The sequence below is a fragment of the Triticum urartu genome, chromosome 6, assembly GCF_003073215.2.
Source record: "Triticum urartu cultivar G1812 chromosome 6, Tu2.1, whole genome shotgun sequence".
NCBI lineage: Eukaryota > Viridiplantae > Streptophyta > Magnoliopsida > Poales > Poaceae > Triticum > Triticum urartu.
The window spans coordinates 366,817,798-366,889,886 of NC_053027.1; positions in this window are offsets into that span (position 1 = coordinate 366,817,798).

Here is a 72,089-nt window from a genome sequence, read left to right on the forward strand (position 1 = left end):
GTCAAGGATACGTTGCCCGCAGCGGTGAATTCGATACCCACCCACGAGGCTCTGCTTCAGCACCCGTCAGCCTGTAGCCAGAGCCCATCAAGCCCCGCGGTCAGCAGCGCACCCACAAAGAAGCACGGGAGCGGGACCCAGGTGCAAGCGGGCCTCTCCGACCACACGACAAATTCCGGAAACACGTCTATTGAGTGGAAGCGTGGCCGAGGAGGCCGAGCAACCACGGTGCACCTTCCCCCATCATAGGAGTTGCCTTGTCCCTAGCGTCTCCCGCGGCAAGAAGAAGCACCGCCACGGCCATCAGAGGCAGTGCCCGCTCTTGGAGGAGTGCGCCTACGCCCCTGAGGGGCCACCACCGGGGTCGCAACGTACCTGCGGGGACGCCTGACCCCTTTTGGGCAGCGGCGAATCCGGTCCCTCCTTGGGGGCCTTCCCCTTCTTTGCGGCAGAGAACTTCCTCGTCGGCGCCATGAGCACTTCAGCGAGACGGTGAGACAAGGAAGGAGAAGAGGAAGCAGGCAGCGAGAAGATGGAGATGAGCAAGGGGGGCTCCGCCTCTCTCCCCATTTATAGCTAGAGAGAGGCCAATAGCCAGCCTCCATGATCCTTGGTAATGATGATCTTTCATCATGCAGCATGCTCTAATCAAGTCGAACGGTGCCCGTGGCAGCATGGGGAAGCGGAGACACCCACGTCCCATCAAGCACCACGTGTCGACAGAGGCCGCAGGCAGTTAGGGCCCATAGTGCTCCGCCCTTCCCGCTTGGCTTTGCCTCGAAGCCAAGTCCGAGCGCGCCTTTAGCCTGGGGGCTACTGTCGACATTCTGGGAATGGGGGTGCCCAGACTCGCCTGCCTGCGGCCCACGGCGTGGCTCGATCAACCTCCTGGTACGTCCCACCTTCATCATCAACAACTGAAGACCCTAGCGAGGGGCCAAGCCTCGCGAGGCAGACGACACGAACACCTCCAGAAGGAGGTGTTGGTATGGCCTGGTATGGCCCACCTTCATCAGCAACAACTCAAGACCCTAGCGAGGGGCTAAGCCTCGTGAGGCAGCCGACACCAACACCTCCAGAAGGAGCGGACTCCTCGGGCAAGCTCCTGAGGAGCGGAGATCTCTATGCAAGCCCTATAACACCCCGGATACAACTTTCCATATTTCTAACTCCGACTCTTGCCTTTTCCGGAGGTGCGATATGATTTTCCTTCGTGGTTGGGTTTTGTCTTTGTTTTGCATTTTTTTCATGTCATGCATTTCATATCTTGTCATCATGTGCATCGCATTTGCATTCATGTACGTCTCATGCATCCGAGCATTTTCCCCATTGTCCGTTTTGCAATCCGACACACCTACGTCCTCCGGCGTCCCCTTTTGCCTCTTTTCGTGTGCGGGTGTTAATCTTTCTCGGAATGGACCAAGATTTGCCAAGTGGCCTTGGTACACCACCGGTAGACCGCCTGTCAAGTTTTGTGCCATTTGGAGTTCGTTTGATACTCCAACGATTAACTGGGGAACTGTAAAGGCCTCGTGTGTGTTGCAACCCAACACCCCTCCAAAATGGCCCAATAACACTTCCAAACCACTCCCATGTCCTCCGTCATCAGATCACGATTGTGTGGCCGAAAACTACACTCATTTGGACACTCCTACCTCCTCCTACCTATAAATATGTGTCTCCCTCTGAAATTTCGCGGATGAAACCCTAGATCCACTCCTCCACCGCGCATCCGGACATGTCCGTCCGCCGTCGGATGCGTCCACCGCCGCCGCCACGTCACTCCGGCCAATGAGAGGCCGCCACCTGAGCACCGCCACCTCCCTCGTCCACTCGCGCACTGCCACGTCGCCAACCGCCGCTCCCTCCACCGTGTGGGCCCTACCCAGCTCTGGTAGCCCATCTGCTCAACGTCGGCCTGCCTCCCCTCTGATTTGGGCCGAAGCCCAGGGTGAGCCTCTTCTATTCTCTGCCCTGTAAGATGAATATATATCCAACGTTCACTTTTTGGTCCTGAATTTTTCACAAAGTCCTCAGATCCTCATTATTTATGCCATGTTCATCATGCCATAACTTCATCACCGTAGCTCCATTTTGTGCGTGCTATATATCAAAATGTTCAATGTGAGATGCTCTTCATTTAATTCCATTGTGCCATGTTTGTTTGATTCCATCTTGAGGCCCTAATCGCTGATTCAAGAGTACTATAAAATGTTAGGTGCCGATTCTTATTAGAGTATGAGCATTTATCATTTTTGCTACATTTGTTGTGTGCATCATATGGGCATGAGCTCTACATGTGTTTTGGTCTATGCCATGCCATATTTACAGGGGTGTGTGCCATGTATTTTTGTGATCAATGTGGTAGCTAGCACAACCATGCAAATTAGCCTTCGTGATATTGCTGATTTCAGAGACTTAGAATTTCACCAAGTCATTGCTCTCCTATTATTTTTATGCCATGTATTCATGATGCTACGGTGAGATCCATGCTTCTTTTGAGTATCTTCAGTAAGGACGATTTGGACATATGGTTGTGCTCTATCCATCCATGTCCCTGTTTGAATCTATGGAGTGCCCTAGCATGACTTAATCTTGCTTTACTTTTGCTATAATATGTTCCTGGCAGATTGTTTACATATTCATCAATTTTGCCATGGATGCTGTAGTTGATCCATGCATGCTATGAACTTGCTATTGCCTTGGTTAGCTTCTTGAATATGTCTTCTTGCTGATGCTATGCTTATATTGTCATGTAATGCCTTGTGTTAAGTGAATCGAGCTCGCCAAGTTGCCTTCGTAATTATGTTTATGCCATGCTCAGTTTTATGCTAAGTCTGAATCTGTTAACGAAACTTGCTATGTTTACATGGGTGCCATCATATCTTCTGTGCCTTTTTGGCTTATGGTCAGTAAGGGACTTGTGTTCTATGCTTTGAGAAGATTCATGCCATGCCTTGTATTGCTATTAGATGTTCCTGTAGCATGTTGTTTTCTTGCTCTAAACATTGCTTCCTGATGTTAATTCCTGACATGTTGTATTTTCACCAAGTCTGTGAAGCTGATATCTTTTGCACTTTTTCCATGCTTGTTTGAACCTGCTCTTTTGTGAATTAGCTGTAGCTCACTATTCATATTTTGTCAAGCATTTTGGGTAGATCTCTTCCATGTGCTTTGTTGTTATGTTGGAGTGCAGTATCTTAGTTTCTTGTTGCATTCTAGGTGGCATTGTGCTGTTAATCGCAGAATTGTGCCATTATTGTTTTGCTTGCCATTTGCAAACCGTGCATCCGATTCCGGTGATCTTTATATCGATTTCGACCGAAATCAACTCATCTTTCCAGCGGCGCACTTGGTTTCCCAAGTTGAGGCCTGGTTCAATCTTTCCCTTCCGAAGCATTCATATGCATTGCATATCACATCCCGCATGTCATGTCATGTTTTGCATCATGTTGCTTGCGCATTGCACCGTGGTTGATTGTGGTTTTCCTTTGCTTGTGTTCTTGCCTTGGGTGGAGCCGGGAAACGAGTTCGTGGTCGAGGAACCCGTTGAGTACGCTTACGAGGATCAAGCTTTCGTCAACTCGGAGAACTTTGCAGGCAAGATGACCATACCCTCGAAATCACTTCTATCTTTGCTTGCTAGTTTTTCGCTCTATTGCTATGCCGCGATACCTACCACTTGCTATATCATGCCTCCCATATTGCCATGTCAAGCCTCTAACCCACTCTTCCTAGCAAACCGTTGTTTGGCTATGTTACCGCTTTGCTCACCCCTCTTATAGCATTGCTAGTTGCAGGTGGAGATGAAGTTTGTTCAATGTTGGAACATGGATATTGTTGGGATATCATTATTATCTCTTATGTAATTTAATGCATCTATATACTTCGTAAAGGGTGGAAGGCTCGGCCTTATGCCTGGTGTTTTGTTCCACTCTTGCCGCCCTAGTTTCCGTCATACCGGTGTTATGTTCCTTGATTTTGCATCCCTTACGCGGTTGGGTGTTATGGGAATCCCTTCACAGTTCGCTTTGAATAAAACTCCTCCAGCAAGGCCCAACCTTGGTTTTACATTTTCCTAACAACCTATCACCTTCTCTTGGGTTCTGCAGACTCAAGGTTCATCTTTATTTTAACCCCCCGGGCCACTGCTTGTCTAAGTGTTGGTCCGAACTAGAGCCCCTTTGTAGGATCTAGAAGTAGATGTGTCTAGAGGGGGGGATTAGACACTTAATGCTAAAGTTGCAATTTTTAAGCTTTTTCGGTTTAAGTGGAGTTTAGGCACAATTTCAACACACACAATACATATCAAGCAAGCATGCAAAGAGTATATGAGCAGCGGAATGTAAAGCATGCAACTTGCAAGAATGTAAAGGGAAGGGTTTGGAGAGATCAAACGCAATTTGAGACACGGATGTTTTTCCCGTGGTTCGGATAGGTGGTGCTATCCTACATCCATGTTGATGGAGACTTCAACCCACAAAGGGTAACGGTTGCGAGAGTCCACACGGGGCTCTACCCACAAAGGGTAATGGTTGCGCGAGTCCACACAGGGCTCCACCCACGAAGGGTCCACGAAGAAGCAACCACCCACAAAGGGTCCACGAAGAAGCAACCTTGTCTATCCCACCATGGCCATCGCCCACATAGGACTTGCCTCACTAGCGGTAGATCTTCACGAAGTAGGCGATCTCCTTGCCCTTACAAACTCCTTGGTCCAACTCCACAATCTTGTCGGAGGCTCCCAAGTGACACCTAGCCAATCTAGGAGACACCACTCTCCAAGAAGTAACAAATGGTGTGTAGGTAATGAACTCCTTGCTCTTGTGCTTCAAATGATAGTCTCCCCAACACTCAACTCTCTCTCATAGGATTTGGATTTGGTGGAAAGAAGATTTGAGTGGAAAGCAACTTGGGAAGGCTAGAGATCAAGATTCATATGGTAGGAATGGAATATCTTGGTCTCAACACATGAGTAGGTGGTTCTTTCTCAGAACATATGAGGTGGAATGGTGTATGCGTTCTGATAGCACTCTCTTCGAATGAAGAGGAGGTGGAGGGGTATATATAGGCTCCACACAAAATCCAACAGTTACACACAGTTTTCCAATCTCGGTGGGACCAAATCAACAAACTCGGTCGGACCGAAAAGATAAACCTAGTGACCGTTAGAGATTTCGGTGGGACCGACTGGATCAACTCGGTGGGACCGATGTGCTAGGGTTAGGGTAAATCCAAAACTCGGTTTGACCGATTACTCAAACTCGGTGGGACCGATTTGGGTAATAGGTGAGACTGAGATTTCGCCAAGCAAAACTCGGTGGAACCGATTGCATATCTCGGTGGGACCGAGAATATTGTAATGGATAACAGAGAGTTTGCAAGCCCATCTCGGTGAGACCGAGATCCCATCGGTGAGACCGAACTGATTAGGGTTTGGCAGTGGCTTATGACAAGTGAAACTCGGTGGCGCCGGATAGGAAGAATCGGTAGGACCGAGTTTGGCTTAGGCTTTAGGTCATATGTGGAAGTGGGAAAGTAGCTGAGGGTTTTGGAGCATATCACTAAGCACATGAAGCAAGAGGCTCATTAAGCAACACCTCATCCCTCCTTGATAGTATTGGCTTTTCCTAAAGACTCAATGTGATCTTGGATCACTAAAATGTAAAATGATGAGTCTTGAGCTTGAAGCTTTAGCCAATCCTTTGTCCTTGGCATCTTGAAGGAGTTCCCACAACCTTTAGTCCATGCCACTCCATTGTTGAACTTATCTGAAACATGCTAGATCGAAATGTTAGTCCAACAAGAGATATGTTGTCATCAATTATCAAAACCACCTCGGGAGCACTTGTGCTTTCACCCTTGCAGCGCCACCTCGGGGAAACTTGAGGGCTGGTTTTAGTTGTACGGATTGCTCTCCGGTGTTGCCCTGAGAACGAGATATGTGCAGCTCCTATCGGGATGTCGGCACATCGGGCGGCTTTGCTGGTCTTGTTTTACCATTGTCGAAATGTCTTGTAACCGGGCTTCCGAGTCTGATCGGGTCTTCCTGGGAGAAGGAATATCATTCGTTGACCGTGAGAGCTTGTGATGGGCTAAGTTGGGACACCCCTGCAGGGTTTTGAACTTTCGGAAGTCGTGCCCGTGGTTATGGGCAGATCATAATTTGTTAATATCCGGTTGTAGAGAACTTGACACTTAACTTAATTAAAATGCATCAACTGCGTGTGTAGCTATGATGGTCTCTTTCCAGTGGAGTCTGGGAAGTGAACACGGTTCTTGTGTTATGCTTGAACATAAGTAGCTTCAGGATCACTTCTTGATCACTTATAGCTTCTCGACCGTGCATTGCTTCTCTTCTTACTCTCATTTGCGTAAGTTAGCCACCATATATGCTAGTGCTTGCTGCAGCTCCACCTCACTACCCTTTCCTACCCATAAGCTTAAATAGACTTGATCTCGCGGGTGTGAGATTGCTGAGTCCTCGTGACTCACAGATACTTCCAAACAGTTGCAGGTGCTGACGATACCAGTGCAGGTGACGCAACCCAGCTCAAGTGGGAGCTCGATGAAGATCGTGTTCGTTGTGTTGTTTCGTTTTCAGTTGATCAGTAATGGACCCCAGTCGGGACGATCGGGGATCTAGCATTTGGGGTTGTCTTTCTTTATTTGGTTCTGTAGTCGGACCTTGATTGTATTCTGGATGATGTAATGCTATATTTATGTATTGTGTGAAGTGGCGATTGTAAGCCAACTATGTATCCCTTTCTTATTCAGTACATGGGATGTGTAAAGATTACCCCTCTTGCGACATGCCTACTATGTGGTTATGCCTCTAAATCGTGCTCCGACACGTGGGAGATATAGCCGCATCGTGGGTGTTACAAGTTGGTAATCAGAGACTTCACCGACTTAGGAGCCCCCTGCTTGATCGAATCACTGATGTTGTTGAGTCTAGAACAAAATGTTTTGAGTCTTATAATTATATATATCTCAGAGAGTAGGACTCTTTTTACTCCTTAGTCCCTTCGTCGCTCTGGTGAGGCCTCCTGGCTTAGAAGTTTTGACTCTCCTCTCCTCAAATTTCACGAAAAAAATTTAGGATCACGCGGGTATCTTGGAATCGTTCTGATAGTCTTGTGACGAGAACATTGTTCTTGGTGCCTCCTGACATTTAGGGGTTGTGGCAGTGTCCCGGAGAGTTGATCTCCGAGGTGTTGTTGTCACAATTTTATCGTTGTAGTTTCTGGAATACCTGAGTTTCACCGACATCGAAAATCTCTTTTATGTAGTTGTTGGTGAGATAACCTCGACGCCACCCAGTACCGGGGCAGGAGTTCGGGAGTATTGCCATAACTCGTATAACGGATGCTTTTCGAAGGTTGAGGTAAACGATTTCCGAATGTTTCTTGGTTATGTGTTGAAGGATGGATACAACTGGATGTAGGATTTGCTAGTTTTGGGTGAGATATTGTGCTTCCCCTGTATCCCCAACACCTGATTGCATAACCAAAAAGTTTCGGGAGTTTATAAGTGGGAATTCAAGTATCACGTAGGATATCTTTCCAACAGACACATGATATGATATGGGATCTATCATATGTTTGTTCCGGCTCATTTTGCAAGCCGATCCTTTGTTTTTGTTTTCAGTTGTGGTATTTGAGTTGCTTCGAAGTCAAGTGTTGATTCCATACCTTTCCTAAGTGGTGTTCTCACACTTCTATGTGAATACCAATCCTTCTTGTTCATCGATATTATCATGTCAATCCTTTTCAACCGGCGTGTTTCTTGCCAAGTGGATCCGATCATTTTCAACATCCGCAAGTTCAACTCAGTTTTCGTCAACGGTGTTCGTTTCATCCATCTCCAAGTTGTCTTTGTTTTTCTTGCCCTCCCACCCTTTTTGTTCAAGGATTCAGATTTCTTATTCAAGTATCCTTTTATTGATGGGAAGTCTCTCCATTCAGTTCCATTAATGTTCTTATCCGGTGATTCTCAGGAAGATACTAACGGAGTTTCAAGTTTATCATTATCCGTTCTCTTTTTTCTTCGATGGATTCAAGTCAAGCTTTGTCGATCATATCTTTTCCTCGTTTCCAATGCTTTTCCATGCCGGTGCACCTCATAATCATTCCCCGCTTGCTATTCATTGTTCTGGAGTGCTGAAGATATCTCAGAAGATTTGCGTCTCCATTATCAATCCGTTCAAGATATCTCGAGGTTGTTATCTCTTTTGAGCCATTTAATTCAACTGACGCTATCTTCCTTTTAAATCGTTCAACGGTGTATCTTTTGAGTGGGCCCTAACCCACAGGTCTTGTCCCAGGATCTTACCTAACTCTCTAATTTTCCCGGAGTTATTCTCAAAATTCATTTCTAAGTTTGACGTAAAATGATTTGTCATCAGTCAAATGTCTTTCTCCAAGATCTTTCAAATTCTTTCATCGTCGGTTCAACCTTTCTAATATTCATCCCGGAGTATCTCAACGATTCATGGTGGTGTTTTTTTGTCGTCATTCTCTACATTTGAAGACCGAAGAAGAGTTTTTCCTCGAAATCTTATCTGTTCTTCCAAAGATGCGAAGTTCAAGCTTGACGCCATCCTCTCATAATTGTTTTCAATTGTGAGAATTCTTTTCACTCATCCAGAGCAATTCAAGAGTCTTTTCAGTTTGATTCTCTGAAGACCATCATTTCGGGTTTATTCATTCTCAGCTTCAGCTCTCATTCTCCAAATCTTACCGATGCTTCATTCAAGTATTCTCTAATCAACTCGTGATCTCTTCGTTCTCTTGTATCAAATCCCCTCAAGTATATTCATTCATTCTCCAATTCTTCCCGGTGATTTGTGCCTTTGCTACTTTCATTTTCAATTCTTATGGTGGTTCGTTCAACAATTGTTTTGCCATGGTTATCATATCAATTCATTCGTTGGTTAAATCCTACTGGTGGTTCCACCAAGACCTTCCCAAGTTTGTGCTATATCTCCCTTAATCCTTTCAACGAGAATAAGTAGTATGCCAAATCCGTTGCTTATCATCAATTTAATTGATGAAGGATAAGCATAATGTAATTCTTATTCTTCGTTCACCCAAGTGATTAATTCCTTATTTCGGAGGTTCATCAAAATTCTTGATTTCTTTTGTTCATTTTTCTTTTCCGGAGTTCCAAGTTTTTCCGCATTATCTCGTCGCCAAGATCCATCTAAATCATCGCAAGGCTTCACCTTGTGTTTCTAACTTCTCTTTCCTTTCGTTTGATCATCCTTTTGTTACCGGAGTTCTTCATGGAGGCTCAACTTGGCATCTCATCAAACATTTAATTCCTTCTCGAAGTGCTCATCGAGATTCTTTTCAAAGGAGCTCAAGTATTCTTCATCTTGCATTCCGAAGTAAATTTCTTTTTATCTTATCTTTTTCAGGTGGTGTTATGTCTTTGTTGAAAATTTCCCTTCATGTTTCATGATTCAAAAGTTGTCAGGAATGAGATATTTAAACCCATCATTTTCTTCCTTGGAGTTATCTTGGTATAGATTTCACCTAAAGCCTTCCATTGGGAATGTTGCCATTATGGTGCTTATCTATGATCCAATTTCCGCTTCTCATCTCGATGAAGGAGTTTTCATCTCCATGTTGATATCAATCCAATCTATTGTTTTTGTTAGTGGAAGAATTTCACCTCAAGATTTCGGCGTGTTTTCCATAAGCCCACAACAAGCTTACTCTTTTCGTTGTTGGTATTCCAACAACTCCATTCGACCCTTCGCCTAAGGATGCCTTTGCAAGCTCATTTGAGGTAGAAGATGTTGTTTTCTCCTCCGTTCTTTTAATTCCTTTCTTTCATTTCTTCCGGAGGCATTGCGTTGTTGCTCTCTTCTCTCATCATCTCGAGTTGTGAGGATCGTGTTCTTTTCATGCTTATTCATTTTACCGGAGTGTTGTGTCCTCTACTCAAGTTCTTGTCATCTTATCAAGATTTCCTTATCTTTCTACCGCAGTGCTCTCAATTGTGTTCAACTCCGTTGTGTTCTTTCTTTCAACTTTTCAACCTCTCAAGGTTCTTTGGTTTCACTCGTTTGTCAAAGAAGCAACTTAGTTTTACCTCTTATTCTTCCTCTTCCGTTTTCCCTCCGGTGCCATCCTAGATCTCGGGACGAGATCCTCTCGTAGTGGTGGAGTGTTGTAACACCCCGGATACAACTTTCCATATTTGTAACTCCGACTCTTGCCTTTTCCGGAGATGCGATATGATTTTCCTTCGTGGTTGGGTTCTGTCTTCGTTTTGCATTTTGTTCGTGTCATACATTTCATATCTTGTCATCATGTGCATCGCATTTCCATTCGTGTTCGTCTCATGCATCCGAGCATTTTCCCTGTTGTCCGTTTAGCAATCTGACACTCCTACGTCCTCCGTCGTCCCCTTTTGCCTCTTTTCGTGTGCGGGTGTTAAACTTTCTCGGAATGGACAGATATTAGCCAAGTGGCCTTGGTACACCACCGGTAGACCGCCTGTCAAGTTTCGTGCCATTTGGAGTTCGTTTGATACTCCAACGGTTAACCGGGGAACCGTAAAGGCCTCGCGTGTGTTGCAGCCCAACACCCCTCCAAAATATCCCAATAACACTTCCAAACCACTCCCATGTCCTCCGTCGTCAGATCACGATTGTGTGGGCGAAAACTACACTCCATTTGGACACTCCTACCTCCTCCTACCTATAAATATGTGTCTCCCTCTGAAATTTCACGGATGAAACCCTAGATCCACTCCTCCACCGCACATCCGGACATGTCCGTCCGTCGTCGGACGCGTCCACCGCCGCCGCCACGTCGCTCCGGCTAATGAGAGGCCACCACCTCAGCACCACCGCCTCCCTCGTCCACTCGCGCGCTGCAACGTCGCCAACCGCCGCTCCCTCCATCGCGCGGGCCCGCGGCGCCTAGATCCGGCCCGCCTGGCCCGAGTCCCCCGCCGCTCCTCCTACTCGATCCCGAGCTGGGTCGGGGGAGCACCTCGCTGCTCCATGCCTTCAGCGCCGCCGCCTAGTCTCCCGCCGACGAGCATCACCACCGCCTCGCCAGGATCCGCCGCCGCCCTGCGACGCTTCGGCAAACCCCATCCCCACCGGATTCGGCTTCCGCATCACCGGATCCGCCCGTTCCCGCCTTGCTCTGGCCTCCTCCTCGCCTCCCTTCCGACCGGCGCCGGCGCCGCCCTGCCATGGACGCCTCCCCTACTCGAGCGGAAGGAGGACGAGCTCCCGCTCGGGCCTGCCTCCTTCGTCGCGTGGGACGCCAGCCTCCGTGTGGGCCCAGCCCAGCTCCAGTGGCCCATCTGCTCAGCGTCGGCCTGCCTCACCTCTGAGTTGGGCCGAAGCCCAGGGTGAGCCTCTTCTATTCTCTGCCTTGTATGACGAATATATATCCAACGCTCACCTTTCGGTCCTGAATTTTTCAGAAAGTCCTCAGATCCTCATAATTTATGCCCTGTTCATCATGCCATAACTTCATCATCGTAGCTCCGTTTTGTGCGTGCTATATATCAAAATGTTCAATGTGAGATGCTCTTCATTTAATTCCATTGTGCCATGTTTGTTTGAGTCCATCTTGATGCCCTAATCACTAATGCAAGAGTACTATAAAATGTTAGGCGCTGATTCTTATCAGAGTATGAGCATTTGTCATTTTTGCTACATTTGTTGTGTGCATCATATGGGCATGAGCTCTACATGTGTTTTGGTCTATGCCATGCCATATTTACATGGGTGTATGCCATGTATTTTTGTGATCAATGTGGTGCCTAGCACAAGCATGCAAATTAGCCTTCGTGATATTGCTGATTTCAAAGACTTAGAATTTCACCAAGTCATTGCTCTGCTGTTATTTGTATGCCATGTATTCATGATGCTACGGTGAGATCCATGCTTCTTTTGAGTATCTTCACTAAGGACGATTTGGACATATGGTTGTGCTCTATCCATCCATGTCCATGTTTGCATCTATGGAGTGCCCTAGCATGACTTAATCTTGCTCTACTTTTGCTATAATATGTTCCTGGCAGATTGTTTACATATTAATCAATTTTGCCATGGATGTTGTAGTTGATCCATGCATGCTATGAACTTGCTATTGCCTTGGTTAGCTTCTCGAACATGTCTTCTTGCTGATGCTATGCTTATCTTGTCATGCAATGCCTTGTGTTGAGTGAATCGAGCTCGCAAAGTTGCCTTCATAATTCTGTTTATGCCATGCTCAGTTTTCTGCTAAGTCTGAATCTGTTAACGAAACTTGCTATGTTTACATGGGTGCCATCATATCTTCTGTGCCTTTTTGGCTTATGGTCAGTAAGGGACTTGTGTTCTATGCTTTGATAAGATTCATGCCATGCCTTGTATTGCTATTATATGTTCATGTAGCATGTTGTTTGCTTGCTCTAAACATTGCTTCCTGATGTTAATTCCTGTCATGTTGTATTTTCACCAAGTCTGTGAAGCTGATATCTTTTGCACTTTTTCCATGCTTGTTTGAACCTGCTCTTTTGTGAATTAGCTGTAGCTCACTGTTCATCTTTTGTCAAGAATTTTGAGTAGATCTCTACCATGTGCTTTGTTCTTATGTTGGAGTGCAGTAGCTTAGTTTCTTGTTGCATTCTAGGTGGCATTGTGCTGTTAATCGCAGAATTGTGCCATTATTGTTTTGCTTGCCATTTGCAAACTGTGCATCCGATTCCGGTGATCTTTATATCGATTTCGACCGAAATCAACTCATCTTTCCAGAGGCGCACTTGGTTTGCCAAGTTGAGGCCTGGTTCAATCTTTGCCTTCCGAAGCATGCATATGCATTGCATATCACATCCCGCATGTCATGTCATGTTTTGCATCATGTTGCTTGCGCATTGCACCGTGGTTGATTGTGGTTTTCCTTTTCTTGTGTTCTTGCCTTGGGTAGAGCCTGGAGACGAGTTCGTGGTCGAGGAAGCCGTTGAGTATGCTTACGAGGATCAAGCTTTCATCAACTCGGAGAACTTTGCAGGCAAGATGACCATACCCGCGAAATCACTTCTATCTTTGCTTGCTAATTGTTCACTCTATAGCTATGCCACGATACCTACCACTTGCTATATCATGCCTCCCATATTGCCATGTCAAGCCTCTAGCCCACCCTTCCTAGCAAACCGTTGTTTGGCTATGTTACCGCTTTGCTTAGCCCATTTTATAGCGTTGCTAGTTGCAGGTGGAGATGAAGTTTGTTCCATGTTGGAACATGGATAATGTTGGGATATCATTATTATCTCTTATTTACTTTAATGCATCTATATACTTCATAAAGGGTGGAAGGCTCGGCCTTATGCCTGGTGTTTTGTTCCACTCTTGCCGCCCTAGTTTCCGTCATACCGGTGTTATGTTCCTTGAGTTTGCGTCCCTTACGCGGTTGGGTGTTATGGGAACCCCTTGACTGTTTGCTTTGAATAAAACTCATCCATCAAGGCCCAACCTTGGTTTTACATTTTCCTAACAACCTATCACCTTCCCTTGGGTTCTGCGGACTCAAGGGTCATCTTTATTTTAGGCCCCGGGCCAGTGCTTGTCTAAGTGTTGGTCCGAACTATAGCCCCTTGCAGCGCCACCTCGGGGAAACTTGAGCGCTGGTTTTAGTTGTCCGGATTGCTCATCCGGTGTTGCCCTGAGAACGAGATATGTGCAGCTCCTATCGGGATGTCGGCACATCGGGCGGCTTTGCTGGTCTTGTTTTACCATTGTCGAAATGTCTTCTAATCGAGATTCCCGAGTCTGATCGGGTCTTCCTGGGAGAAGGAATATCCTTCATTGACCATGAAAGCTTGTGATGGTATAAGTTGGGACACCCCTGCAGGGTTTTGAACTTTCGAAAGTCGTGCCCGCGGTTATGGGCATATGGGAATTTGTTAATATCCCGTTGTAGAGAACTTGACACTTAACTTAATTAAAATGCATCAACCGCGTGTGTAGCCGTGATGGTATCTTTCCGGCGGATTCTGGCAAGTGAACACGTTTCTTGTGTTATGCTTGAACGTAAGTAGCTTCATGATCACTTCTTGATCACTTATAGCTTCTTGATCGTGCATTGCTTCTCTTCTCGCTCTCATTTGCGTAAGTTAGCCACCATATATGCTAGTGCTTGCTGCAGCTCCACCTCACTACCCTTTCCTACCCATAAGCTTAAATACTGTTGATCTCGCGGGTGTGATATTGCTGAGTCCTCGTGACTCACAGATACTTCCAAACAGTTGCAGGTGCCGATGATACCAGTGCAGGTGACGCAACCCAGCTCATGTGGGAGCTCGATGAAGATCGTGTTCGTTGTGTTGCTTCGTTTTCAGTTGATCAGTAGTGGAGCCCAGTCGGGACGATCGGGGATCTAGCATTTGGGGTTGTCTTTCTTTATTTGGTTCTGTAGTCGGGCCTTGATTGTATTCTGGATGATGTAATGCTATATTTATGCATTGTGTGTAGTGGCGATTGTAAGCCAACTTTGTATCCCTTTCTTATTCAGTACATGGGATGTGTAAAGATTACCCCTCTTGCGACATGCCTACTATGCGGTTATGCCTCTAAGTCGTGCTCCGACACGTGGGAGATATAACCGCATCATGGTTGTTACAAGCCCCCACCTTGTGAGATTCAGATGACGCAAGCCATGATGACCAAGGACAGGCGGCCACCATCGAGTGCAGTATAACAGTTTCCTCTTTGGTGCTAAGGAGGCAAGTGTAGGCGCCGAGTCCCGAGGAATCAGCCAAAGGTTTACATTCAGATGCAACAAGACCAAGACCGCCAGGACGGTAGGACGGAGGTCATCATCGAGCCCACCACAGCGTGACGACTAGAAGCTTTGCAGGCGAAGACCAGTTTTCGTCAGGATAAGATGTACTACTTGTCTCCCTTCGAATTTGGTCATTGTGGGATCCCTTCTCACCTACTTTTTGGGGGAAGAGGACTAGGGCCACTATAAATATAGCCTAGCCACCGCCAAACTGAGTGACGGACCTCCCCGCCATTCTCCATCACGTGTTGCCAACGCTGCTACTGGCCCGACAGCAGATGAGCAGCAAGTGTTGTCGCTGCACCCCTCTATGCGGCGGGATGGCTGCACCGCCACCCCACTGCTGACTCCGGCCGGCTCATTGTCCCACACTCATCGCGCGCCCACGGATGCGCTGGCCGCGTTGCTCATGGAACGCGAGCTCCTGCGTTACCTCTCGGTCGATGACCTCTATGAGGACTGGCTGGACCGCATCACTGAGGTCGTCAGCACCGTTGGGGGCTCTCCTGCACCATCCCTCTCGCTGCCTCGCCCGCCTCCAGCCGCAGGAAACGTAGCTCACGGAGGGCCTCCTGTAACAGCCCAGATGTAACTTGCCATATTTGTAACTCCGACTCTTGCCATTTTCGGCCTTAAGTTATGAGATTCCCTTCGTGGCTGGGTTTTGTATTTGATTTTCTTTTTGTTCATGTCATGCATTTCATATCATGTCATCATGTGCATCGCATTTGCATTCGTGTTCGTCTCATGCATCCGAGCATTTTCCCCGTTGTCCGTTTCGCAATCCGACACTCCCACGTGCACCAGCGCACCCCTCTTGTCTCTTTTCATGAGCGGGTGTTAAATGTTCTCGGAATGGACCGAGATTTGTCAAGTGGCCTTGGCACACCACCGGTAGACCACCTATCAAATTTCGTTCCATTTGGAGCCCGTTTGATACACCAACGGTTAACCGGGTAACCGCAAAAGCCTCTTGTGTGTTGCAGCCCAACACCCCTCCAAAATAGCCCAATAACCCATCTAAACCATCTCCATGTCCTCCGTCTTCGGATCACGATCATGTGGGCGAAAACCGCACCTCATTTGGACACTCCAAACTTCCCCTACCTATAAATATGTGCACCCCCTCCCAATTTTCGGGTCCAAACCCTTGACCTCCCTCTGGCTCGCCGGACAAGGTCGCCACCGCGCTCGCGCCAGTAGGAAGCCGCTACATTTCCTCTCCGCTGCCCACCGCCGCCGCGGCCTGCGGGGCCCGAGCCAGGCCCACGCGAGCCCGCGCGCCTACCGCCCGAGGCCCGCGCCTCACGGCCGTTTGCCTCCACCGCGCCCTCGCCCGAGATCCGCGCCGCCGCCCGGATCTGCGCCGCGCCGCCATCCAGTCGCCGGAGGAGCGCCACTGCCTCGCCTCCAGCCCCGCCACGACCTCGCCGGTCCTCCTCCACCTCGCCGTCCGCCTCCTCGCCTCCGCCCGCTTCCACTCCGGTCAACCCCGTCGCCGGCCATCTCCCTCCACCAGGCATCCAACTCCGGGGAGCTTGAGCTTCGGTCGTCCTCAGGAACGGTGCCCCGAACCCTAGATCAGTTTTTTGCGAGAGGTTGATTTTTGGCTAAGTCTTTTCCCCTGTAAATTTTCATGCCATGTTCATCGCATCCTATCTCGATGACCATAGCTCCAAATTATGCATATGATATGTCAAATTGTTCGTCTCGCTGAGCTCTTCATGTTAGAAGAATTTACATTCATCTTACTATCGGTTATGATGCCTTTTTCATTGACACAAGAGTGCTATAAAATGTTAACTGCTAGTACTTATCATATCATGAGGTTTTGTCATTTTTGTTGCATTTGATGTGTGCATCATATGAGGTTGAGGTCTACATGAGTTTTGAACTACATCAAGCCGTATTTACAGAGGTGCTTGTCTTGTATTTTTCTGATATATGTGGTGACTAGAACAAGCATGCAAACTAGGCTCCACAATGTTGCTGTTTTCAGGGACATAGGATTTTGCTGCTGTTATTTTGATGTCATGTAAACTGGATGCTACAGTGATATACATGCTTATTTTGGGATACTTCAGTAAGGAAGTTTTGAACATGTGGTTATGCTCTATCCATCCATGCTCCTGTTTGCAATTATGGAGTGCTCTAGCTTGTATTTTTCTTGCTCTACGTTTGCTATAAAATGTTCCTGGCAGAATGTTAACATGGTAATCAATATTGCCATGGTTGTTGCTAGTGATCCATGCATCCTATGAACTTGCTCTTGCCATGGTTAGCTTCTTGAACATGTCATATTGCTATTGGTATGCTTATTTTGTCATGCAATGCTTTATGGTGAGTGGCATGAGCTCGCAAAGTTGCTATCGTGAATCTGTTTATGCTACTCTGATTTCTGCAAGTCTGAAACTGTTAATAAAACTTGCTATGTTTACGTGGGTGCCATCATAACTTCTGTGCATTTTTGGCTCATGATCAGTAACAGACTTTTGATGTATGCTTTTAGTAGAGTCATGCGATGCCTTGGTTTTCTATGATATGTTCCTGTAGCATGATGTTTTCTTGCTCTAAACATTGCTTCCTGGTTTTGTTTTTGACATGTTAGTGTTTCACTAAGTCTGTGATGCTGATATCTTTGGCACTTTTGCCATGCTTTTTGGAACCTGTTCTATTGTGTTTTAGCCATAGCTCAGTGTTCATGTTTTGCAAGCATCTCTTGTACATCACTGCCATATGCTTTATTGTTATGTTGGAGTGCAGTAGCTTAGTTTCTTGTTGTATTCTAGATGGCATCGTGCTATTAATCGCAGAATTGTGTCATTCTTGTTTTGCTTGCCATTTGCAAACCGTGCATCCGTTTCCGGTGATCTTTATATCGATTTCAACCGAAATCATCTTATCTTTCCAACAGCATACTTGGTTTGCCAATTTGATGCCTTGATCTTTCTTTCCCTTCCGGAGCACGCATATGCATTGCATATCACATCTCGCATATCATGCCATGTATTGCATCATGTTGCTTATGCATTGCACCGTGATTGATTGTTGTTCCATTTCTTGTGTTCTTGCCTTGGGTAGAGCCGGGAGATGAGTACGTGAACGAGGAACCTGTTGAGTACACTAACGATGATCAAGCTTTCGACAACTCTGAGAACTTTGCAGGCAAGATGACCATACCCTCGAAATCACTTCTATCTTTGCTTGCTAGTTGTTTCGCTCTATCATTGTTATATCATGCCTCCCATATTGGCCTGTCAAGCCTCTAACCCTCCTTCCTAGCAAACTGTTGTTTGGCTATGTTACCGCTTTTGCTCAGCCCCTCTTATAGCGTTGCTAGTTGTAGGTGAAGTTGAAGTTTGTTCCATGTTGAAACATGGATATGTTGGGATATCATTATTTTATCTTATTTACTTTCATGCATCTATATACTTGGTAAAGGGTGGAAGGCTCGGCCTTATGCCTGGTGTTTTTTTCCACTCTTACCGCCCTAGTTTCCGTCATACCGGTGTTATGTTCCTTGATTTTGCGTTCCTTACGCAGTTGGGTGTTATGGGAACCCCTTGATAGTTCGCTTTGAATAAAACTCCTCCAGCAAGGCCCAACGTTGGTTTTAACATTTGACACCTAAGCCTTTTTCCCTTGGGTTCCATGGACTCAAGGCTCATCTTTATTTTAAACCCTCGGGCCAGTGCTCCTCTGAGTGTTGGTCCAAACTGGGCGATGTACGGCGCCCCCTGGGCAACCAGGGTCTATGCCAACCCGACGTCTGGCCGATCCGGTGTGCCCTGAGAACGAGATACGTGCGACTCCTATCGGGATTTTTCGGCACATCTGGCGGCTTTGCTGGTCTTGTTTTACCATTGTCAAAATGTCTTGTAACCGGGATTCCGAGACTGATCGGGTCTTCCCGGAGGAAGGAATATCCTTCGTTGACCATGAGAGCTTGTGATGGGCTAAGTTGGGACACCCCTGCAGGGTATGAACTTTCGAGAGTCGTGCCCTCGGTTATGTGGCATATGAGAATTTGTTAATATCCGATTGTAGAGAACTTGACACTTAACTTAATTAAAATGAATCAACTGCGTGTGTAGCCGTGATGGTCTCTTTTCGGTGGAGTCTAGGAAGAGAACATGGTCTCGTGTTATGCTTGAACATAAGTAGCTTCAAGATCACCTCTTGATCACTTCTAGCTTCTCGACCGTTGCGTTGCTGCTCTTCTCACTCTCTTTTGCGTAAGTTAGACACCATATGTGCTTAGTGCTTGCTGCAGCTCCACCTCACTACCCTCTCCTACCCATAAGCTTAAATAGTCTTGATCTCGCGGGTGTGAGATTGCCGAGTCCTCGTGACTCACAGATACTTCCAAATAGTTGCAGGTGCCTAAGATACCAGTGCAGGTGACGATACCAAACTCAAGTGGGAGTTCGACAAGGATTCGGGCCATTACTATGTTTCCTTTCCTGATGATCAATAGTGGAGCCCAGTTGGGACGATCGGGGATCTAGCATTTGGGGTTGTCTTTCTTTATTTTGGTTCCGTAGTCGGACCTTTGATTGTACCTTGGATGATGTATGGATTATTTATTTATTGTGTGAAGTGGCGATTGTAAGCCAACTCTTTATCCCTCTCTTATTCAGTACATGGGATGTGTGAAGATTACCCCTCTTGCGACAAGCCTACCATGCGGCTATGCCTCTAAGTCATGCCCCGACACATGGGAGATATAGCCGCATTATGGGTGTTACACCTCCGCCGCCCCTGCATCAATACGGCGCCCTCACGACGAGATCCATGACTCACGGAGCGCACGCGCCTCCTCCACACCAAGACGGTGTCCTCGCCCCAAGATGCGTGGTCCTGCGGCGTGATCCGCCACGCCGTGTGCGCGCGCACGAAGAAAGAAGCTGCCAAGAAGTTCCTCGACCGCAGGAAAATGCTCCTGCACTCTCTGCACCACCACGTCTAGACCGCGCGCCACCTGCGGTGGCCGTGCGTGGGTACCAAGATCAAGCTCCACCACCACGACCTGCTCCGGTGACCACAGCAGGCTGCCGACCCTTCACTCCCGAGCTGCACCGTCGTTTGGCCAGGCAAGTTCAAGCCGGATCTGCCTCCGCGCTATGATGGCACCCCCGACCCTGCGGAGTTCCTACAGCTCTATGAGCTGAGCATCGAGGCAGCCAACGGAGACGAGAAGGTCATGGCGAACTAGTTTCCCATGGCTCTCAAGGATGGTCCTCGCTTGTGGCTCCTGAACCTCCCCGTGGGATGGATCTTCTCCTGGGGCAAGATGCGCGAGCGTTTCGTCGCCAACTTCCAGGGCACTCGCGACCGCCCTCCGACCGCGGGTGACCTGCGCCACATCAAGCAGCAGCCGGAAGAGACCCGACAGAAGTACATCCAATGCTTCAACAATGTTCGCCTCAAGATCCCCAAGGTGATGGACGAGGCCATCATCTCAGCGTTCTCCGATGGTGTCCACGACGTCAAGATGAAGGAGGAGCTCACCATCCACGAGGAGCTATGCACGGCTCTGGAGATCTTCAACATGGCGACCAAATGCGCAAGAGATGAGGAAGGGCGTCTCTCCCTCCTCGAGCTCCCTGCTGCCAACCCGGAAGAGAAGAAAGCCAAGGCCAAGGACGTGAAGCGCAAGGGAGTAGCTATGCTCGCGGCGGAGCCAAACACGAAGCGCGTCCGGGACCACCACGAGTCGTCCAAGAGCAACCATCCATTCTGCTCCTTCCACAACGTACACAACCACAACACCAACGATTGTCAAGAGCTCAGGGCCATCCAAGACGGACACTTTGGTCGACGCCCTGAGCGCAACAACCGGGGCTACGGCCTAGGAGGAGGACGAAGTGGAGGACGCTGGGACGACCGCGGCCCCCTCTAGGAGTGGCGCAACAGGCCTCGTGGGGACCACTGGAAGGAACAGCCTCGTGAGGGCGCCTGGAGGGACCAGCCTCGCAAGGACCGCCCTTAGGGCAATCCTGGCCTCCCTCCGCTGCCCACACCACCAAGAAGGAATGACGACCACCATCAGGACGAGGGGGCTGGGGGCTTCCAGGAGCTGCGCGCTATTGCCTGCATCTTCAGTGGTGCTCAGGCCCCAGCTTCCAGTGCATCTTCAGGCAGTTTGCTCGCGAGGTGAGCACGGCCCTCCCCAGGCTCGAGGCCACGCGCCCGCTCAGGTGGTCCAAGTACGCCATCACCTTCAGCTAGGCGGACCAGCTCAAGTGCGCGGCAGCCGCCGGCGTCCTCTCGATGCTCTGCTCACCCGTCATCAGCAATGTCCAAGTCACCAAGACCCTCATCGATGGCGGCGCGGGGCTCAGTGTCCTGTCCGTCGAGACGTTCGACAGCCTCCAAGTGCCATATGACCAGCTGCAGCCTACCAAGCCTTTCTCTGGAGTGACCGATGGCTCCACCACCCTGATAGGGCAGGTCCGCCTCCCTGTCACCTTCGGCCAGCGTGACAACTACCGCACCGAGCTCATCGACTTCGATGTCGCCCACATCTGTCTCCCGTACAACGCTATCCTTGGGTATCCAACATTGGCCAAGTTCATGGCCGTGACCCACCATGGCTACAATGTCCTCAAGATGCCAGGAAGCGGCGGAATCATCACAGTACCCTGCGAAGAAAGAGATACGGTGTGCTCCCTGGAGCGCGCCTTCCAAGCTGCAGCAGTTGAAGACCCCAAGAGCAAGGGCACCTTGTACCCTCTTGAGGCCATCCCCAAGAATAAGAAGAAGCAACTACTCCGTACATGGCATCCGGAGAGCGGTGTCTCCAGCGGCACCACCTCAGGATCATCGCCCGCACTTGGGGCGCCTCCCTACCTCGCATAGGAAGGCGCGCCCGGCACCATCCTCGGGCAAGGCTCGGGGGCTCTGTTCTAGAGGGCGTCAAACCTGGCCAACATCACGAGGGAGGCGCTCGGGCACCATGTGGAGGCGTGCTTCGCTGCACGTTTTCCTCAACAAGGCACAAGGCAAGGAGCGCCAGGTGCTCAGGAATTCATCACCCAAGCAGTCCAGGGGCTTCAGGAAGCAAGGACCATACGCGGCAACCGCTGCACACCACCCGACGTAGCTCCCCATCCTGGCGAGGATGGCAGGTTGCGCGTCTGCGTCGAAATTCCAGGGCTCAATAGGGCCACACCTGAAGAGTGCTTCTGGCCTTCACGCACTGGCCGGTGCGAGGGTCCACATCACATCTATGTTCGCATGCCTTTTGGCCTGCCGAACGCGGCTGTTACCTACCAGCGTCATCTACGGAGCATCCTGGTGGCTCAGGAGGCCAGGCACCATTCAGTCCTAGCGGAAATGGTGACGGTCCTCGAGGAACCACCCGAGCCCAAAGCCTCTTGAGGCTCAGGGCCCTAGTGGCTCGTGAGGAGCGATTCTTCGGCACACATCATCACCTACTTCAACACCACTTCAGCAGCGTTATCAGGTGACTCTTTCCAGTTCATTCAGTTGGGGCGCCCCTCGGGCTGCATTACCCCCAAGTCGTACGGGTCTGTCCCTGCGACGTGTATCCTTCTGCACCTTTAGCTTACTCTGTTGGGGGCGCCCCTCGGGCTGCATCATCCCCAGGCTGCTCGGGGGTGTCCTAGTGGCATGTATCGTTTTTATATCTATCTAAAATAGCTTGTCCCCGTGCATAAGTTATCTATCATAGCCACCTGCCTGTCCGGTACTTTGATACCATGAACGTCGTACGCCCTTGCAGGCCCGCCCCCGACCGCCTCATGATTAAGGATGGGCACAGAGTTTGTGCTCGGGTCCATCCTTGCAGCATCACCAAACCCAAGAGGCTGAGCTCTGGCTCACGGGCCCGCCCATATACGTCACCTCCCATGGCCCTTGGTGCCTTGTCCTCGCATGAGCTAATCGAGGACGTACATGCCAGGGAGCGCGACCCGGTGCCTCGCCACCACGGGAGCCGTGCGCCGGTCACCTTTCTTCAGGATCATTCGCATGAGAAGTCTAGGAACGGCGTCTATGCTCAGGTCCGTCCCTGTAGTGTCGATAAACCCAACGGCTGAGCTTTGTCTGGCGGGTCGGCCCTATTCACGTCACCTCTTGGGGTCGTTGGTGTTTGGCCTTCTCATGTGATCGCCTCAGGAGATTCGTCCCACACAGTTTACCTAACCATCTCGTAGGACCGCTGAAGCTATCAAGAATCAAGACCAGGCGCAACTCGCCTTGAGGTAGGGCCTCGTGAGTCCCGCGCTGGCTCATGGGTGCCCAGACACACCTCGTCTATCCCTGCCATGCAAGCCACGTGTCGGGGCGGGGCTGTACATGCCCCGAGGGCTCCACTCAGAGGGAGCCCTCACCCACACACCAGTGGAAGCACCATGCTCCGTGCTGGCAGTCGACACGGTCGAGGAGCGGCTATGCCCGTGCAAGTGTAGAAGCGCTATGCTCCGTGCTGGTGATAAACAACTAAGGGCGGCCCCATGGCAGTACCACCCTAATGGATCCACCCGGTTCGGTGTCCAGCCTCACTGCTACGCTTTCCCCTCGGGAGAGTCACTCGAGGGGGCTGGGCACGGGGGCTACGCTCAGGTCCTGCCTAGCGTACGCCGCCCTACCAGGTCCCTCTGACCTGGTCGTCACGCACCACTCCCGAGTGGGACCTCGGCGAGGACAGGTATGATGGTTGTTTGAGCGTCAAGGGGGACTCCTGAGCATCGCGACTCAGGAGCCTAACTGGCCATGTAGCCCCACACTCCTTGGTCTGTCCTGGTGATCCGGACGGCCCAATGGCGGCTGAGGTATGCGCGGGGTTGGGCCCTATCAACGTAGAACACTAGGCCTACTTACACACCTCCTTTCCGCAAGCTGTTTGCGCGTCAAAGGGGACTCCTGAGCATCGCGACTCCGGAGCCTAACTGGCCACGTAGCCCCTCACTCCTTGGTCCATCCTGGTGATCCAGACGGCCCAATGGCGGTTGAGGTATGCGCGGGGTCGGGCCCTACCGATGCAGAACACCAAAGCAAACGGAAAGGAAATCGCGGAATTTCAAACAAATATTACAAGACATATTGTTTTTCGAATACCAAACACAAGTTTAAATGCCCCCATGAGGCATGGTTCATGTTGCAGAAGCAAAGCAGGAAAAGGAGCTGCCAGCAAGCCATCTCGTCATCCCTGGACGCTGCCGTCACTTGCCAAAGGTGCGCCTTCAACGGTGACGTTGCCCTCACCGGCGTCGCCCGCCGGAGTTGCAGGTTCGGCGGCGCTGCCAGTCGGGGGTGCAGGTGTCACATCCCTAGTTCTGGTATGACCTAGACTAGCTGGTCATGTGTGCATCATGTTTAATTCCATTTAAATTTGAAATGAGGATTTGTGAAACCCTCAGATTTCATTTCTGGAAATGACGCAGATAAAAATTGCTCCAAAAAGGTCCAAGAAAATGTTCATGTTGCTCTCTGGAAATTTTGGACAGAGATAAAAATCAAACCAACATTTTCAGGAGCTCATAAGTATTTATTTTGGGCATTTGGAATTAATGCAGTAATTATTTGCTTTGGATATATATTGTTATATATATAATATTGTCCAAAAATTATGCTAGTAGTTGAGGAGCTCTGGAATAATACCACTAGCCCCTACAAAAATTGGCATAAGAAAATAAAATGGTTTAGTATTTTTATTAAACCAAACAAATGTCAGAAAAATAGAAAACAAAACAAAATTAGAGAAAAGCTTACCTGGGTTACCTACGGCCTGGCACTGTGCAGCCGGCCTGGCCCAGCGGCCCAGCAGGCCGGCCCAGCCAGCTGGACGCACCAGTCACCCCTACCTCTTGCCAGGAGGCCAGGGGCGCGTGGTCGCCGCGCGCACGCACGCGCTGTGCCACCTCCTGCTTCCGCCGATGCGGGAGAGGATCCTGGAGCGCCACGCACTCCCCCGTTCCCTCTCACTCCCCCCCACCGAGTCGATCCCCTCCTCTGTCGCCTCCTCCTCGCCTTTTCTCTCACGGCCGAGCACGCCCATCGCCGCCGCTCGCCGTTGTCACGCTCACCGCCTCCCGCTCGCCCTCTCTCCGTGTCTGCAAGCTCCGCCACGTCTCCGTCTACCTCTCCGTCGAACCACGCGCCTCGGGAGCCCCTGCAACACCGCCACCGTCGTCGTCTTCAACCTCCAGCGCTCGAGATCGCCTGCAACGCCACGTCGCCGTCCGGCCTCCCCCGAGCTCGCTGACGCCTCCAAATGACGCGGGGTGAGCCCCTCTTCGCATCGCCCCTAACCCCGTCGCCCCGCACGTCCTCTAGCGCAAGCGCCACTGTGCCCGAAGCTCGCCACCACACAGCCATGTCACCACCGTGGCCACTGTCACATAGAGCTGCAACCGAGCACATAGCCGTGCTCAGCGCAATGCCAGGAGGCCGTAGACGCCTTCCGCAGCTCCTGCCATGCCCCGTAGCCCGTTCCCGCTTGAAGCCGTGCTCCGGCAGCCGTGTCGAGCTCCGCTCCAGCGAGCTCCGGCCGTCCCCGCCTCTCCCACTTGCCCCAGAAGACGCGAACAAGCCCTGGCTCCTCGCCCGTGGCCTCCGCCGCCCAATTGGTCGCAGGAAGGCGAATCCCGTGCCCCTCCACCGTGTTCTGCCTCACCGGCGGCTAAACGCCGGCAGGGTTGACTGGGTTTGACCCCCTAGTTGACCAGATTTGACCCCTGTGGGTCAATGACATGTGGGGCCCGGCCCTGCTAATTTTTAGTTTAGGATTAGTTTAATAACTAACTAACTATGTTAGCTAACCGTGTCACTGACGTGTGGACCCCACACGTCAGGTTTGACCTGGTCAGCTGCCTTTGACTTGCTGACGCAATGCTGCTGTCATGCTGACGCAGTAATGGTTTTCTGGATTTAAAATAAATCAGGAAAATCCAGAAAATGTTATAAACTTCAAAAATTCATAGAAATTCAACTGTAGCTCAGATTGAAATAATCTATATATGAAAAATTATCAGAAAAATTCAATCTATCCATCTGTACCATTTTCATGCATGACAAACCAACTTATACATGCTGTATATGAGGAAACACACTTATGGCATTTAAAGGGACTTAATTTGGAGTTGCATTTGAACCTTTGGTTCAAATGGACCTCTTCCAAATAGAATGCTAAATGCATTAGCTCAAAACACATCACATACTCATGCCATGTTCATGCATCATATTGTTGCATACGATTGTGTATTGATTGTCGACACCGTTCCTTCTCGATAGGTCCTGCTTCGGAGACCGATCCAGAGTACCTGTCAGAGGAGCAGTGCCCCCCTGTTGATCTACCAGGAAAGCAAACCCCCTTGTTCATTCCGATACAATCCTACTCTCTCGCTCCTGCTATCATTTATTGCATTAGGACAACAATGATTCAACTGCTACTTTATGCTGTGGTAGTTGAACCCATTCCTCTGCATGACCTGTCATTGCCACAGTAAATAGTTAAAACCCACTAGCATGTGTAGGAGTTGATTGAGCCATGTTGTGTTCCTACCATGCCATGCCTGCTATTGCTTAGAGTTATGTCAGGTCTGATTCATCGGGAATGAACTGGAGTGTTACGATATGTTCTTGTGCTGAGAGTTAAGCGTGTGAACACAATTTGGTAAAGGTAGCGGTGAGAGGCCATGTAGGAGTACATCATGGGTTGTCTCATAGAGACCGTCCTTAAGAACTGAGTTCTGTGTAAGTTGTCCAATGATTAGCTAATACCACACATTGGGCTCCGGGCGCTCCAAGCTCTCTCGACTTATTAACCGCCTTGATCTCTGTTGCATCCTGTTTGATCTCCAAGATAACCTCACATATCGGGAGTACCCTGTTGCATCCTTGATCAAGCAGAGCGTGTCACTCGACGTCATAACATCAAGTTTCTCAAGGTTCAGTGGTCTCATCATTCCGAGAAAGAAGCTACTTGGGAGCGTGAAGATCGTCTTCGACTTGAGTACCCCACTTTCTTTCCGCCGACTCCTGAATCTTGGGACAAGATTCTTTCGAGTGGGGGCGAGTTGTCACATCCCTAGTTCTGGTATGACCTAGACTAGCTAGTCATTTGTGCATCATGTTTAAATTCCATTTAAATTTGAAATGAGGATTTGTGAAACCCTCAGATTTCATTTCTGGAAGACCCAGATAAAAATTGCTCCAACAAGGTCCAAGAAAATGTTCATGTTGCTCTCTGGAAATTTTGGACAGAGATAAAAATCAAACCAACATTTTCAGGAGCTCATAAGTATTTATTTTGGGCATTTGGAATTAATGCAGTAATTATTTGCTTTGGATATATATTGTTATATATATAAAATATTGTCCAACAGTTATGCTAGTAGTTGAGGAGCTCTGGAATAATACCACTAGCCCCAACAAAAATTGGCATAAGAAAATAAAATGGTTTAATATTTTTATTAAACCAAACAAATGTCAGAAAAATAGAAAAGAAAACAAAAATAGAGAAAAGCTTACCTGGGTTACCTGCGGCCTGGCACTGTGCAGCCAGCCTGGCCCAGCGGCCCAGCAGGCCGGCCTAGCCAGCTGGCCGCGCCAGTCACCCCCTACCTCTCGCCAGGAGGCCAGGGGCGCGTGGTCGCCGCGCGCACGCACGCGCTGTGCCACCTCCTGCTTCCGCCGATGCGGGAGAGGATCCTGGAGCGCCACGCACTCCCCCGTTCCCTCTCACTCCCCCCCACCGAGTCGATCCCCTCCTCTGTCGCCTCCTCCTCGCCTTTTCTCTCACGGCCGAGCACGCCCATCGCCGCCGCTCGCCGTTGTCACGCTCACCGCCTCCCGCTCGCCCTCTCTCCGTGTCTGCAAGCTCCGCCACGTCTCCTTCTACCTCTCCGTCGAACCACGCGCCTCGGGAGCCCCTGCAACGCTGCCACCGTTGTTGTCTTCAACCTCCAGCGCCCGAGATCGCCTGCAACGCCACGTCGCCATCCGGCCACCCCCGAGCTCGCCGATGCCTCCAAACGACACGGGGTGAGCCCCTCTTCGTTTCGCCCCTAACCCCGTCGCCCCACACGTCCTCTAGCGCTAGCGCCGCCGTGCCCGAAGCTCGCAGCCGCACAGCCATGTCGCCGCCGTGGCCACTGTCACATAGAGCTGCAACCGAGCACATGGCCGTGCTCAGCGCAACGCCAGGAGGCCGTAGACGCCTTCCGCAACTCCTGCTGTGCCCCGTAGCCCATTCCCGCTCGAAGCCGTGCTCCGGCCGCCGCGCCGAGCTCCGCTCCGGCGAGCTCCGGCCGTCCCCGCCTCTCCCACTTGCCCCAGAAGACGCGGACGAGCCCTGGCTCCTCGCTCGTGGCCTCCGCCGCCCAATTGGTTGCCGGAAGGCGAATCCCGAGCCCCTCCGCCGCGTTATGCCTCGTCGGTGGCTAAACACCGGCAGGGTTGACTGGGTTTGACCCCCCCAGTTGACCAGATTTGACCCCTGTGGGTCAATGACATGTCGGGCCCGGCCCTGCTAATTTTTAGTTTAGGATTAGTTTAATAACTAACTAACTCTGTTAACTAACCGTGTCACTGACGTGTGGACCCTACACGTCAGGTTTGACCTCGTCAGCCACCTTTGACTTGCTGACGCAATGCTGCTATCATGCTGATGCAGTCATGGTTTTCTGGATTTAAAATAAATCCGGAAAATCCAGAAAATGTCATAAACTTCAAAAATTCATAGAAATTCAACCGTAGCTCAGATTGAAGTAATTTATATATGAAAAATTATCAGAAAAATTCAATCTATCCATCTGTGCCATTTTCATGCATGAAAAACCAACTTATACATGTTGTATATGAGGAAACACACTTATGGCATTTAAAGGGACTTCATTTAGAGTTGCATTTGAACCTTTGGTTCAAATGGACCTCTTCCAAATAGAATGCTGAATGCATTAGCTCAAAACACATCACATACTGATGCCATGTTCATGCATCATATTGTTGCATATGATTGTGTATTGATTGTCGACACCGTTCCTTCTCGATAGGTCCTGCTCCGGAGACCGATCCAGAGTACCTGTCAGAGGAGCAGTGCCCCCCTTGTTGATCTACCAGGCAAGCAAACCCCCTTGTTCGTTCCGATACAATCCTACTCTCTCGCTCCTGCTCTCATTTATTGCATTAGGACAACAACGATTCAACTGCTACTTTATGTTGCAGTAGTTGAACCCATTCCTCTGCATGACCTGTCATTGCCACAGTAAATAGTTAAAACCCACTAGCATGTGTAGGAGTTGATTGAGCCATGTTGTGTTCCTACCATGCCATGCCTGCTATTGCTTAGAGTTATGTTAGGTCTGATTCATCGGGAATGAATTGGAGTGTTACAATATGTTCTGGTGCTGAGAGTTAAGCGTGTGAACACGATTTGGTAAAGGTAGCGGAGAGAGGCCACGTAGGAGTACATGGTGGGTTGTCTCATTGGGACCGTCCTTAAGAACTGAGTTCTGTGTAAGTTGTCCAATGATTAGCTACTACCACACATTGGGCTCCGGGCGCTCCAAGCTCTCTCGACTTATTAACCGCCTTGATCTCTGTCCAGGAGTTGCAAATAGTTTCTGGTGTTTTTAGGTAGTGCTATTTTTCTATCGAGTGGCACCCGGCAGGGTGGACTTGGGACATACTAGGCCCACGTGGCCCGGTGTACCGAGTGGCACCCGGATGGTGGGCTCGGGAACCCTGTACACATCGTTTGGGGCTGTGAGTGAAACCCCGGCTGGATCTCCTTGCGGATGGAACCCGAATAGGCGATAAACCTGGACTAGAGTCTTGTGTGGTTAGTCAGGTTGTGGCCGACACCCTCGCCAGGCTTCTGCTTGAAGGTTGCCGAGATACATGACGTGTACATGGTGATAAGTGGTGAGAGCGTGTGTGAAGAAGTACACCCCTGCAGGGTTATCATGATCTATTCGGATAGCCGTGTCCTCGGTTATGGACTTCTTGGATGCTTGCGTGGTACATAGACAACTTAAAGTGGATACTCTAAAATTCTCAAGACAAGTGTGAGTGCTATGGATGGCCTTCTCGTAGAGAGACGGGGATGAATCCATAGTAGTGTATTGATGTGGTAATTAGTGGACTCGTGTGCGCTGCCTCACCTCAAAGAAGTTTCTCGTAGTCATAGAACAGGATAGCCACCGAGTGAAAGCTGGCTTGCCGCAACTAAACTCCACATTACCTTCTTGATACAAATGCATGTATGATAGTATCTGATGTAAATCTTGCTGAGTACCTTTGTACTCATGTTTGCTTTATTTATGTTTTGCAGGTGAGACATCTGTCGCACTAGTAGTACCGCTTGGACTTCGACGAGTAGCTTGTTACCTCAGCTACGATCTTGTACCCTTGGGAGGGACTTGTAGATGTCAGGCTTCTTAGCCTTTTCCTTTTGTAGTTGTCTATACTCAGACATGTAATGCTTCCGTTGCTTGTATGCTCCGAATGATGGGTCATGTGACCCCTGTTTGTATTTAATGCTATGTGGCTCTTTTGGGCCTTTATCTATATGAGTTTGAGTTATGTTGTGATGCCATGTTGTACAACACATACTTGCATGTTATGCGTACATGTCACGTGTATTGCTATGTGTGGGATCCGACAACCTAGTTGTTTATCCTTGGTAGCCTCTCTTATGGGGAAATGTAGTCTAGTGATTCCACTGAGCCATGGTAGTCTGCTACAGCCCGGTTCACCGGAGTCCTGCTAGCCCAGCACTACTGCTCTGGAACACTTAGACTGGCCGGCATGTGATTCACTTCGTTCCTGTGTCTGTCCCTTCGGGATCCGGAGTCCTGCCTAGCCTGCTACAGCCCGGGTTCCCGGAGTCCTGTTAGCCCAGTGCTACAGCCCGGATTCGCATGCTGCTGACCGACATGCTCGATGTTGATTCATGTATGCCTATCCCCGTAAGTTAGTGCCACTTTGGGTTCACGACTAGTCATGTTGGCCCGGGTTCTCTGTCATATGGATACTAGCGATACTATCATATACGTGAGCCAAAAGGCGCAAACGGTCCAGGGCCATGGTAAGGCAACACCCGTGTGAATACCGTGCGTGAGGCCGCAAAGTGATATGAGGTGTTACATGCTAGATCGGTGTGACTTAGAATCGGGGTCCCAACAGCAGGGTCGAAGGCGCGGAAGTTCTTCAGCAAGGCCTCCACCTGGCTCTTCACGGCTTCGGCAGCGGCTGCACATCGCTCGTCATCCATGGGCTCGAGCAGCCCATTAAGGTTGGCGTCAGGGTCGTGAAGATGGACATGGCTGAAGACGCGCGTCACTGCAGCAGAGGAGAGCGCACGGGCTTCCCCTTCCACCAAGGGGCCAATACCGTCAACGACGTCTTCAAGCGTCGTGACGAGTTGAGGAAGCAGCTGAGTGGGGCCCTCGTCGTCTATCACCAGCGGCTCCTCTAAGCCCTTCTCGTAGAGTGCCCGTAGTGCCACGCGGGACTTCTCTTCAAGGGACCGTAAGGCCACGCGGTCCTTAGCCAGGACCTTCACCTTGGCTTCCAGCTCGGCCTTCTCTGTCTTCATCTCCTGCTCCAGCTTCTCCAGGCGGCTGCGCTCCGTGGCCTATGCCCTCGTCAACTACTCTAGCTCGGCGTCGCGACCTCTAATAGCGTCCTCTCGGGTCTTCATCTTCTCCTCCTCCGCCATGCTGTCTCGAGCCTCGGCCGCGCGCTCGTCTCACATGGCCTCCAGCGACCGGCAATGATCCTGGGCGGCCCTGGCGTCCTTCAGCGCCACCTCGCGGGTAGCCGCGTCTTGGGCAGCTGCCTTCTTGTCCTTCTCGGAAGCCTCCACAGCCTGGCTCAGTGCCTCCCTGACAGACGCATCGGACTGCAGCCAACCAGAGATCAGTTCAAGGTGCCCCGCCACAAGTCGGCAGTCAGTGCCTTGGAGGTCGCCCCTAAGCCACGCCAGCGCGGAAAGGGCCTCCTCCAAGGTGTGGGCGGAGCGGAAGGATCGTGGGCCAGCGATTCAACCAAAGGAGGAGGCTGCGCTGTTGCCAAGACCTGTGAGCTAGAGACGATAGGAAGTGGAGCTGGGGGCTCCTAAATCTTGGCCGCATCAACGGGCGAGCTGGGGATAGGTGCCTCCGGAGCCGGCTTGGACGAGGAGATCGCCTCCTCCTGAGGCTTGTCCGCTGGGCCTCGCGAGGACGATCGAGCGGGAGAAGTGTGGGTGCCATCGCCACCCTTCCCCGCTGGAGGAGGTGTGGCCGTGCCAGGCTGCTGGGTCCCCGAGGATGTGGCCGCCCCCTCCTTCTTCTTCAATGACGGTGTCGGCCTAGAAGCATAAGGAGGAGCAAGGGCAAGATCATGATAGGACACTCACTGGTCCACGACGGCATAGTCCCGCTGCCTCTTCAGAAGTGTGGAGCCGGGGGGCCTCGCGGCCTGAGGTGCGGGCGCACGGGCCCCGGAAGTCGGCGAGGTCACGGTGGCCCCGGGCGGCGGTGAGGTAGGGGCGTCGCCCCCAGAGATCAGCGACGATCTGCTCTTCGCCGGGACACTAGGCGTCAGCCTCCTCGAGGGGGAGACCATGGACCTCGTAGTAACCCCAGCAGGGGGCATGACTTCTCTCACTGGGTGGTCGTCAACATCGTCGTCGTCAGGCAAGGTGCGGAGGAGATCCGCATTGCGCAAGGGGGGAGGTCTCCCCAGACCCCTCCAGGGTGGCCGTCGAGTCCTCCTCCTCCTCCTCGCCAGAATCGCTGGAGGACACCACCACCGGAGTCGTCACCGCCAAGGCTTCTGAGGGCGCCGGCAGCAGAAGACCGCGTCCATCAAAGATAGGCAGGGCGGCGGCAATCTTCGCCCCATCCGGACGGCGGGATAAGGGAACGAAGATGTTCGGCGGGTGCCCCTAGTCGTCCCCAACCAAGGAGCGGAGGGCCGTGCCTAGATCCACATTAGATAAGGCCTCCGGGCATAGGCGGAGGTCATCACCCCCGTCCCCGAGCCTCCACAAGGGGCGTGGGTGCGACTAGAGCGGAGCCACGCGCTGCAGCATGAACTCCTTGATGATCATGGTCCCCGTCAGCTTCGCCGCCATTGGATCATCAGCCTTCAGGTCGCCGGTCATCCTCTCCAGCACCAACTCCAGCCGAGGTTCGTCGAGCTTCACGCAGAACCACCCGTCGTGAGACATGGGCATCACCTTCGGCAGCACTAGTCGGGGGTGAGAGCACTTGGCATCCATCAGGACCAAGTTGCTCCTGAAGCCCTCGGCCTTCTTCCCGGCCTTCGAAATTGCATTGGTCTTGTTGGCTGCGACGAAGTTGGCACACCCCGAGCAGGGGCCGTCCTTGATCCGGAGATAGAAGAAGTGGCGCAGCAGCGCCACGGGTGGCATCACCCCAACGTACGCTTCGCAATAGAAGGCGAATATCGACAGAAGGAGGATGGAGTTGGGATGAAGGTGGAGGGCGTGAAGCTTGTAGTGGCTGAGTAGAAGAAGTCGGAGAAGGGGGGAACCATCCCCGCAACAACGCTGCTCATGAAGAAAGGATAGAAGGTGCTACCCGAGGGCTTCGGCTTGGCGGAGCCAGCCCGGAGCGTGATTTTCCTCTTCTCGTCGCCTGCCGCTGTCATCATGAGCGTGGCAGCAAGGTTCTTCTCCGAAACGCTTGGCGCGCTCAAAGCAGGCTCATACCAGGATGGCAGAGTGACGACCCGAGCTTTGTTGGGCGCCATTGGTGGCGGATTCAGAGGATGATTTGGGCGGATCTGGAGTCCTTGGGAGCGAGGAGCAAGAAAGGGGATCTGGAGCAAGACGAAGGGGAGCAATGAAGGTAGCGTAGCCCGCGCCAGGCTTTTGTTAGTCGGGCATTTGCCGAGGCAACATGGGGAAGCGGAGACGCCCACGTCCCGTCAGTCGCCAAGCGTAAATCAAGGCTGCATGCGATGGGGCTCGTGGCGCTCTGCACTTGCCCTTTGGCTTCGCCTCGAAGCCAAGTCCAAGCACGCCTTGGGCCCGGGGACTACTGTCGGCGTTCTGGGAACGGGGGTCCCCAGACTTGCCTGCCTGCGGCCCACGGCGTGGCTCCTCCAGCGGCCTGGTATGGCCCATCTTCATCAGCAAACACTCAAGACCATCGCGAGGGGCCAAGCCTCTCGAGGCGGACGACACAAGACCTCCTCAAGGGCAGCCCCGCTAGGCAAGCTCGCGAGGAGCGGAGAGATCAAGGTGAGGGGCACCTCGTGAGGTTCCCGTGACGTGAGCCATGACAACCAAGGCCAGGCGGGTGCCAGGTGGGCGCCAGCGGGTGCAGGGCACCAGTTGCCTCGTTGTTGCTAAAGGAGCATGTGTAGACGAGGAGTCCCGAGGCATCAGGCAAAGGTTTCCATATCGGTGCAACAAGAGCAAGACCAGCAGGACGGCAGGACGGAGGTCATCGCAGAGCCCACGACGGCGTCACCACCAGAGCCTTTGGCAGGCAAAGACCACCTTTTGTCAGGATAGCTTGTACTAGCTGCCCCCCTTCAAATTGGCCGTTGTGGGATCCCTTCCTGCCTAATATTTGGGAAGAGGACCAGTGCCTCTATAAATAGGACTAGCCATCACCATAGGAAGGGGATCGGATCCATTCCACCCTGATACGCACTAGCTCACCAAGCTCAAGAACACCTCCCCTCAGGAGGCTGTTCTTCCCTTGTACTTGTTCACCCTCAGCCTACGAGGCAGTCCACCACACCACACTGGAGTAGGGTATTACACCACCTCGGTGGCCCGAACCAGTATAAACTCTTGTGTCCCTTGTTCTTCGAGTTCGGCGAGCTAGGTTTTTAGATCATTGCGAGAGCGTGACCTGGGGGGAAGGAAAGATTTTATGCGCAGCCCAGTGTTCGAACCTTAAGGGTTTTGCCGGAACCCGAAATCTGACCCGTGGTTTCCCACATTGGATTGGAAAGCAGTTATCACAGCCGCCGGGTGGATATTTGGGATATTTTTGTGGACTTTGCTGAATCTTTGCAAATACTTTTGTAGAGTCTCTCCTTCTTTCTGTTGGAGAAGCTGCAAGTCGTTGGGCCATCCTGGTTCTTGATGGCTGCCCGTGAAGGCACCAATGAACTCATGGCACAATTTAGCCCATGTCGAAATGGAGTTCTTCGGAAAGTGCATCAGCCAAAGGGCAGCTTGAACAGCGATAGTGTAGATGCTCAAGAACTTTGCTGGGTTTAGCCTCCCATCATACTTCTCAAGTATCTATGTTTGACCATGCGAGCGGACGGCCAACGGACTTGCCGCAACTCATGAGTGAAGGCAGGGCACCCAACCTCGAAAGGTAGATACCCACCATCCTCGAGCTTGGGCTCGTTGATGTCAAGGCCATCGCACCCATTAGTCTCGCGGTGGTCATCACGGCGTCGCTCGACGATGACGTGTGCGCCTTCCCTCCGACTAACTTCCGGGGCTCGCCGTTGGACTTGACGTTCTCGAGGGTTGGAAGAAGCCATCAAGACATCATCGGGTTCTTGATTTTGTGGCTCACGTGATGTCTTCCGCGGCGGGGACTACACCATGAGGGTGGCCCCTTCCGCACAGCCACTAGCACGAGTTATCGTCGTCGTCTGGGAAGCCGCGGCGGGCCAGCTCGCTGCGAGCCCCCGGCCTTGGCGAAGCCAATCAGGCTCTGAATTGTGGCTCTCCACTCAAATATCTGATCAGCTGCCGGCGGGAACCTCAATAGCAGCTGGGCCTGCGCCATGGCCTCCGTAGCAGTGCTTGGCATTGGTGATGACCATGTACACCGCACCGTTGCCCGGCTTCTAACTGTGCCGGCGGCGACTGCGTCGCACCTGCGCTATTGCGAACCAGCCGTTTGGATGACATGCTGATGCGGTGGAGGCGCTTGAGGGCCAGCGGCTCCTTGGGGCACAATACCTGGGTCGGCCCGCTCCGGGGAGGCACGCGCCCTGCGGTCGTGCCCATGGCAGGGGCGGCCGGAGGATGGTTTGCCCAGGACCGGGCATTACCACTGCGGCTATGCCCTTCGGCGAGGAGAAGAGGTACAGACGGAATAACCCTTTCATTCATACCTTGTGGGGCATGACCGTTGGGATGTTGCTAATGCTGCTCTTCTCCGGTGCCTCCTTCTCCTGCTTCGGCCGCAGGAGGAGGTGGTGACAATGCCGCCTGCGCCGACCACGTCCCCTGCAGCACCCACCTCCTCGGGCACCCCTGCGTTCCCCGCGGTGTGAGCGCCACTGGAGGCGGGCCTTCGAGGCGGACGAGTGAGCTATGGCGTCGGACTTCTTCCTAGGCGCCATAGTTGATGGAGCCGTCGATGATGAAAATAGCAATGAAGATGACGTGCTACTCATGTCTTCGGGTTCGTGCAAGTGATCCCCCTACTTGGTGCGCCAAAGATGTCGTGGGAAACCACGACCATCTATGGGACTAAGAGCCCCCTTCTGGTTCGGCAGGGGGATGTCACGTTGCACAAAGAGCGGAGGGGTGTGGAACAACACAACCGAGATTACGGGGACAGTTTTACATAGGTTTGGGTCGTCGTGAGGCGTAAAACCCTACTCCTACTCTCTGTGAGCGCAACACGCTTGCCCGGCCGGAGTCGCCTTGAGGCGAAAGCGGCTACGCGCGTATGAGTGTGTAAGGGTCTGGATTAGCCACCCCTTTCTATGGTTGCCTGGGGCCTCCTTTTATAGATCAAGGGCTCACCATAGTGGCAAATAAGTCATTACGCAATGATTAGATAGCAAACAGTGCTATCATACCTAACTTTGCAGGCTAACATGGCACATTAAATGAAATGTCGGATTCAAGGCTCCGTAGACCCTTGAGAGGTTCGAACACTGGGGTGTGCATGAAGAACACTCTCTCCCTAGCACACTCTCTAATGATCCCATGGCCTAGCTCGACCAACCCAAAGAACAAGAGACACAGAGGTTTATCCTAGTTTGGGCCACCTTGCGGTGTAATACCCTACTCCAACTTTGTGGTGGATTGCCTTGAGGGCTCAGGATTAGCTAGTATAGTGGACGAACAGCCTCAGGAGGTAAGGTGTTCTTGAGCTCGATGTGCTAGTGGGTGTGGGGATGGTCCGAATGATCCTCTCCCTCTATGGTGGTGGCTAATTCCTATTTATAGTGGCCTCGGTCCTCTTCCCAAATTTTAGGCGGGAAGGGATCCCACAACGGCCATGTTTGAAGGGAGACAACTAGTACAAGCTATTCTGACAAAAGTAGTCTTCAGCTACAAAGGCTCTGGTGGTGATGTTGTAGCGGGCTCTGCGATGACCTCCGTCCTGTCATCCTGGCGGTCTTGATCTTGTTGCACCGATATGGAAACATTTGCTTGATTCCTCGGGACCCCGCGCCCGCGCTTGCCCCCTTAGCACCAAAGAGGAAACTGGCATGCTGCGCCCGCCTGGCCTTGGTCGTCATGGCTCACATCATGTGAACCTCGCGAGGTGCTCCTTGCCTTGAAATCTCCGGTCCTCAGGAGCCAACCTAGTGAGGCCGCCCCAGGGAGGTCTTGGCGTCGCCCCCTCGCAAGGGTCTTGTGTTGTTGTTGCCGAACTGGGCTGTACAGGGCCGCTGATGGAGCCATGCTACGGGCTGCAGGCAGGCAATTCTGGGGCGGCCCCGGTCCCAGAACGCCGACAGTAGCCCCTGGGCCCAAGGTGCGCTCGAACTTGGCTTCGAGGCGAAGCCAAAGGACAAGTGTGGAGCGCCGCGGGCCCCAACAGCCTGCGGCCTTGACCGCCGCATGGTGACTGATGGGACGTGGGCGTCTCCGCTTCCCCACACTTCCCCGGCAACCGTTCAACTTGATGAGAACCTGCTGCATGTAGAAGAACCATCATTACGTGCAATCATGGAGGCCAGCGGTTGGCCTCCTTCTGGCTATAAATGAGAGGAGGGGAAGAGCCCCCTCGCTCATCTCTGTCTTCTCATCGCCCGTTCCTTCTTCCTCCTCGCCTCGCTGACTTACCGCAGCCCCTATGGCACCAACTAAGAGGTTCTCGGCCATGGAGAAGGGGAAGGCTCGCCAGGAGGGGCCAGGCTCACCACCGCCCAAGAGGGGGCGGGGCCGCCCTCGCAAGCACACCGCGACTCCGGCTGTTGCTCCTTGCGTGCGCGGGCTTACTCCTTCGGGGACCGGTGTCGTTCTTGGTGGTCGTAGCGGTACTTCCTCTCGCAGCGGCGGCCACTCGAGGCGGCACAGCCCTTGCACCGAGGGGAGGCGCGCCGTGGTCGCCCGGCCTCCTCGGTCGCACTTCCATTCGGCGAAGGTGCTCCCGGAGTTCGTCGTGTGGTCAGAACGGCCGTCCGGCTCCGAGATTCAGCTCCCGTGCTCCTTTGCCGGTGAGCTACCGGCCGCAAGCCCTGACATCTTCTAGTTGCAAGCCGACGGGTGCTACAGCAAGGCCTCATGGGCCATGGTGGAGGTTTCCGCCGCAGGCAGCGCGGTCCTGGCCCTCGGCAGGAGGTTCAAGTACGAAAGCGTCATGACCCTCTACGTGAGGGTGTTTGGGGAGGATGATCGCCGCGCAGGGTGCTGCCCCGAAGACAACGACGACGACGGTGGGCTTGGCCTTGACGACGGCCGCGACGGCGCAGAAGGCGATCTTGCCCTTGGCGACGGCCGCGACTCACCCAGCGGCGGCGTCCCTCCTCCAGCGAGAGCACCAGTAGCAGCGGCTATGACCAGCCGCCACGCCGCCTAGCTCGCTTCAAGGACGATGGTGGGTCATCCTGCCATGATCCGGTGAAGCACGAGGAAGGTCCCGGCTGAGTCTGGGGAGCCCTTGGAGCCAATCCTCGTGAGCTGCTGCGGTTGTGCGTGCCGCTTTTGTTTATCCTTTCTTTTCTTCCTACATTTTTTTAAAAGAACAAGCATGGGGCCCTGCGGGGGCGCGTGTAATGAACTATGGTATTTATGCTGCTATGTTGTGCTTATCGCTCAATCTTCAAATGCGCACGGTAGGATACTTAGCTTGATACGCTTGCAGTAGTCCCCCACCTCATGAGGGCGCGCATTCCACTATCTGGTGAGGCCCTTCTTGCTGTTGGCTCGGGAGTCTCTGACCTCAGGAGGTGTCATGAGGCTGCAGGGTCGTTAGAAAGCTCTGTTGGGTGTCCTTATTCTTCTTTACACGAGCCCTCAGGCATGACGCCATCGTGGCTCAGTGCCCCGCACCACATTACCCGGGGGGCATGGACATCAAGAGGGGTGCGTAGATCATGAGCTTGCTCGAGGGCCTCTCATGATGATAGAAGATGCCGGAGCTTCGAAGGAGCGGGGCTACGGTGGTGTTTGCTGCGAGGAGCGAGCCCATCACACGCATACACCTGCCCAGCCCCTGCGCACGAGACGCGCGAGAAGGAGCGACGGGCAACTGCCGCTCCTCCAGAACCAAGAACAAAACGCAAAAGAGAAAACGGAGGGGGAAGTCGGTCAGGCAACTGAAAGCATGTGAACTCCAAATTCATTAAAAGGTTGCAAACAAGATACATAAAGCAAATGAACAGCCGTGTCCGGCACCTAGTTTAGTCTTCTCACCAGCGCGGAGCTAAGTGTTGCCACTAGGACGTGGGAGGGAGCCCCCGAGATGGGAGGGAGGCACTCTGGAGACTCCGGGACGTATATAGCCCCACTCATTATTATGTGAGAGTGTCACGAGCGGAGACCTTCACAGGCACTCGGCCTTGCTTCATAGGTAGAACCTTCAGAGGTGCTGGATGTTCTAGGAGTTCTGGATGGGGATCCCATCCTGCGTCTCCAAGCGCGCGGCGCCAGGCCTGGAGACGCGGGCGACCCTAAATGGGCCCTCCCACAAGGGTGAGAGCTTATGCAGCCCTTCCCGGGAGAGCACCCGCCGTAGGACAAGATCTCCCACCTCGAGCGTCCTGGAGCGGACGCTGCGGTAGTGGTACCTCCGCAACGCCTGCTGGTACCTTGCCGCTCGGAGCGAGGCTTGACGGCGGCGTTCCTCCCCCAACACGAGGACCGTCCCCCGCTCGGCATCCTAGCGTGCCTTGTCAAACTCCAAGACCCGTGCTGAACGATGTCTGATCTCATGTGGGAGAACCGCTTCGGCTCCATAGACGAGGAAGAATGGAGTTTCGCCGGTCGGCTTGATCCCAGTGGTGCGGACAGACCACAGCATGGACTAGAGCTCATCGAGCAAGCCCCTGCCGCAGGCCTCGAGCTTCTTCTTGAAGGTTCTTGTCTTGAGGCCCCTCAGGACCTCCGCGTTGGCGCGCTCAGCCAGGCTGTTGCTTCTCGGGTGTGCTACTGAGTCGTAGCATATCTGCGTTCCAAGGTTAGCACAATATGTTTTGAAGAGGTTGCTAGTGAACTGTGAGCCGTTGTCGGTGATGATGCGGTTAGGGACTCCGAAACAGCTCACGAGGCCCTTGATGAACTTGACCGCCGAGCCGGCGGGGATGGTGCGGACTGCTTCCACCTCCGCCCATTTGGTAAACTTGTCGATGGCGACGTAGAGGTAGCGGTAGCCCCCGGGCGCTTGGGGAAACGGACCCAAGATGTCCAGTCCCCAGACCGCAAACGGCCATGAGAGTGGGATGGTCTGGAGGGCATGGGCAGACTGGTGGATTTGCTTGGCGTGGAACTGGCAGGCTTCACATGATCTCACCATCTCGGCCACATCGCTGAGCACCATGGGCCAGTAGAATCCGCTGCGGAACGCCTTGCCCATGAGGGTGCGCGATGACGAATGATGCCCGCAGTCTCCGCCGTCTATGTCGGCTAACAGCTTGTGCCCCTGTTCCCTGCAGGTGCATTGCAAGGAAACATCGTTTGGTTGTTTTCGGTAAAGCTCACCATCCCGGAAGCAGTAGGTTGTGGCCTACCGAGCTACGTGTTTGGCGTCTTCTTCTTTCTCCGGCAGGGCCCCCTGAAGCAGGTACGCCTTGAATTCTTTGGTCCAGCACCCCTCTTGAGGCTCAAGCACTAGGAGCAGGTGCACTCCTGAGGTCGTGCCGCAGGCCGGGGCCCCCAAGGTTGGTGCTGGCGAGAGCTCCAGGCCTAGAAATTGCTTCTCCATCTTGCGTACCTCCGCCAGGTATGCCTCCATGTGTTAATCCTTCGGCTCGTACACTTTATTGGAGAAGTTGACGAGGAGCTGAGAGTCGCCCTTGATGGTGAGGCACTTCACGCCCAAAGCGGCTGCGGCTTTGAGGCCAACGATCAAGCCTTCGTACTCCACGATGTTGTTGGAGACTTTTTCGCTATGTTGGAAGCAAAGTTGCACGACGTAGTAGAGCTTGTCTTGAGTAGGCGAAACGAGCATGGCTCCAACCCCCGCGCCCTGTCGTGCGAAGGTGCCGTCGAAGTACATGACCCAGCCGTTTGGTGCTTCGTCCCCTAGTGAGAGCGTCCGGTCCTCGCCTGCCTCTGGCCCTGGGGCATCGGTCCACTCCGCCAGGAAGTCAGCAAGCGCAACCCCCTTGATGACCCTGGTGGTGCTGATCCTCAGTTGAAATGCCTGTAGCTCGATGTTCCATTTGGCAACTCTACCTGCAGCGTTGGGGCTCCAGAGTACCCTCTCTAGTGGGTAGTCCGGAATAACCTTGATGGGGTGCCCTTGGAAGTAGTGGCGCAGCTTGCACGAGGCGACCAGGAGCGCGAGGAAGAGCTTTTGTGGCATGGGGTAGTATACCCACACGTCCCACAGTACTGTGTTGACGAAGTACACTGTGTGCTCGACGAGGGCGGAAGTGTTGGCGGAGTCTGAAGCCTCATGAGGCTGGAGGACCTCAAGTGTTTGGTCGCCCGTTGGGGAAACTGTGGACCGTGAGCACCGTCTTGTGGAACCCGGTCACCCGTTGGTGTCGTCGAGGCTTCAGGGACATTGTCCCGAAGCTGCGTTGCCTTGTCCTACCGTGAGGCGTTGCCCGATGGGCCTTTGGTTTGGTGCTCCTCCCGGACTGCCACTAGCGCTACGCTGGCGAAGTAAGGTGTGGTGGCCAGGTAAAGCACTAGGGGCTCGAAGGGGCGCGGCGCCACCATCACTGGTGGTCTGGTGAGGTATCTCTTGAGATCTTGAAACGCCGCGTCAGCCTCCGGAGTCCACTCGAACGACCCCTTCTTCTTCATCTGTTTAAAGAACGGGAGAGCGCGCTCCCCCAGCTTGGAGATGCAGCGCCCCAGCGAGGTCACATAGCCCGCCAGCTTTTGCATTTCCTTAAGAGTCTGTGGCAGACTCATCCTTTCTATTGCCTTGACGTTCTCCGGATTTGCCTCGATCGCCCTATGTGACACCAGAAATCCCAATAGCTTGCCGAAGGGGATGCCAAACACACATTTCTCTGGATTGAGCCGCAGGTCCACCTCGTGGAGGCTGGCGAACGTCTCTTCCCGTCCTTGATGAGGGTCCATGCCTCCCAAGATTTCACCACTATGTTGTCGACGTAGGCCTCAGCGTTCCTCCTGAGCTGCTGGCCCAAAGTGATGTGCATGAGCCGTTGGAAGGTTGCCCCTGTGTTGCGCAGCCCAAAGGGCATGCATGTGTAGCCCCCCCACACGGGGTCAAGAAAGCCGTCTTCTTGACATCATGCACCGCCATATTGATTTGGTAATACCTTGAGAATGCATCCAGGAAGCATAGCCGGTCACATTCAGCAGTGGAGTCAACGATCTGGTCGATACGCGGCAGTGGGAAGGGGTCTTGAGAACACGCCTTGTTGAGGTTGGTCAAGTCGACGCACATGCGTTCCTGCCCGCCTTTTTTAGGTACCACGACCGGGTTCGCCAGCCATTGTGGTACCGCACCTCCCAGATGACACCAGCGTTTTGCAGCCTATGGGTTTCTAGGACAATGAACGGCTGCTTCTCTATGGACCGCCGTTCTGCCTTTTGCTTCACCGGGCATACATTGGGGCACACATTGAGGTGATGCTCGATCACCCCCCTTGGGACTCCGGCCAGGTCCTTGGCCTACCATGCGGACACCTCCTTGTTCGTGCGTAAGAAATCGACTAGCACCCTTTCTTGTTCTGGGGTGAGGTTGGGGCCTATGGTGAAGGTGGCTCCTGATGACCCATCTTGGTTGACTGGTACCTGCTTCGTTTCATCCCGGTCCTGAGAAAACAACTCCTTCTTCGTCGGCACAGCCCCCGGTGTTTCTGGGACCTCTTCCGCTTCTGGCCACGTGGCATCTGCGGCCCTAAAGGCGAGCTTGAGAGCCGTCAGTGCCTCCTTGGTGTCTCCGGCCACAGTGAGGACACCGCTGCTCCCTGGCATCTTCATGAGGTTGTAGGCGGGGTGAGTCGCTGCCATGAACTTGGCCAGGGCCGGGTACCTGAGGATGGCGTTGTATGGGAGACCGATACGAGTGATGTTGAAGTCGATGAGCTCGGTGCAGTAGTTTTCACGGGTAACGAGGGTGACGGGGAGGCGGATCTGCCCCAGGGGGCTGGTGGAGCCGTCGACGACCCCAGAGAACGGCTTGCAAGGGCAGAGCCGGTCGTGTGACGCATGGAGCAAGCTAAAAGCTTCCACGGAGAGCACATTAAGCCCAGCCCCACTGTTGATGAGGGTCTTGGTTACCTCCACGTTACATCTGGTGGGGGTGCAGAGCATAGGGAGCGCACTCGCGCCCGCGGTGGTCACTGGATGGTCTCTCGAGCCGAAGGTGAGGTCGGCCTCTGGTGCCACCCACCCCGGAGGAGCTCCCTGCCGCACGCATGCGGCGCCTGCTTGAGGAAAGAACTGCTTGATATGGCGGTCCGAGCATGGAACTTGAGAACTGCCGAGGAGGGTTGTGACGGCGTGGGGCGGTGGTGCTGCGAAGTGCGCGATGAAGAGGCCTCGCAGCTCCTCCCAGGAGGCCACAAAAGACTCCGGCGGATTGAGAATCCAGGCGCGCGGTATGCCCGTGAGGGCCATGGGGAACCAATTAGGCACGACCTTGTCACCGCCGCCTTCCGCCCAGACGGCCTCCTCATACGCTCGGAGGAAGCTTGCCGGGTCCACCGAGCCATCATAGTGAGGTGGCATCTCCGGCTTGAAATTGCGCGGCCACCGTACCTGCCGCAAGGTAGGGGTGAAGGCTCGGAGCCCCACAGCGCGTTCGTACGTGCCTGTCGGCCCAAACGGAGGAGCGGCGCTCGCCATGAGGGTGTAACTGGGGAACGAAGCGGGTGGAGCGGATGGAGAGACGAAGCTTCGACGCACCCCTACCTGGCGTGCCAAATGTTGGATTCAGGGCTCTACAGACCCTTGAGGGGTTCGAACACTGGGGTGTGCACGAAGAACACTCTCTCCCTAGCTCGCTCGCTAATGATCCCACGGCCTAGCTCAACAAACCCAAAGAACAAGAAAAACATAGATTTATCCTGGTTCGGGCCACCTTGCGGTGTAATACCCTACTCCAGCTTTGTGGTGGATTGCCTTGAGGGCTGAGGATTAGCTAGTATAGTGGACAAACAGCCATAGGAGGTGAGGTGTTCTTGAGCTCGATGAGCTGGTGGGTGTGGGGATGGTCCGAATGATCCTTGTGACGCCCCGAGACCGATGCACCAGGTGTCTTCTAGTTATTCGCTCTTGTTGCCATGAGCGTCATGTGCATTGCACTCAGCCTTATGTTACATGTTACTTTCTTCTTGTGTGTGCATCAGCCCTTGCTCTCTCTCTCTCTCTCTCAAGCCATGCCCATGTATCGTCACCTCTCCCTTCCTCCTTCCTTCATGTTTTTGCAAGTGACATTAGTCCCTCCTCCATTAATGTTCATTTATTTCCTGATGATCTTACTCCATGCCTTATACCTCTCTGTCAAGTATCATCCATTTTGGACTTGTTTTGGTTGGGTTCAAAAATGGCATCAAGTTTGAATTTAATTCAAACTTGAATTATTTTATATCCTTAAAAATGGCCAAAGCAATTTATTCAAATAGTGCATATCTCCAGGATATCATATTAATTTTCTTCCTAGCTTCAACCCCCTCCAATCCCTCCGTACTTTTTGCCCTTTTATTTCTGTTTGAAGAAATAGAAAAGAGGCAGAAGCAGCAGCCCAACGTAGCCCAGTCCAGCACCACCACAGCCCGCCAACCACCTCCCCTCTGGTAATTCCACCTCCACGTAACACATTTTCACCCTGGCCCCACATGTCATCCTCTCTCCTTCCTCCTTTCTTCCTCCTTGGCAGAACTCCCTCGCTCACAGTAACTCCAGGTCACCTCGGCGCACATGGCCGCCGTGGCAAGGCCGACTCCATCCTCGCCATCCACCCCCCCTATTTAACCCCGTAGCAACCCCTAGGGTTTCCCATTCCTCCTCTCCCTCTTCTACCCCGCCGTCGCGCAGGTAATGGCACCCAACACTACAAAAAAATACACTTCCGTGATGATACGTGTTTGTCACAGTAGGTCGCTTTTTTGTCATGCATGTACATCCATGACAAATTTATGACAGAATCAAGATAGTCATAGCTGTGCTGTCGTAGATGTGTTCCATGACATTACCAAAATTATCATCACGGAAGTGTCCACTTCCATGACGATAAATCGCACGTCACAGAAGTGCTTTCGTCAAGGGTGACCGACACGTGGCATCCACCGTAACGGAACACCGTTAAGCTATCGGGTCGGGTTTTGGATCCGATAACCCGTTAACAGCCCCGACCAATGGGGATTTTCCACGTGTAAAATCATCATTGGTTAGAGGAAACATGTGTCGGGTCATCGTCGGGACAGATGCCATCCACTCACTGGACAGAAGGCGCCTATGATACGTCGACACGTGGCACGGCCCAACAAGTTTAAATGGGCCGGCCGAACTAAAGGCCCACAAGATTTTGCGGACCATAATGGGCCGGCCCAGCTAAAGGCCCATGAGATTTTGCGGACCATAATGGGCTGGCCCAGCTAAAAGCCCACAAGATTCTGCAGGCCATAATGGGTCGCCCAGGTACAGGCCCACAAGATTTTTGTGTGCCATAATAGGACGGCCCAGGTAAAGGCCCACAAAATTCTTGCGGATCATAATGGGCCAGCCCAGCTAAAGGCCCACGAGATTTCGCCGACATTAATGGGCCGGCCCAGCTGTAGGCCCACAAGATTTTGAGGACCCTAGTAGGCCGGCCCGTTAACTAGCTGCCATGTTTTGGGCCAAATGCCGGCCCATATTTGATACGGTCTATTAATGGCCTGTCATGCTCCGGGCCTAATAGTGGCCCATATGAGATCCGGCCCGTTAAAAGCCTACCATGTTTTGGGCCAAATTACGGCCCAGATCAGGTCCGGCCCTTTAAGAGGTTTTGGGCCTAATTATGGCCCATATCAGATTCGGCCCGTCAACTGGACACTATGCTTTTGGGCCCACTTGCTAAAGGCCCACTTAGTAATTCGGCCTGATATTAGTTTTGGCATGTTAAGGGCCCGTTTAACATTTCGGCCCTATATTAATTTCAGCCTGTTAAAAGCCCGTCATATAGTTGGGCCTAACTACGGCCCGGTTTGCATCCGGCCTGCTCGCAACCGATATCTGATTGGGCCAAACAAGGACCGAGACAATTTTTCGGCCTGTTAAAAGCCCGTGATTTGATTCGCACAATCATGGGTCGGGGTTCATTTCGGGCTGCTGCCGGCCCGCGAGCTGATCGGCACATTTCAGGCCCAACCTACATCGTGATTGCATGACGGCCCAATTATGTACCGTAATTTTACGGTTTGTCTGGTTTACTGCGAAGACAGGATATATATATATACAGTAAAATAACGGTAGCATCGTGAATAAGAAAAAACCTATACTGTACAACAAAGAAATTACGGCATATTACATACACTGGGCATCAAAGTTCGCCACTATGATAATAAAGCACAAGCAGACAGCAGATTACATACACTGGGCATCAAAGATCGCCACCAGTGCAAATAAACACACCGACAAAATAATATACAAAACCGACAGCACTTCAATAGAGTTCAAGAAAGGTTAGCCCTGCTGGGGAGCTGCAGCGCAAGCAGCTGAGCAAGATGATGAGACTGCGCTTGTTCAACACTTATATCTTCCTCACTCTGAAAGATAAACAAGCAGACAGATGACATGTTTTGCACATAAAAGTGTCAGTGCTGACAATTCATCACATTTCTTACTGACGAATAAAGTGACACGGTTTAAATTTGCACTAACACAATATGGTATTGTTCAGTTCAAGACATGGCAGGAAATGACATTGTGAAGGAGTTGGCAGCTTCAAGACACCACTGGATTACAGATCAAGAACTCATAAGTATCAATGGTTAGTGTGCTGTCAATTTATACCATTTTAGATTGGCAAATAAAGAGACGATTTAAATAATAGTAGAATGATATGACATTTTTCATAGTTAAGACATTGCAGAATATGGCATTGTGCTATAGTGGGTAGGTTCACCACACCACTGGATTACAGATGAAGAACAGAAGCATACATGCAGTGCAAAAGAAGATCACTTGCTCTGTATAGTTTAATTTACATGGTATGAAGAAGGAACTTGGTTGTACAACTGAAAACTTAAATTGAGAAAGGACGAACTTTTGTTTATGAACTACATATAATAAACTTTAAACAAGCAATTTGATGCAAACACCAAAAATAAACTTAAATTTGATGCAAACTTTATGAACAATTGATAAGCAAGCTATCATGCATACTGCTGTCACATAATGAACCAGGTATGTGTGCAAGTACAATGATACAGGACAACAGGTACTAACAAGAGCAAAGCAGCGGGCAGCATATTTGCGATATCCTGTCGTTCTTGTCAAACCGGAATTCTTCTTCAAGCAGATTTCCTACAAAAAAGACCCGTAAGGGACATGCAGAAAGTAGAAGTTCAAATTGTCATGTGATTTCATAGACAGTACCTCATCCTAGGAACAAGACCAGTGCATAACAAGGTTTTTCCATTCAATGTCTTCTAAATTTAGCACAGGAGACTTCACCGGAAATTCATTTATAGACTTGCCATCAAAGTGTGATTTCCTCAGGTAACACCGATACTGCTGCAATGCTTCCTTGAACAGCACAAGCAAGCTTTGCTCGTCATGACTATCCAGATTGACCCTCACCTAGTTACAACAATGTAATGTAAATCATTGATGTGTTCAATCAGCAGAAAACAGGAAAATAATAACCATGAATAATAGCACTTACACGTAAGTTGAACAGGAAGATGTGAAAATGGTGTTTGTCTTCACAATAATCTTCCAATAATGGGAATATATGCACGTAGTCCCTAACAACATTGAAAGCATTGTCTTTTAAACTGGTAATAAATGGAATGGGGTTCCAATCTGCAGGAATTGGCCGGCTCTGCAGTTGGGATAGGTCTTCGGCCAGTGGACTTGCTGTACTTTTTGCAGGAGTGGGATTTTTCTATGGTACAGCTAGTGCTATGGCAAATGAAATCGGTATATCTTTTGCTGGAGTGCAGGTCCTGTGTGGTGGGGCTAGTGGTGTGGCCAGTGAAGTGTGACACCCTCGATGCGACTATAGCTCCCACGTGTCGAGGCACGACTTAGAGACATAATCGCATTGAAGGCATATGCCGCAAGTTAGGCAATCTTCACAACATCCCATGTAATATAAATAATAAAGGGGAGATAACATAGTTGGCTTACACTCGCCACGTCAATCAAGTACATAAATAACATTACATCATCCAAACACTCATGGCCCGACTACGGCGCCAAAATAAAAGAGAACCCAACATGCGACACGGTCCCAATCACCCCCAACTGGGCACCACTACTGATCATCGGGAAAGGAAACATAGTAACGTTGAGAGTCTTCGTCGAACTCCCACTTGAGCTCATACGCGTCTCCTGGAGCGGAATCATCAGGCCCTGCATCTGGTGTAATAGTAATCTGTGAGCCACAGGGACTCAGCAATCTCGCACCCTCGCGATCAAGACTATTTAAGCTTATAGGTAAGGCAAGGTAAAATATGGTGGAGCTGCAGCAAGCGACTAGCAAATATGGTGGCTACTTATTCGCAAAAGAGAGCGAGAAGAGGAGGCAAAGCGCGAGCGAGAAACTAGAGAGCAACCTGCGCAAACATTACTCCAACACCGTGTCCACTTCCCGGACTCCGCCGAGAAGAGGCCATCACGGTAACACACTCAGTTGATTCATTTTAATTAAGTTAAGGTTCAAGTTATCTACAACCGGACATTAACAAATTCCCATCTGCCCATAACCGCGGGCACGGCTTTCGAAAGTTCAAATCCCTGCAGGGGAGTCCCAACTTAGCCCATGACAAGCTCTCACGGTTCAATGAAGGAATAGACCTCCTCCCAAGATGTTCCGATCAGACTCGGTATCTCGGTAATTCAAGACACTTCGACAGGTTAAAACAAGACCAGCAACACCGCCCGAATGTGCCGACAAATCCCGATAGGAGCTGCACATATCTCGTTCTTAGGGCACACTCAGATGAGCCAGACGTCGGGTAGGCCAGCCCAGAGTTGCCCCTGGTAGCCCCGGACATCGCTCGATTGGACCAACACTCAGAGGAGCACTGGCCCGGGGGGGTAAAATAAGATGACCCTTGAGTCTGCAGAACCCAAGGGAAAGAAAAGGCTAGGTGGAAAATGGTAAGACCAATGTTGGGCATTGCTGGAAAAGCTTTAAACAAGGTGAACTATCAAGGGGTTCCCATTATAACCCAACCGCGTAAGGAACGCAAAATCCGGGAACATAACACCGATATGACGGAAACTAGGGCGGCAAGAGTGGAACAAAACACTAGGCGACAGGCCGAGCCTTCCACCCTTTACCAAGTATATAGATGCATTAAGATAACAAGATAATATAATGATATCCCAACAAGTAAATAAATGTTCCAACAAGGAACGGCCTTCAATCTTCACCTGCAACTAGCAACGCTATAAGAGGGGCTGAGCAAAGCGGTAACATAGCCAATCAACGGTTTGCTAGGACATGGTGGGTTAGAGGTTTGACATGGCAATTGGGAGGCTTGAAATCAAGTGGTAGGCATCGTAGCAATGGCATAGCAAAAGAGCGAGCAAACTAGCATAGCAAAGATAGTAGTGATTTCGAGGGTATGATCATCTTGCCTGCACAGTTGTCAGAGTTGACTGGATCCTCAAAAGCAAACTCAACGGGCTCCTCGTTAGCGAACTCGTCTCCCGGCTCTACCCAAACAAGACAAACAAGCAACAGGGATACAATCAACCACGTGCAAACTCACACAACACGATGCAAAGATGATATGCTATGCGGGATGCGATGCGGGATGCAAAATGCAAGATATGACAGGAAATGCATGAACCTGGACTCAACATGGAAATCCAAGTGTGCCACTGGAAATATGAGATGAAATCGCTTCAAAACGATATAAAGAACGCCGGAATCGGAGTTACGGTTTGGAAATGGCAAGCGATTCAAAAATGACACTGGTCTGTGATTTACAGCAAGTAGGCATCTAAATGCAAAGAAATGAACATGCTACAGCACTGAAACATGACAACAAAATACATGGCAGGGATGCACACAAGATGCTTAACAAAAGTCTAGCACTGAGCTACGGCCAATTCATCCATTAACAGGTTCAAACAAGCATGGCAAAAATGCATATGCCAAACATATCTCAGACTTAGTGAAATCAACACTTGTCTGGAATTTCAGATTAGGTAGCCCTCTTCGGAGCAACAAAACTACATGCTACAGGACCTGAACATGGCAAAGTAAAGCATGGCATGGAGCTACTCAAAGAGCTTAACAAAAGTCCCTTAGTGACCTTGAGCCAAAAGGATCAGAAAATACAATTGCAAGCATGTGAACATAGCAAAAGCATAATCAGTTTTCAGACTTAGTGAAAAACTGACACATGCTGAAATATAACTCAAGTAGGCATGTTTACGAGCTCGATGCACTCACTACGGTGCAAGTCATGGCAAGACAAGCATACACCCATAAAGAAGGTACAAAATGCAAGCTAGACATGGCAAGAACAATAGCATAGCATGCACGGATTAACTACCACATCAGCGGCAAAATTGCAAACAAGTTGACAATCTGCCCAGATTCACAAAGTAGCAAAAGTAGAGCTTGATTGACTCAAGCTAGGGTGCTCCATAATTGCAAAAAAAGACATGGATGGATAGAGAACTACAATGTTAACAAAACTCCCTTACTGATCATCCTCAAAAGAGGCACGGATCACTAGGAAACAACATGAACATATGGCAACATGAGATAAACAGCTCCAGGACTTAGTGAAATCACTAAGTCCCTGAAAACAGAATTAACAAGTGCACCACTTTGCAAGCTTGCACTAGACACCACACATATCCTAAAAATACATGGGTTGCACCTCTGGAAAGATGAAAAAACCCTTAACAAAACGTATATAGAACTCACGGGTATATCATGCACACAATAATCATGGCAAAAAAGACAAAAGTGCTAAACGGAGTAGCAGATCTGACAATTAACTCAAGTAGCCCTCTTCTAACAGCATTTCGGGCATCAAGATGAACTCAAATGAAAATTATGCAATGGAATGAAATGATGTACTCTCTGAGATGAACATTTTGATATGCTATATGCATGAAACGGAGCTACGGATGCAAAGTTATGTGGTCTCGAACAGAGGCACTTGGATCTGCGATTTAGGACTTGGAAGAAATTATACCCCGCGGGAACCGGGACGAGGAGGACCCGGGACGAGGAGATCCGGGCGAGGCGAGGCTGTTTGGTTGGCGGGCCGGGTGGATCTGATCCCACCTGGCCGGATATGAGCCAGGGAGGCGGCCGGGCCGGCGAGGTCGCCGGAGGCGCAGGGAGCCGAGGCGGTGTCGGGGTGGCGGCGACCAGGGCGGCGGGGATCGTCGGAGTCCGGTGAGGCGCGGTCGGAGGAGGCGGCGATCGGCTTGGACGGCGCGGTGAAGGCGATCTCCGGCGGGCGGCGACGCATCGGCGAGCGGGAGAGCGAGGCGCTCGGGCGACCACGGCGACTGGCGGATCTGGGCCCGCGCGGGCCTGCCTCGGGCCCCGCGGGCCGGCAGCGGCGGGAGGAGGAGAGAGAGGGCGGCGCGGAGACGTGGCAGGCGGTGATTCATCGGAGGCGGCGGTCGGACATGTTCGGGCTGCGGGGGGAGAAGTGTCCGGTGCGCGAGGTAGGGGGAGGCTAGGGTTAGACCGCGAATTTCAAAGGGTTGCACATATATATAGGTAGAGGGAGCTAGGAGAGTCCAAATGAGGTGCGGTTTTCGGCCACGCGATCGTGATCGAACGCTCTAGATGATGGAGCAGAGTTAGGTGGGTTTTCGCCCAAATTGGAGGGGTGTTGGGCTGCAACACACACGAGGCCTTTTCGGTCCCTCGGTTAACCGTTGGAGTATCAAACGATGTCCAAATGATACGAAACTTGACAGGCGGTCTACCGGTAGTAAACCAAGGCCACTTGGCAAGTCTCTATCCAATCCGGAAATGTTTAATCCCCACACACGAAAGAAAGCTAGAAATGGCCACCGGAGGAGAACGAAGCGCCGGAATGCAAAACGGACAACGGGAAAAATGCTCGAATGCATGAGACGAACACGTATGCAGATGCAATGCACATGATGACATGATATGAGATGCATGACACGCAAGCAATGACAAGGCAACAACAGCGAATAACTGCACGACACCTGGCACATCGGTCACGGGGCGTTACATGAAGTATGGGTACAGTCTGCTGGAGTCGGTCCTACGTTTTGTGTCATTGGTTGTACAGCCAATATAAGTGGGCCGTTGTCTGATTTCTCCGGCACCACCACGTTTTTCAAGGACTTTGCTGGTGCTCCTTCAGGTTCGGCAATCACCCTCTTCCTTTTTGATGTCTGATGCACAAGAACAACATTTGAGTGGAAAAACATGGTATGATGATAGATGGAATATGTATTGATAATGGATTGGCATGGCATCTCGACATATATGATGAGTAAACTAAGTAGATGGCGGTGCAACAAAGTAGAAGAAATGCAAGACAGCATATGCAAGATACCCGCAATCAATAAAACATTGCCAAATTAGAACAGGCACCTTGATGGGTGAACAGGACAGGCCATCTGCCGTTGACTCCTCGAGGTTAGAATAGTCATTAGGATGATATTCTGAACAAGAATCAACAGGTGGGGAGCGTATGAGTTTCATTGCATCCAGAATGGCACTCAATGCCTTGGTGCCAATTTTGTAAGTCATTGTAGTGTTTAGCTTCAAGAGTGGACTGCTGCTAGTGCGACACAAAGCAGCTACATAGATCATAGTGTAGATATAACGGGAAAACCTTAAGCATCAGAGTAAAATCAGCAAAGTGGAACTTGCTGGAATATATGTGCTAGTATTGCCGGTACGGCTAGAAAGGCTTCGGATACCAGCTCTCTTCAAGTGAAGGTGCGGTACTGTTAATATCAATGTAACTCTCAAAGGCGACACAGCTCCCCGCATTTCCTTGCTATTCTTATAGGATTCAAGTGGGCAGGCCACTACAAGTCCTATTCCTATGTTTACAAGATCCTATGAATCAAAGAGGCTCAAAGTGTCCATCACAACCGACCGTATAGACCTCTACACTGCAAATGTCCCTGCTCATCTTCAGTACAAGGAACATACTGTACTACTATCATACTCCCTCCGTTCCAAAATATAAGTCTTGGTAGAGATTCCCACTATGGATCACATACAGATGTATCCAGGTACATTTTAGAGTGTAGATTCACTCATTTTGCTCCATATGTAGTCCATGGTGGAATCTATACAAAGACTTGTATTTAGGAACGGAGAGAGTACATATTAAAGAAGAACGGAAGAGGAACATGGTAAAGAAGAGCAAGCAGATTATGGATAATAAAATGTTGGTTGCGTAGTGCCCACACATGATGAACCAGAGCGCATTAAGAATGCAACTCCTAGCTGTCTCTCGACCATTTCAGGCGGTTGGATGAAGATCCTACGTCCTAACCCTTCTTCTTCCTCGTCTCTGATTCTTCCCATACAGAACACCGCACGGGCCGCCGGCCGGACCACCGGCCCCCACCGCCTGTGTTCCTCCGCCACCCCCACCCCCACCCCCACCCCACCCCCAACCCACATCGAGTTTTCTTCGTTTGGCGAGGCCCCACAACCACCCGAGCCCCTTCGATTGCACCGGCGAACTCCGGGAGCTCTGAAAAATCGACTGACCCAAATTTGAAATTTAGTCTACTGTGATTTAACTAGTGTGGAATATAAGAGGGAAAACCATAAGCATTGCGAGTATGGTGTTGAGCGTGCCATGGCGGATCTGAAGGTGCAAACCGGACAAAGGCAACTTCGCAACCAAGACAAGAAATCAGAGTAAAGCAGTGGCGATCTATTTTCTTGCTGCGATAAATAAGCTGAGCAGATACGAAAGAGTACCGCCTCTAGTGTGGCGCCGTTTAGGCATCTGCTGGGAATTTGACGGTGCTGCGGTAGCGATGGCTGTCGGTGGCGTGGAAGCAGATCTAGGAGGGTAGACGGTGGCGGCGGGGCGCGGTGCACGAGACGGTCGTAGGAGCAGCGCCGACAAGGTGGACGACGGCGGGGATGAAGCGAGAGGACGGGATGCAAGGATCCTGGTCCAAAGCCATGGATGAGAGAGGTCGATCTCTTGTAATGGACGGCGGCGTCGGGGTATCAGCTCCGGCGTGGTGGAGGAGGACGGCGGTGGATGGGGTGGCGGATGGTGGAGGACAGAGGAGGGTGGGGTGGAGAGGGTGTTTTGGCGCCCACGGAGTACGAATGGGGAAAAGGGAGGTAGAGAGGAAGGGGGAACCATGTATTCAGGGCGCGCTTGTCTCAAATGCGAGGAAATTTACAAACTTAGCCCCCGTTTCAAATTTCTACTACATCGCAGCAACACTAGTCGGTCGGGGATAGGACGGTAATCTCGCATACACCGAATATTTGCCGACAAGAGTTTGTTTTTGGCGCCCACCGTGTATGAATATGAATCGAGGACGGAGTCGATTTCGGCCGAGGACACACTGTGTTTTGGCGCCCACCGTGTATGAATCCGGGTAAGAGGCGGTTACGTCACGTTTGGGTGAAATTACAAACCTACCCCTATCGAAACCTATAGAAATCCAGCATATAGGCTTTGCGTGGCAGGGATAGGCAGCAGTGATTTCCATCTCGCAAATTTTGGTTCCGGGCAGTTACTGCGACTTTCCCCACTTCGTTCAAATTTTGCAGAGTGCACGTTTACTGTGCCAACTCAATTCGAATCCTGTTTGTATTCTATTCTTTTTTGGGCGGGATCCATTTTTAATTGGAATTACATTCTATATACATCATTTTTTATATATACTTTCAAAAGCACAACACCATTTATACATAAATATGGTTTACAAATGGCATGATCTCAGATTCATAAGATTGTATCCATCAATTTGGATTTTCAAATATTTGAAACCACTTTATGTTGAAATCCAATGTATGCATTCCTCGCTAACTTTCTGCAATTAATGTGTGTTTCATGCGGGTTTTTTTTACTTCTCAAACATGTATAATGTGTTTCACACACGCAACATATAGTGTAATCCCGTTTAGACATTAATTGCATATAAACCATGCATTGTTTGTAATTGCATATAACATTACACGTGTGCCCAAATTCAAATGAATATGCATGTTTGATACACCAATTTGCGTTATGATATTATCGATGTCGTGATCTCCAGTTTAAATATTTGAATCCCCTTTAATCCAGATATTTGTCTCATATAGCTATCACTCATGCTTATATAGGACTATCTCTCTGGACCTATACGCGTTCATAGTCTCTCAGGTATCTCTCGTGCTACCTGTATGTCGACAATGATCTTTTATCTTCGTAACACACTAACAGTACTCTCTCCCTCGACCTTCATCACTCTATCTCTCTCTAAGTATATCTCGCTCCCTGCTATGTGTCCCTAACTATGATTCTCCATGTGGAATCTCTTTCTCTCACACAAACACAAAACTTTGTCTCCCGGGGTCTCATTTGTCTCTACTATTCCCATGTGTGCCACTCGCACACCGCTCATACAGAGATGTCTTTTGCTCCTTAGATATGAGAACCTACGACTCTTCCTCATCAATATCTCTTTCTCACACACAAACACAAACTCTGTCTCCTAGGGTCTCATATTTCTCCATTGTTCTCTTGTATGTCACTCACACACACCCTCTCTCCCTAGAGATATCTTGCGTTCCCTCGTATGTCTCTCTAGCTATTACTCTCGTTGTGAAATATCTTTCTCTCTCGCGGACACAAAACTCCGTCTCTCTGGATCTCATTTCTCTCTGATATATGTTTGTATGTGACTCACACGCACCCTATCTCTATCTCTCTCACACCCACACACATAACCCAGCCTTCTGATCCACTCGACTCCTATCTCTAACGCACACTAGCTAGCATCTTTATCTTTCTATTTATCTGTTTCTCCATCAACCTTCTTTCTCAACCTCACTCTTGATTCCTATCACGCACACTACATATGTTTCTCTCTACATGCAGTCAAGTGCCCTCTCACACACATATATAACTTCACCCTTTGAACCACCCAACGGTCATCTCCAACACCCAAACTAGCGGATGTCCCTCTAGCTAGCATCTCCATCTCTGTATCTATCTTTAGTTTCTCCATCAACATTTCTTTCTCACACGGAGTCTTGCTTCCTATCACCCGCACTATATATGTCTCTCCATACATATGCATTTATAGGTTGGTCTCTTTTGCACAATCGTTGCGTCTCACTCCCTCTGCTCGCCATAGATGCATGCTCTAGCCCACGTCACTATCTCTTAAAGACAAAAATACATGCTCAATTGTCAGGACTTCTTCCATGCATTCTCACATGCATGCATATTGTCATACCGATTCGTCTCTCCCATGTCGTTGATCTTATGACTTATGTCTTCTTTCTTTTATCTCGATCATGCGCGCGCGCGCACGCACACATCCCACGTATACATGTATACCTCTCACACATGCACGTTCAAGGTCTCTATGTCTCCATACGTAGTTAATTACCCTCAATCCTAACGCCACATCGAATCATTCTCCTCTTTTGTGCACATAACTTCCGCCTAGGTGGGTAAAACACACACTCACACTTAACAATCTCCTTCTAGCTACCCCCCCCCCCCCCCCCCGCCTCTCACTCTTCCCCTATATCCCCGAAACCAATAAGACCATCCCATAGTTTAATTCCCGCCTACATGCACCATCGATATATAGTAGTCTTCCTCGGTGTCTCTCGAACAAACACGTTCTCTCGAAGTCGACTCCTCTCATGCATATAGGTCCTAATGCGTTTTTCGAGGCTAACTTTGACCAAATGTTAGAGCAATAATATATGACATGCAACTTACACAAAGCATACCTTCAATTTTGTATGTCAAAGGAGCTTCCAATAATATAATTTGCATAGTATACATCTCATGTGCTATTAATCTTGTCAATAGTCAAAGGTTGTCTTGAAAAACACATTAGGCCCTATATAGATGGAAGGAGGGAGTAGGTCCCGTGCAAAAAATGAGAATAAAATTCAAACATCTGGGCATCGTGGCTCGGTCGATCACATTGAGAAACTTGGTTTTAAAATCATAAATCTTGGCATGGTGTCATGTCATGGTAGTACCATGCCGTGGTAAAAAAAATTGGCCGAATAGGAACAAATTTTGGTATAAGCTTCTTGCAAATCGGAGCTTCTCTCAAGAAGGCTCGTGGTTCTGGGAGGGAACGTGTCACCTTTGTGTGCATAATTCAATTTTGAAATACAAGCACATGTTCTAGTGCACCAAAGTTGGTTGAAAATCACATGTGTGTCCTCGGGTAAATTTCTAGGTTCCATGCAAGAAATGGGAATGAAATTCAAAATTCTGGGCGTCGTGGCTGGGTTGGAAACATTGAGAAACTTAGTTTTTTAATTCATGTAAATCCAAAACACGCATGAAAATAATGAAACTTGGCTTGGTGCCATGACATGGCACCAACATGGTATGGTAAATTTGCAGTCCGATTTGCGAAGGCGAACACATTAACAATCAACAAAGTCAGTTTGGAAGCAGTGATGTCACGTTACAATCGGAAACACAAGTATTATTGAAACCGTGGGCGTTCTACTTACTAGTACCATTTACGTGCCGCCATGTGTCCCCTTTTTTATTATCTAGGAGGCGACGTGCAGGGTAGCTATTTGAGTACGAGAGGCGTGCGATCAGACCCCTGCGCGTGCTTATCGGGAGGAGAGCCCTTTGACCTCCATCTGCCGTCCACCTCTCTCCCAAGGTCTCCATTAATGGCACCCGAGCCTCTGTTTAATGGTGTGGCTATGTCTCACTCGACTGAGATTTAAGAGAGAACAGGCGCCGGTGGCTCAAACAGGTGCCGGCGGGACTGCCTGCTCCCTCCTCCCCGCGGCCGGCTCTGCTGCCACGCAGGCCTCACCGCCCCACTGTACTCCCATCGCTGGCTTAGCCATCCCTCTACTCACCCACACCTGCTGTTATTCTCCGGCGACGGCAGACGAACCAATAAACCCTCGTACAGTCATACTCCCCTCCACGTGGGAAACAACTGCCGAGTCTTCCCTGCCTCCGTGTCGTTCCCTTCCTAGGCCTCGCCGTCGTCCACCGCCCTGGTGCTCTCGGCGTGGCCTGGTCAACGTGGTCAACGACCACATGCATCTGAAGTGGACTTTACGTGGAGAGGCCGACAGCTGGGTCCATGGCCGCACGCAAGGAAATGCCTCCTTTTTACGCGCAAAATAATGATTCCTCCACCTAACATCAGGGACCCACCGAAAGGGCCTCTGTATTTCGTGAAAAAAACATTACCGCCGCTGACAGCCCGGACCCACCAGCTATATCTTCGCATGCAAGGAAGTGCCTCCTTATTACGCACAAAAAAATGAATACTCCCCCTGTTAGCTGGGACCCAGTATAGTGGCAGGCTGACTTGTGGGCCTACTAAGTTGACGGGGACGGAGGGCTTTGTCAACTTAGTCAATATGCACGATTCTAGCTCCAGTGACCGTACGATGTCCATCCAACGACCGTAGTGCTTCTTCAACCTCTGGTCTTCTTGCTCCAGCCGCCCAAACCAGCGCCGGTCGTGCCTCATGCTCCTGCCTCCCGTGGCCGGCTGCGATGCGGCGGAGGCCTCACCGCCCCCTACTACTCCCACCACTGGTCAGGCCATCCCTCTACTCACCCACACCCCCTGTTATTCTGCGGCGACGGCAGCCTCACACCGTAGTGAACCAGTGAACCCTCGTACTCCTCTATGCATGGGCATCCACTGTCGCGTCTTCCCCAGCTCCGCATCGTCCCCTTCCTAGGCCTCGCCGTCATCCACCGCCCTCGTGCTCTCGGCGCGGCATGGTCAACGTGGTCAAGGAACGGCTTCCATCGGACATGGACTGTACGTGGAGAGGCTGACATCTGGGTCCACGGCCGCAGCAAGGAAGTGCCTCCTTATTACATGCAAAATAATAATTCCTCCACCTGACAGTGGGACCCACCGGACGGGCCACCGTATTTCGCCCCCCTGACTGTTGGGACCCACCAGCTACATCTTCGCAGGCAAGGAAGTGCCTGACAGTCGGGACCCACCTGGTCGAAGCGTACGTAGCGTTGTCATTCTGGTCACGAACGTGTACATACATACTGGTCGATGTGGAGGCGCGCACGTGTTGTAGTAGAGGCGCGCACGTGTCGTAGTAGAGGTGCGCACGTAGCATGTACACGTACGTACAGCGGCCAGGGTGCAAGAAAGAAAATACGGCCACGTATGTGTACATACGGGCAGGGTCTCGAACGTCTACTCACGCATACGTACGGCCAGGGCTCATGTACATTGCTGGGTCAAAACGGAGAAACAGCGTCGTCGTCGTGTTCATGGGAGGCAACGGAATGCGTCGTGTTCATGGGGAGGCAATGGAATGTGTCGTGTTCATCGGGAGGGCTTGGACGGAACAGGCGATGGAAACGAGGCCTGGCATACCGCAGAACGGAGGAAACGGCCTTGTGTTCGACCGGCCACGTTCGAAACGGGATCCTGTTCATCGGGAGGGGTCTGGCGTACCGCAAAACGGAGGAAACGGACCTCCTGCGGTCGAAACGGGAGTCCTGTTGATCGGGAGGGGTGTGGCGTACCGCAAAACGGACGAAACAGACTTGTGTTGGAGCGCTACGGTCGAAACGGGGGTCCTGTTCATTGGGAGGGGTGTGGCGTACCGCAAAACGGGACTCCACGGGATACTGTTCATCTCCACCGTTGACCTCTTCTAGCCTCCACGGGCTCCTGTTCATCCAGCCTCCACCGCGCGCTACTCCACCGGCTACTGTTCAACCACCCCTCCACCGTCTACTGTTCATCCAGCCCTCCACACCACGGGGTCCTGTTCAACCACCCCTCCACGGGCACCCCTCCACCGTCTACTGTTCATCCAGCCCTCCACACCACAGGGTCCTGTTCAACCACCCCTCCACCATCTACTGTTCATCCAGCCCTCCACACCACGGGGTCCTGTTCATCCACCCCTCCACGGGCACCCCTCCACCGTCTACTGTTCATCCAGCCCTCCACACCACAGGGTCCTGTTCAACCACCCCTCCACCATCTACTGTTCATCCAGCCCTCCACACCACGGGGTCCTGTTCATCCACCCCTCCACGGGCACCCCTCCACCGTCTACTGTTCATCCAGCCCTCCACACCACAGGGTCCTGTTCAACCACCCCTCCACCATCTACTGTTCATCCAGCCCTCCACACCACGGGGTCCTGTTCATCCAGAGGCAACGCCACCGCTCACTGTTCATCCAAAACCCACCGCAACATTCACTGTTCATCCCAGAGGCAACATCGATCGGCTTCAGTTAGCAGAAGTAGCGAAGGAATCGCTCGATCGGGTTCAGTTAACAGCCATCGATCGGTCGCTCGGGTTCAGTAACGCGTAGCCTACAGTGCAATCGCTCGGGTTCAGTTAGAGCCCAACACCTCGCTCGGGTTCAGTTAGAGCCAACGCCTTGCACACACGCGCGTACGTGTACGAGAGAAACGCGCATCGCTTGGCCCGCGACCTCCCACCGTAACCGGGAACTCCCCGAAATTTTTCTCCCCCTCGCTTCTACCACGGTTTTTTCCATCATGGACGGCCCAAAGAATATCATGCAGCTGCGTCTCCGGCCCGCCCAGGACGAAAAGCCCATTTTCTGTCATGATTTTTTGTCATAGAAGTAGGAGCCCACCACATCTATGATGATACCGGGTTTTGTCACAATTATCGTCATAGAAGTGTCATATGTATGACAGAAAAAAAATTCGTTCGCCCCAAAATGTCACGGATGTGTCTTTTTTTTGTAGTGCAAGCGCCCTGTTGCCTTGCTTCTGATTGCCATGGCAGAGGCGAGCCGAAGCTCTCCTCCAGCGTAGGAGCTCCAAAGCCGGCCCCTTCTTCCTCCACGACCCCGTTCCCGCTGCGATCCAAGGCAGGAGACGCCAAGTTCCTCGGCGTCCTCTTCCTCTGCTTCATCTCCTTCACAGTTCAGAGGAATGCCAAGTTCCTCCTCATCGTCTTCATCTTCTTCATCTACGGCAGGTGCTCGTCACCGGTCAACTTCATCGTGTCCCATCGTTCCCGAGCTCGATCGACTCCTCCGAGCCCCTCTATGTGAGCAGCCTCATCTCACCACCAGTGTTCCCCTTCATTTGCGCCATGTTTCATCGGTCCCCATCGAGCCCAAGCGCTCCTTCGTCGAACCTCGTCTCCGGTGAGTGTTTCGACCTCTCCTTATTTTCTCATGCGTGTTCAGTAGGGTCGCGTCGTTCCATGGAGCCGATTCCCTCTTGCAGCGCGCCGTTTTGGTCCTTGAGTCATCGGGTCCAAGCTCCACATTGCCGCCATTGTTTCCTCGTCGTCGACGTTGCCCTGTCATCATCTGGAGGCGTGCGTGACACGCGGGAGCACGATTCCATGTTGTGAGTATTGCACGCGCCTCCACCGCTTGATTCGGTCACCGGCGAGCAGCTCCGACGAGCTCCTCCGCCGCTCCCTGTGCACAGCGCCAGCTCCTCTGCTTTCTCTGCTTCTTGTGTGCATTCACGCCCACTTTCTTCGATGCTCATGCCACTGCTCGCCTCGCTGGTCTGCACTGCATCACCCACGGGTAAAGTCCCGCGCTCGCACAGCCCGCCCGCATCTTCGCATCACCCAACACAGCCAGTGCCTTGTTGTGCTTCGCGGCATGGCAGCAGGCTTCTGCCCGCGCACACCCACACATGCACGTGCATGCCCCGCCGTTGCTCCGTGTTTCGCATAGCAGCACCCTCCACCTTTCTGCATGTCCGCCGTAGCTCTGCATCCACCGCATGCGCCATGCTTGCTCGCTGTTGTCGCCGCTGAGATCCCTGTGCGCGCTTCAGTTTGGGTTCTGGCCGCGTTGTCCATATGCTTTATTCCCTGCTGATCTTCCTTTGCGTCATGAACACATAGCTACCCTAGTGGCTAGCGCAGCCACTATCCAGCCATGGGGTTTGGGGTTCGAATCCCAGGCGCACCAGTTTGTGCCCTGTTTTCCATTTCTTTTGGCACACAACCACTTGGGCCGATTCCTCATCTGGGCCACTGTAGCGTGATGCTTCGGGCCCGTGCATGTTATATTTTTTTCCTGCCTGTGGTTTTGGTTAATTTCCAATGCGTTGCATATTCACAGAAATGCCTTTATTTTTGCATTGCTAATAACTATATGTGCATGCAGCCAAATGAAAAATGTCATATATGTAAAATGCTTAGATTTTCTCTACTTTCATAACATGCATCTTTTATCGATGTTAAAAATATTTAAAATTGTTGTTTGCATTAATTTGCATATATGCCATGCTAAAATGAATTATTTCATAACTTAATAACCATAGCTCGTTTTAAATAAGCTTTATATGTAAATGGGGTAGAAAAATGCATAGTTTAACATGGTAGCCCTACTTTGCATGGTAAACAACTCTAAAATATGGTTTAGGGCAGAACAGTACCAAATCCATAAATATGCACATGAGGATTTTCTAGACTTGTTCCTTGTTGTTCCGGCCTCATTTAAACTTGCCTAGATAGGTAGTTTTGTTGTGCTTCACCCCTTGCCATGTTAAACAACATTTAATATTGTTGGGTACATAAACGAGATCAAACTAAATAACTTGAATGTGGTGTTCCGTCAAAATGCAACTCGTTGCATATTGAGCTCCACTTAACTTGTAGTGTTATGTGTGCATTGTGCCATGCCATGCCCTCATTAAACCGGACATGCATCATACTTGGTTGTGCATCATGCCATGATTATGTGTTGGTTGTTTATTATGTTGTTTTCTTCTTTCCGGGTTGCTTCTCGCATTAGCTTCGGTTTCGTTCTGGAGTTGTGAGGATTCGTTCATCTACGTCGGGTTGTCTTCTTCATGGCCTCGTTCTTCTTCCTTGGGGGATTTCAGGCAAGATGACCATACCCTTGAAATCACTTCTATCTTTGCTTGCTAGTTGCTCGCTCTATTGCTATGCCGCGATACCTACCACTTGCTATATCATGCCTCCCATATTGCCATGACAAGCCTCTAACCCACCTTCCTAGCAAACCGTTGTTTGGCTCAGTTACCGCTTTTGCTCAACCCCTCTTATAGCGTTGCTAGTTGCAGGTGAAGATGAAGTTTTTTCCGTGATGGAACATGATTATTTTTGGGATATCACTATATATATTGTTTACTTTAATGCACCTATATACTTGGTAAAGGGTGGAAGGCTCGGCCTTATGCCTGGTGTTTTGTTCCACTCTTGTCGCCCTAGTTTCCATCATACCGGTGTTATGTTCCTTTATTTTGTGTTCCTTACGCGGTTGGGTGTTATGGGAACCCCTTGACAGTTCGCTTTGAATAAAACTCCTCCAGCAAGGCCCAACCTTGGTTTTACCATTTGCCTACCTACCACCATATACCTTCCCTTGGGTTCTGCAGACTCAAGGGTCATCTTATTTTAACCCCCCCCCCCCGAGCCAGTGCTCCTCTGAGGGTTGGTCTGAACCGAGCTGCCTGCGGGGCCACCTCGGGGAAACTTGAGGGTTGGTTTTACTCGTAGCTAGTCTCATCCGGTGTGCCCTGAGAACGAGATATGTGCAGCTCCTATCGGGATTTGTAGGCACATCTGGGTGGCTTTGCTGCTCTTGTTTTACCATTGTCAAAATGTCTTGTAACCGGGATTCCGAGTCTAATCGGGTCTTCCTGGGAGAAGGAATGTCCTTCGTGGACCGTGAGAGCTTGTGATGGGCTAAGTTGGGACACCCCTGCAGGGTTTTGAACTTTCGAAAGCCGTGCCCGCGGTTATGGGCAGATGGGAATTTGTTAATGTCCGGTTGTAGAAAACTTGACATTTAACTTAACTAAAATGCATCAACCGCATGTGTAGCCGTGATGGTCTCTTCTCGGCGGAGTCCGGGAAGTGAACACGGCTTTGGAGTTATGCTTGAACGTAAGTAGTTTCAGGAACACTTTTTGATCACTTCTAGTTCACATCCGTGCTTTGCTTCTCTTCTCGCTCTTATTTGCGTATGTTAGCCACCATATATGCTAGTGCATGCTGCAGCTCCACCTCACTACATTTTCCTACCCATAAGCTTAAATAGTCTTGATTGCGAGGGTGTGAGATTGCTGAGTCCCCGTGATTCATAGATTACTTCAACCAGTTGCAGGTGCCTTTGATACTCGTGCAGGTGCCGCAACCGAGCTCAAGGGGGAGCTTGATGAAGATCTCGTTCATTGTGTTGTTTCGTTTCAGTTGATCAGTAGTGGAGCCCAGTTGGGGCGATCGGGGATCTAGCATTAGGGGTGGTCTTCTTTTATTTTGGTTCCGTAGTCGGACCTTGATTGTATCTGGATGATGTAATGCTATTTTTATGTATTGTGTGAAGTGCGATTGTAAGCCAACTCTGTACCTCTTTCTTATTCAGTACATGGGATGTGTAAAGATTACCCCTCTTGCGACATGCCTACAATGCGGTTATGCCTCTAAGTCGTGCTCCGACAAGTGGGAGATATAGCCGCATCGTGGGAGTTACAAGTTGGTAATCAGAGCCTTCCCCGACTTAGGTGCCCCCTGCTTTATCGAATCGCTTGCGTTGTTGAGTCTCGAAAAATGTTTTGAGTCTTTTAGGATTATATATATCGGAGAGTAGGATTCTTTTTACTCAGTCCCTTCATCGCTCTGGTGAGGCCTCCCAGCATAGAGTTTTGACCCTTCTCTTCTCAAATTTCATGATTTTTTAAGATCACGCGGGTATCTTGGAATTGTTCCGATGGTTTTGTGACGAGAACATTGTTCCTGGTGCCTCCTGACATTTAGGGGTTGTGGTAGTGTCCCGGGTAGTTGAGCTCCGAGGTGTTGATGTCACAATTTTATCGTTGCAGTTCTGGAATACCTGAGTTCGCCAACATTGAAAATCTCTTTTATGCAGTTGTTGGTGAGGTAACCTCGACACCACCCAGTACTGGGGCGGGAGTTCAGGAGTATTGCCATAACTCGTATAATGGATGCTTTTCGAAGGTTGAGGTAAATGATTTCTGAAGGTTTCTTGGTTATGTGTTGAAGGATGGATACAGCTGGATGTAGGATTTGTTAGTTTTGGGTGAGATATTATGCTTCCCCTGTATCCCCAACACCTGATTGCATAACCATAAAGTTCCGGGAGTTTATAAGTGGGAATTCAAGTATCACGTAGGATATCCTTCCAACAGACATATGATACGATATGGGGTCTATCATATGTTTGTTTCCGGCTTATTCTGGAAGCCAATCCTTTGTTTTGTTTTGAGTTGTGGTATCCGAGTTGCTTCGAAGTCAAATGTTGATTCCATACCTTTCCTAAGCGGTGTTCTCATACTCCTATGTGAATACCAATCCTTCATGATAATCGAGTTTGTCATCTCAAATTCTTCTAAACCGGTGTGCTCCTCTTCAAGTGGATCCGATCATTTTCAACATCCGCAAGATCAACTCAAATTTTTTGTCAATGGTGTTTGTTTCATCCGTCTCCAAGTTGTCTTTGTTTTCCCACCCTCCCACCCTTTTTCTTCAAGGATTCAGATTTCTTAATCAAGTATCCATTTTATTCATGTGAAGTCTCTCCATTCTTTTCCGTCAATGTTCATATCCGGTGATTCTCAGGAAGATACTAACGGAGTTTCGTGTTTATCATTCTTGTTCTCTTTTCTCCTCCGGTGGATTCAATTCAAGCTTTGTTAATCATATCCTTTTCCCTCGTTTCAAATGCTTTTATCATGCTGGTGCAATTCTTAATCATTCACCTCTCGCTATTCATTTGTTCCGGAGTGCTGAAGATATCTCAGAAGATGCTAGTGTTTATTCTCATTCATTCAGGATCTTTCGAGAATGTTATCTCATTCAAGTCATTTAACTCAACCGGCGCAATCTATCTGTTAAATCATTCAATGGTGTTTCTTTTGAGTGGACCCTAACCCACAGGTCTTTTCCCAGGATCTTACTTGACTCTTCTAATTTTACCGGAGCTATTCTCAAATCTTCTAAAGTTTGACGTAAGAATGAGTTATCATCAGGAAAATGCCTTTTCTCCAAGATCTGTCAAATTCTTTTCACCGTTGGCTCAACCTTTCTATTCGTCATCCCAGAGTATCTCAAAAATTCATGGTGGTGTTTCTCGTCGTCATTCTCGAAGTTGAAGACCGAAGAAGAGTTTCTCTGCAATCATATTCGTTCTCTTGAAGATTCTTGGTGCTAGCTTTATGCCATCCTCTCATAATTGTTTTCAATTGTGACAATTCTTTTCATCCTTCCGGAGCAATTCATGAGTCTTTTCAGTTTGATTCTCCGGAGTCCATCATTTCGGGATTATTAATTCTAGCTTTCAGCTCTCATTCTCCAAACCTTACCGGTGCATCGCTCAAGTACTCTCTAGTCAGTTCATGATCTATTCGTTCTCATGATTAAAATTCCCCCAAGTATCTTCATTCGTTCTTTAATTCTTTCTGGTGTTTCTTTATCTTTTCTACTTCTTTTTCAATTCTTATGGTGGTTCATTCAAGATTTCTCTTCCTTCGTCTATCATATCAATTTATTCATTGCTTCAATCCTACCGGTGGTTCGTGGAAGACCTTCTCAAGTTTGCGATATATCTATCTTAATCTTTTCTACGAGAATAAGTAGTATGTCAAACAAGCATAATGTAATTCTTATTCTTGTTTCATCCAAGTGATTAATTTCTTATTCCGGAGGCTCATCAAAATTCTTGGTTTCAAGTGCTCATCTTTCTTTCCCGGAGTTCCAAGATCTCCCAATTATAGCACCACGAAGCTCCATCTAAATCATTGCAAGGATTCACCTTGTGTTTTCAACTTCTCTTTCCTTTCGTTTGATCATTCTTTTATTACCGGAGCTCTTCATGGAGGCTCTATATGATGGTTCATAAAGGATTTAATTCCTTCTCGAAGTGCTCATCAAGATTCTTTTTAGGGGAGTTCAAGCATTCTTCATCCTGCATCCCAAAGTGCAATTCTTTCTATCTTATCTTTTGAGGTGGTGTTATGTCATTGTTGATACTTTCCCTTCGTGTTTCATGATTCACAAGTTTTCAAGAGTGACATATGTTAAATCCATCATTTTCAGTTCATTCAGGACATCTTTTCAATACATCAATCTCTTCATTGGAGTATATTGGGTTATATTTCAGCTAAAGCCTTCCATAAGGATTGTCGCTATTTATGGTGCTTATAAATGACCCAAGTTCTTCATTTATCCTCCTGGTGAAATAAGCTTCTCATCTCCTTGCTCATATAAAATCCAAGCTGTTGTTTTCGTTAGTGGCAGAATTTCACCTCATAATTTTGAGATGTTTTCCATAAGCCCACTACAAGCTTATTCTTTTGTTGTTGATTTTCCAACAACTCCGTTCAACCCTTCTTCACAGGAAGGCTCCTTCATGTTCATTCAGGGTGGAAGTTGATGTCCTCTTCTCCGTTCTTTCATTTCACTCATTTGTTCTGAAGGCATTGTGATGTAACTCTCTTCGACCCATCATCTTGCTTTGTCAAGATCATGTTCTTTCCTTTGCTTATCCATTCAACCGGAGTGTCGTCCCCTCTTTTCAAGTTCTTCCCATTCTGTCAAGTTTTGCCTCCCTTCTCATTCGGAGTGCTGTCCAATTTATATCATTCTTATTCGTTCTCTATCTTGTTTAACCGGAGTGTTGTGTCTATCATTCCTCTTCTAACCGGTGTCTCATCCAAGTGCTTTCATATTGCCAACTTCATATTATTGCCTTCCATTTCCAACCGGAGTGCTGTCAGAATTTGTTCTCTTTTCTAACGGAGTGTTTTCAACTTTGTTCATCTCCGTTGAATTCTTTCTTTCAATTGGTTAACCTCTCAAGGTTCTTTGGTTTCACTCATTCGTCAAAGAAGCAACTTAGTTTTACCTCTTATCTTCCTCTTCCGTTTACCCTCCGTTGCCATCCTAGATCTCGGGACGAGATCATCTCGTAGTGGTGGAGTGTTGTGATGCCCCGAGACCGATGCGCGATGTGTCTTCCAGTTATTCGCTGTTGTTGCCATGAGCATCATGTGCATTGCACTCAGCCTTATGTTACATGTTACTTTCTTCTTGTGTGTGCATCAGCCCTTGCTCTCTCTCTCTCTCTCTCAAGCCATGCCCATGTATCATCACCTCTCCCTTCCTCCTTCCTTCATGTTTTTGCAAGTGACATTATTCCCTCCTCCATTAATGTTCATTTATTTCCTGATGATCTTACTCCATGCCTTATACCTCTCTGTCAAGTATCATCCATTTTGGACTTGTTTTGGTTGGGTTCAAAAATGGCATCAAGTTTGAATTTAATTCAAACTTGAATTATTTTTATATCCTTAAAAATGGCCAAAGCAATTTATTCAAATAGTGCATATCTCCAGGATATCATATTAATTTTCTTCCTAGCTTCAACCCCCTCCAATCCCTCCGTACTTTTTGCCCTTTCATTTCTGTTTGAAGAAATAGAAAAGAGGCAGAAGCAGCAGCCCAACGTAGCCCAGTCCAGCACCACCACAGCCCGCCAACCACCTCCCCTTTGGTAATTCCACCTCCACGTAACACATTTTCACCCTGGCCCCACATGTCATCCTCTCTCCTTCCTCCTTTCTTCCTCCTTGGCAGAACTCCCTCGCTCACAGTAACTCCAGGTCACCTCGGCGCACATGGCCGCCGTGGCAAGGCCGACTCCATCCTCGCCATCCAACCCCCCCCCCCTATTTAACTTCCGTAGAAACCCCTAGGGTTTCCCATTCCTCCTATCCCTCTTCTCCCCCGCCGCCGCGCAGGTAATGGCACCCAAGCGCCCTATTGCCATGCTTCCGATCGCCATGGCCGAGGCGAGCCAGAGCTCTCCTTCGGCGTAGGAGCTCCAACGTCGGCCCCTTCTTCCTCCACGACCCCGTTCCCGTTGCAATCCAAGGCTAGAGACACCAAGTTCCTCGGCGTCCTCTTCCTCTGCTTCATCTCCTTCACAGTTCAGAGGAACGCCAAGTTCGTCCTCGTCGTCTTCATCTTCTTCATCTACGGCAGGTGCTCGTCTCCGATCAACTTCGTCGTGTCCCATCGTTCCCGAGCTCGATCGACTCCTCTGAGCCCCTCTATGTGAGCAGCCTCATCTCACCACCAGTTTTCCCCTTCGTTTGCGCCCTGTTTCGTCCGTCCCCATCGGGCCCAAGCACTCCTCCGTCGAACCTCGTCTCCAGCGAGTGTTTCGACCTCTCCTTGTTTTCTCGTGCGTGTTCAGTAGGGTCGCGTCGTTCCATGGAGCCAATTCCCTCTTGCAGTGCGCCGTTTTGGTCCTTGAGTCACCGGGTCCAAGTTCCACCTTGCCGCCATTGTTTCCTCATCGCCGACGTTGCCCTCTCATCATCTGGAGGTGTGCATGACACGTGGGAGCGCGATTCCTTGTTGTGAGTATTGCACGTGCCTCCGCCGCTCGATTCGGTCACCGGCGAGCAGCTCCGACGAGCTCCTCCGCCGCTCCCTATGCACAGCGCTAGCTCCTCTACTTTCTCTGCTTCTTGCATGCGCTCACGCCCGCTTGCTTCGGTGCTCATGCCACTGCTCGCCTCGCTGGTCTGCACTGCATCACCCGCAGGTAAAGTCCCGCGCTTGCGTAGCCCGCCCGCATCTTCGCATCACCGAACACAGCCAGCGCCTTGCTGTGCTTCGCGGCATGGAAGCAGGCTTCTACCCGCGCACACCCACACATGCACGCGGATGCCCCGCCGTTGCTCCGCGGTTCGCGTAGCAGCACCCTCCACCTTTCCGCACGCCCACCGTAGCTCTGCATCCACCGCATGCACCATGCCTGCTCGTTGCCGTCGCCACTGAGATCCCTGTGCGCGCTTCAGTTTGGGTCCTGGCCGCGTTGTCCATATGCTTTATTCCCTGCTGATCTTCCTTTGCATCATGAACACATAGCTACCCCAGTGGCTAGCGCAACCACTATCCAGCCATGGGGTTTGGGGTTCGAATCCCAGGCGCACCAGTTTTTGCCCTATTTTCCATTTCTTTTGGCACACAACCACTTGGGCCGATTCCTCATCTGGGCCGCTGCAGCGTGATGCTTCGGGCCTGTGCATGTTATATTTTTTTCCTGCCTGTGGTTTTGGTTAATTTCCAATGCATTGCATATTTACAGAAATGCCTTTATTTTTGCATTGCTAATAACTATATGTGCATGCACCCAAATGAAAAATGTCATATATGTAAAATGCTTAGATTTTCTCTACTTTCATAACATGCATCTTTTATCCATGTTAAAAATATTTGAAATTGTTGTTTGCATTAATTTGCATATATGCCATGCTAAAATGAATTATTTCATAACTTAATAACCGTAGCTCGGTTTTAAATAAACTTTATATGTAAATGGGGTAGAAAAATGCATAGTTTAACATGGGTAGCCCTACTTTGCATGTTAAACAACTCTAAAATATGGTTTAGGGCAGAACAGTACCAAATCCATAAATATGCACATGAGGATTTTCCGGACTTGTTGCTTATTGTTCCGGCCTCATTTAAACTTGCCTAGATAGGTAGTTTTGTTATGCTTCACCCCTTGCCATGTTAAACAACATTTAAGATTGTTGGGTACATAAACGAGATCAAACTAAATAACTTGAATGTGGTGTTCCGTCAAAATGCAACTCGTTGCATATTGAGCTCCACTTAACTTGTAGTGTTGTTTGTGCATTGTGCCATGCCATGCCCTCATTAAACCGGACATGCATCATACTTGGTTGTGCATCATTCCATGATTATGTATTGCTTGTTTATTATGTTGTTTGCTTCTTTCCGGGTTGCTTCTCGCGTTAGCTTCGGTTTCGTTCCGGAGTTGTGAGGATCCGTTCGACTACATCCGGTTGTCTTCTTCATGGACTCGTTCTTCTTCCTTGCGGGATTTCAGGCAAGATGACCATACCCTCGAAATCACTTCTATCTTTGCTTGCTAGTTGCTCGCTCTATTGCTATGCCACGATACCTACCACTTGCTATATCATGCCTCCCATATTGCCATGACAAGCCTCTAACCCACCTTCCTAGCAAACTATTGTTTGGCTAAGTTACCGATTTTGCTCAGCCCCTCTTATAGCGTTGCTAGTTGCAGGTGAAGATGAAGTTTGTTCCTTGTTGGAACATGATTATTTTTGGGATATCACTATATATATTGTTTACTTTAATGCACCTATATACTTCGTAAAGGGTGGAAGGCTCAGCCTTATGCCTGGTGTTTTGTTCCACTCTTGCCGCCCTAGTTTCCGTCATACCGGTGTTATGTTCCTTGATTTTGCGTTCCTTACGCGGCTGGGTGTTATGGGAACCCCTTGACAGTTCGCTTTGAATAAAACTCCTCCAACAAGGCCCAACCTTGGTTTTACCATTTGCCTACCTACCACCATATACCTTCCCTTGGGTTCCGCAGACTCAAGGGTCATCTTATTTTAACCCCCCCTCCCCCGGCCAGTGCTCCTCTGAGTGTTGGTCCGAACTGAGCTGCCTGCGGGGCCACCTCGGGGAAACTTGAGGGTTGGCTTTACTCGTAGCTAGTCTCATCCGGTGTGCCCTGAGAACGAGATATGTGCAGCTCCTATCGGGATTTGTCGGCACATCTAGGTGGCTTTGCTGCTCTTGTTTTCCCATTGTCGAAATGTC